General features: G+C 45.5%; 1 protein-coding gene and 1 long non-coding RNA gene across 3 annotated transcripts; both read left to right on the top strand.

Moving 5' to 3' along the window:
* The first annotated feature begins 23,978 nt into the window (after nt 1-23,978).
* Nucleotides 23,979-28,004, top strand: LOC144109422 (uncharacterized). 2 transcript variants are annotated; one of them, XR_013309591.1, is made up of 3 exons: nt 23,979-24,091; nt 27,678-27,784; nt 27,914-28,004. It is a non-coding gene; the product is annotated as an uncharacterized LOC144109422 (long non-coding RNA). The 2 variants fall into 2 exon arrangements; XR_013309592.1 differs by lacking the exon at nt 23,979-24,091 and adding an exon at nt 25,057-25,191.
* Nucleotides 28,005-59,586: 31,582 nt separating this feature from the next.
* LOC144109726 (serine/threonine-protein kinase PLK1-like) lies at nt 59,587-66,137 on the top strand. The gene is made up of 5 exons (XM_077642524.1): nt 59,587-59,703; nt 63,413-63,520; nt 64,427-64,543; nt 65,820-65,924; nt 65,985-66,137. Exons 1-5 carry the CDS (start codon nt 59,587-59,589, stop codon nt 66,135-66,137), a joined length of 600 nt encoding a protein of 199 aa, XP_077498650.1.
* The last annotated feature ends 5,952 nt before the right edge of the window (nt 66,138-72,089 follow it).

Below are 72,089 nucleotides of genomic sequence, written 5' to 3' on the forward strand. Positions count from 1 at the left end.
TTGTGACGTAGCTTCTTGAGCTGATTCATGGTTTTTTTTTTACCCTTTTGACCTGGTGCCTTTTTTCACCGTTTTTTGTTTTTGACGATGACCAATGTGGTTGTTTTTGTTTCCTGTTTTGTTTGCTTTCAAAAGGGGGAGTGCTTCGTCTCTTGGTTTTGGTGTCAGCACCTGCGCTTGTAAGCGGTTCGAGCTTCAGTGGTATCAGATGGCTACAGTGGTGTGGTTTTTGTTATGAATTTCCTTAGTTTGGAGAACTCGTAATTCTCAAGTGTGCACTTTCGCTAAGCGTTTCTTTGCTTTTTCTTTTCATAGAAAGGGCCGGCCAGGTATAAGATTATCTTGTAAGCGGTTGGTTCTTGTGTGGTCTGTTTATCGCCTGGGCAGATTGTCACGTGCCATATTGATCAGAATTGAAGTGCGTTGGGGATTGCTATATATATTTGCCTTGTATTCCTTCATTTAGTAAACTTGTAAGTCTGCGTTAGTGTGTGTCTGCCTCCCTTTCGACCGTGTTCTTGTTGCGCAGTTAGTCTTTTTTGCATTATGATCAACCAACTAGCCCGACAAGTCCTGTTGAACAGTGGAAAGCCGAGAGAAGAGGTCAGAGCCAAGAGTGTGAGAAGGGACAGAGCCATAATGGCGGTGGTAACAGGTAGAGGATAGCCGAAAGTCGAAGAGAGGGCGAGAGTACATACATGCTTATCGCTGGTGACTCCAACCTGAGACGCAGCGCTCCGACTATACTGGAGGGGGTAAAGGAGATTGACGACTGGCAGTCGGGGTTTGAATGAACGCGGTGCTACGAGAGTCACAAATGCGCTCTTTTCACAAGATTATGTGCTCTTGGAGGAATTAGGGAAAACTCGTTTGTTACTCAGAAAACTCGTTCAAAGCAAACGCATGGAAGCAACGCAGGCGAGACCCGGCTCCAAGAGATCAGTACTCCGCCTTCCAAGTGCTACGTGCTTGCTTGACAGGTGTTGTCATCTGTCGTTTGCGCATGCGCTGAAGAAGGTGGTGGCTTTATTTCAACCAGTGGAGACGCCAGCATGAGCTGACCGGCCGTCTGAAAGAGAATGTTGCAAGGCGTCAGCTGGTATAAAGACCTATTCACACGACGGACGGTTGGTCGGTGAACTGCGCATCAGGTGTTCACACGTCTCTACACATTGATCTGCCATGCGATGCTGGCCAGCGGACACGGCGCAGCTGAAAAACAGACGACGCAGTTGGTGAACAAAAGGTGCCGCAACGCTGGGAAGCAGGAAAGTTAAGAAGGCGAACTTTTGTCGGCACCCTGCCAACCCCATCTCTCCGATATCTCCCCTCCACATCTCTGCATGTCAGTTCCGAACAATGAACTAACTACAGTCACATACAACAAAAAATTGAGTTAGCAAATGTCCCCTCAAAGGAGGCCTCTAGCGGATGGCGTCTCCTGAATCTCCACCTTTCCCCCTGATCGGTCACCTTTGGCTGGCTATCGTGAAATCGCAGGGGGCAGCAGTAGAATCGGGAAAATAGGGCTTACTCGGATTAACTGCGGTTTCATAGAAATCGGTCACAATGAAAGAGACATTATTAGCACTAGCCACCCTTTCAAAACATTGGGAAGAGAAAGGTTGGCTTGACCTGCACTACACAGCCATATCGCGATCCAGTGCTGAAAAATACTTAGTGCATCTCTTTTCAGTCAAGAAAGAGCCCAATAAAGAGGGCAATTTTTCTCTTAAGTGGGCTTCCTGAAGAATTCGTTTTTCAGCTAAAGTTTCACTTGGGGACTTTTTTTCCTTGCGGGCGCTTCCTCAGGGGACTTTTTTTCTCGCGACATATTTTCCGGGGATGAATCATCCGGGCACATTTTTTCCTAAACCCAGATGCCAGACCCAGTGCCCACAGCTTTCAGCCCGCCGCTTGATTCCGCTGGGAAGAGCCTACTTGACAGGTTAGTGCATAGAGTAGGCGTTTTCCGTGTATTTGAACGAGATGACACCCATTTTAGTGGAGGTGGGGGCGCAGTGATTGACAGGGGCCGGGTGGGCCGTGCAGTAGCTTTATTTATCGGGTCGATGAGAACTGCGGCCTTGAGATTACGCATCAGCGAAGTAGGAAATGCAATAACGAAGGTCGGGGTCAAAAACAATGGCCACTAAGAACATCAGGAACGAAATATATAAAATAAATTTACCACAGGATCAGTTGCGCAAACATGCATAAGGGAGAGGAAGAGCGAAACAGTCAAAAATGGGTCAGCATTTAATGGAATGTGAAATAAGTGTATATGCTGTATTTGAGAATCAGGGATGTAGACGACCCAGTGTTTATCGATGGCTATACAATTTAGAGTAGTGCAAAAGGTAAACAGTGGAGTGAAGGGGTGAGGCTCTGGTAAGTTGATACGTCGAAAAACAGCAAGGCAAGGAATAGAATAAAACTGCAAGGAACGTGCCTGGGTAACGGCAGCGATCGGCGGGAAAAGGCCATGGCAATCGGGAGCTTATTTATGGACGGCGGACAATTGCAGGCAAGAAAAGGATCTCGTTAAATGTCTCGACGAAGGCATAGAACAGTTGAGAGATGATGTCGAGATTTCTGTTTCCGGGAAGAATGAATGGGATCATCAAATATCTCGACGACGGCACAAATGCTAACGGGAACTTAATGATATAACACTGTGAGGAGGTTATTGCAAATAGCGGACCTCAATTGAAGGAAAAATCGCATGAGGTCTTGAAACGCAGCCCACCATGCACTGACTGCGAATTTTGCAGGCAGTCGGTAGCACTCAATTATAGTGTACGTTGTTTTTTCCCTAATTACATCCGGACTTGCACTAATTACACTCTAATTCCGCACTGCTGTCGCGATGCCTGATCAACAGGCGTCAACAAAACCGACTGCGCGGGGACGGAGACTTCGGGCACTGGAACGCCAGTATCGTACGACGGCGACGGCGGTGATCGAGGACAGCTCTCGCATACTTTAGCGCTCATGTCCGGAAGCGGCTGCACTACTCTGGCGTCCTTAGTGGAACATTGTAACGCTTCACACACACGAGCAATTTGAGTAACTGCGGTCGCCCACTAAGTACTAATCACAGCTGCAGTTGTTTCAGCTGTTAGCGAGGACAGGGGTTCTGTCCTGCCAAAAGGCGTTTCGCAACTGCTCATTTTGCCGTTACCGCTCACGACTAGACATTTGAAGCCACAGAAACCGATGCAGAAGGACCCTCGTTCGATTGTTTGATGGGTGGGTGGCGGTTCCAAGATCGCCTTTTATGATGTTTTGACATCTTCCAAAAACACATATATACGCCGTGGGAAACGTTGGGGAATAACAAAATGTATTAGGCCACTTCGAACCTTTTAACACATTCTACGCTGTTAACTGGACCTACTGCTTTTTGTTTTGTTGAAGCTTGGCCTGCACTCCATCGTTTTAGCCCATGAATTCATGTTCATAAAAACGTGATAAAAACGAGAATGTAGAGTGACGATCTATGCGTGAAGCTCCACTGATTCGCCGTCTTGCCCAATGTGGATGGATGGAAGATAGCAGTGTCCCCTCTGAAACGGGGTGGTAGCAGTTGCCACCATGCTCGGCTTTTTGTTTTGTGCGTGGTAATTTTTTAAACGGTGTAATAAACTGATCTGTAAATTCACCATTTCCTTCAAATACAAATCCTAATCCTGTTCTTCTTCCAACCTTAGAATAGCATTTTGCTATCTTCATAACGCACACTCACTGACATGGCCGTTGTCTCCTAAAAACCCTAGGGCCTCTGAAAGAGTGACTGTGTCTTCATCGAAGTCCCCAAGATAGCGCCACATTCTTGTATCACATCTTCAATTCTTTCTATTGATGTACCGAACTTTGCTCACGTGTCATCTTGTTAGCTCAATTTACTTTTGTATCTTTGCGTTCTGAGGCATCCTGATCTAGCTGTAAAGTGCAGGGCACTGGCTCTTGAGCAATCAAAGAAATGTATTCCTTAAAGATCTCCTTTTCCAACCTCTATACAGTTCTACATTCTTTTTTATGCCTTTGAACTGATCCTGTTAGAACCATCTACGTTTTCTAAGAGTCGTTTAAAGCTCTTCATTTTTCCCTCGTTGCTTCCTGCATATGTGCTGTCGAAGTGAACAAAGGTGGGAAACTTCAGGGCGCTTGCCAGCGTTCCGACAAGAGGACTTTGTCCGAAAAAAGTCTTTATCATTGGCGGTGCTTAAAAAGGGTCCTCCCTCCAAAAAGGAAGGCCCGCTCAGGGAGAGGAGGGTGTGAAGTGGGAATGGTGTTAGGATGGAGAGGGTGAATCTTGAACAGGCATGATGGCTGTTAAAGTTCATGAACCGGTTAACCGGCAGAACTGAAAGAAAACAGACCAAGACAGCAGAAAGGAATCCGTGTGTGTGCAGCGTGGAGAGATAGCCAGCTTGGCCTTGAAAGGGTGTGTCCAGCTGCCACAGGTGTTTTGGTATGACTGGCTGCATTTACCTGAAAAACTCCGATGAGGGATTAGTCACCATGGTGGAAAGAAATACCGAAAAAAAGCATATAATAAAGAGAAAAGAGAAAGCATGGAGGCGAATTCAGAGACGGCTTGACAAGAAATGTGTTTGGGGTGGAAAAGAATGCGAAGACGCGTTCTTTAGAAATGGGGTCAAAACAATCAGGGCACAATCTAAAGATAAAATTGACCAATGGCAAAACGAAAAAATTGAATAAATATTCCCGTAAACGAAGGGATCAATGTGATCCTCAAAGCTCTAACTCAAACTCCACAACCACATAAAACTGACGTGTATATCTCGCCGTTTTAATTGCTACTCACGCTCAACTAATTTGAGTTCGACTGTTCTTATTACTTTCAAGTATTTGGAATAAGTATGGGCACTATCTACGCATCGAATTATGCAAATAATTTTATTGAGCTACTGGAGTCTAAACATCTAAGTTCATTCTCAACAACACCGCTCATACACCTGCGTTACATAGACGACATTTTTGTATCATACAGGAACACGGATCTGAGACCAAAAAGCATTCGTCTCGCAACTTAATTCGCTCCACTCTGGCGTTAAATCTGCCATTCTTTATTGTACAACGCAAGTCAATTTTCTCGACACTACCGTCCATTTATAAAAAAGGCAGCTGAAAGCCACACTCTACAGCCCCACTGCAATAGTTGGATTTCACTGACCATCATCGAAGACATTGTAAGCAAGGCATATTTGTAGGATAAGCAACGCGCCTGAGAGAAATATGCACTTACGACGACCACTTTAAACACCTTACATCACTGAAAGCACCATAATTGATAGGAAACATCCTCAGAACTCCTTTATTATTGGTTTTCAACGAGCGACAACTCTAAAACGAGTCAAGGTGCTTAAGAATACGAACAAAAGCTAACAGTGAGCGGCCTCCTGCAGTTATAACAAACTGTTCGAACGCCCTTCTTAACATAAACAACATTCTGTGGAAATGCAAACCTATTATGACTGGCAATGATCGTCCCACCAAAAATAATTCCCGACGCACCACAAGCCTGAAAGACATAGTACACTCTGGCTTGATAAGGAACCCCCTCCGACAGTTGCTGCATACTCTCGACCAAGAGGCAAGACATGCAAGCATTTAGATGGCGAAAATACATTTAGGAGCCCGACAAGCGACTTCTGCTTCGGCATAACGAATAGCTTTAACTGCGCGTCGTCTGATATCTGCATGGTTGAATGGTTCTACTGTCAGGAGCAATATATCAGAAAAACCGAGCAATCAATGAGCGCCAGACTAACTGGTCATCGAGCTGACACAGCAGTAAAGCTACAGAGGGCAATGGAGGAACATTATAATCAGCATTATAATCAACATTATAATCGACATTATAAAGAGCAAGATCAATGAATTGTTTGGATTGAAGAGAAGTGGCGGTTGAATTATCCCAAACAATATCTGGGTAATTGAAATCGCCACAAAGTGTAAAATTTTCTCTGGGAAAGCAGCGGTTTAAGTCGACAAGTACCGAGTGCAGTTCATTGACGAAGGAAAGATAAAAATTAGGTGCTCGATAGCACGCGATGAGTATGATGGAGCTTCTAGGAAGAGATAAGTTTACACTGAGGATTTCATGATGACTTTCAATATCAATAGCAATTGAAGCCATGGCTCGATTAACGAAAACTAGGATACCACCGCCTTTGCGTCCCACCGTGTCACGCCTGAGTATAGTGAATGACACATTATTCAGCAGCTCTTCGGGTGAGATATCAAGGGTTAGATAAGTTTCCTTAATAGCAATATCAGTGAGGTTATCTTCGAGGATGGCTTCGACGGAGTCCTTTTTGGGTAAGTAGCTACGGATTTCTGTGAGAACAGGCGATATTTCGTGGTGCGCAGCTGCGCGGACGCGGGATTGTACCCGCTGATAGGATGCAGATTGAGGAAGCCTTGAACTATTCAGTGAACGCTATGATTTCAACTCGTGGACAGAATCTTACTCGGCATTGTAGGCGTACTGCTTTTTTCCTATGACCAACTTATCAAGGCGTATCTTAAAAGGTAAGTTGCTATCAAGGCCATACGAGTATAGATTTGCTCTAGCTGTACGTACACGGGTTTAATAATCGTCCCGAATTGAAAAAGTGGTTCCCTTTAGCTTAGATCCGGTGGAAAGAATGTTTGACTTTGTTTTAAAGCTAGATAATTTAACAATAATGGGACGTTTTCTATCTTCGCGAAAGCGGCCAAGTCGGTGAGCTCGCTCAATATCTGAGCTCTAGATAGGTACTTCAAGGTGCTCAGCGCAGAAAGATACGGCTTCCGATTCGGACTTCGCCCACGTTTCGAAACTGGAGTCAGGGATTCCGAAAAGAAGCAGATTGTTGGGGCGAAGGCGGTTCTCAAAATCGTCGCATTTCCCTGCGAGCACCTTAACTTCGGCGGTCAGCTTTTCAATGAATGTGCTAGCGGTAGGTTGGTCGTCAGATTGGTCAGGTTCCACTTTTTTTTCTAGTATATCAACACGGCTGGAAAGACGGCTTACAAGGGATTCGATCTTTGTTTGGGCAGAACGTATCAAAGCAAGCTCGGACAACATGGTGTTTTTTGAGAGCTCCATTCGTGCAATGGCCTCTGATATGGATTCAAGCGTTGGTGGTCCTCCCTCCTTTATCCCTTCCCTTACGACCCGGTTAAGGTGCCCGCCGATATGTGTCATTTCAATTCCCCCAAAACCAATTTCAATACATGCGGCAATTTTCGACCCACTGAGAATCTTCCATTCGAATCCAGGATAACGAACATGGTCCTATTCATTTAGGAGCCAGGGGTACACCACAGGGCGCGGTGCTCTCTTACCTGTTATTCTATCTGGCTATGAAGCACCTACCGGCCCAGCTGGGCGATGTCGCCAGTGTGCAACATGTTCGGTATGCCGATTACATCATTGATGAAGTTCATGAATTAAACAAAGGTAATGAATCAATTAAGGGAATAATAAAGATAGCCTGAGTAAGTCAAGGCTAGTGCCAATATTAGGCACTCGGTTCCATTCGTGTCCGAAGTAGCTTCCATTTTGCTCATTTTATGTGGGTCAACCTATATATTCGATATTGCCGAAACATGGCGATTTATAACTCGTCATTTTCTCGACGCATGGCAACAGTGAGCGTTGTTCCGTACAGTTATCCGAGGCTTACGCTAATGTCCCTTTGGTTTAATTCATGGTTGTGTGTAACGAATCGGTAAGATATGCTGAGGCTATTTCGTTACTTCGTAGTTCACATATGCAGATGACTACTCGTCATTTGCCGGAGACGGATTTGCTGAGAACAACGTGGAAGTGTTGTCGACGTCATTTTAACGCCATTGGTTTTTAAAATGCCGCAAATATTTCGTGTTGTGACACCGATTGCATTCCAACAGGCCTTCTAACCTTTGCCGTTTTCCTGAATGGCACAAGCTTCCCTTGGAGTCCCATATGAGGCCGCGTGCGCTATATTTTCACTCTAGTCATCACCCCCTTGTAAATCAGCCTGACTAATCCTAGTTAAGGACAACAGCTTCTCCCATATCCCTCAAACTAATCGTGTACTTTGACAAGTTCGGCCACCTTATCCCCTTGACTACTTAATCTCATCTGTCCATCTGGTTTTCTGCCGCCTGTTTCGCTTGCTTCCTCCTACGATCTTACCACTTAAGACCATCGGTTATCGGCCTTCACATCACATGTGTTCGCAATCGCTGTTTGTTCTTGATTTCAAATAAGCTAAGATGTAGCCGAGTGTGTTCTCTGGCCATTTCTCCCCTCTTCTTGTGTCGGAACGTGGCATCTATCAAGTTGATGTCTATAGTCCGTTATGCTGTCCCGAAACTAATTACAAGGCATTCCGTAAGTATAGGCAAGTTTACGCTTCATATGTAAGCGCGGGCAAGATAAAAATGATTAATGTTTTTGTCTTGAAGCATACTGGAAATGAGCTATTCATGACCTGAGTGTTGCTGCTAAATACTAGACACAAGAATTTTTTTTTATTTTCCTGATTATTTCCATCGCGTTGTCATAATGAGCGGCTATCTGACCTTAGTAGATGCATTCATGTTTCGCATACACAAGTAACATACTTTTTCCTTCCGAAACAAGTAAAAAAAAGTATGCCGCAACCATCTGGAAGACGTTGGAATAAATAGCATTAGCTGCTTGGTAGCGCGATCTATTGTCCATGCGGTGTATTACCACGTGACAAGGCTACTTTTCCATACCTCACGGCGAGCGGGCGCCTTCAGCCTTCAGGTCGGATATTTTGTGACCAATTTGGGACGACAAAGTTTTTCGAGTCTTTCGAGTGCCATTTTTCCGTACCTCAAGGGGGTAGGCGCCCCGAAAGAATGAATGAATGAATGAATGAATGAATGAATGAATGAATGAATGAATGAATGAATGAATGAATGAATGAATGAACACTTTATTGTCCACCGAGAAGCCACCAAATACGCGGTCCCGGCATGCTGGCCTGGGACGCGGGTAGGCAATCCTCCGCAGACTAAGGACAGGTGAAGATGCATTGCCTCTTTACGGCCTCAGCCGCTAGGCGGGTGGCTTGCTGCTGGATGGCGGGTCCTCGCTCTGCAGCAAAACTTTTCAGGCTTCTGTACTGTTGATGTTTAAGCCGTCTCCCGGGAAATCGGCGCATTCCAAAATTATGTGATGAAGAGTGCACCTTTCACCACAATTCGCCATGCGGTACGAAATTGTGAGCTGCCGAGTGCTGACGTCGCGGCCGCCATTTTAAGCCTGACCATAACAAAATATGAACACAAATGGGCGATACCGATGTCTTACATGTTGTACGCATCGAACCCGTTATGAAATGTTATTAGTGCGATCACGACGTCATCGGTTAAATATTTATAAGCAATGAATTTAAGCCTAACTATAGTTGAATTTTAACTGCATCAGCTAGATTTAGTGTCTAACGAGTTTTATCTACTCATCTAGACGATTCCAATTTTCTAATTTGTTTTAGGATGACCTCATGAATTACCTAGTATAACTGAGTAACATATCCACGTGACTAGGTAAATATGACGTCAAAATTCAGTGACCTTAGAAATCATTCACCAATTCGATATACAAATGACAACACCAAATCAATCATCCACTGGGTTGCTATATCAATTCATTCTGAGGGCCACCATCTTCAATTTCTTGGCTTAATTGTTTTTTTGGGGGGGAAAGCAAATGGCGCAGTATCTGCCTCATATATCGTTGGACACCTGAACCGCACCATAAGGAAAGGGATAAAGGAGGAAGTCAAAGAATAAAGGAAGAAAGAGGTGCCGTAGTGGAAGGCTCCGGAATAATTTGGACCACCTGGGTATCTTTAACGTACCTGCCCCGGTGGCTCAGTGGTTAGGGCGCTTGGCTACTGTTTCGGAGTTCCCGGGTTCGAACCCGACCGCCGCGGCCACGTTTCGATTCAGGCGAAACGCAAAGGCGCCCTTGTCCTGTGCGATGTCAGTGCACGTTAAAGGTCCCCAGGTGGTCGAAATTATTCATGATCCCTCCACTATGGCACCTATTTCTTCCTTTCTTCTTTCACTCCCTCCTTTATCCCTTCCCTTACGGCGCGGTTCAGGTGTCCAACAATATATGAGACATACGGCGGCCTTTCCTTTCCGCCAAAACCAAATATATTATTATTTTCTTTAACGTGCGCTGACATTGCTAAGCATACGGGCGCCTTAGCGTTTTTCCTCCATAAAAATGGAGCTGCCACAGTCGAGTTCAAACCCGACATCTTCAATTCCTTGCACTTGCAAAATTTCACGCCGAAGGCAGGTGGTAGCAGACCCCAGGAAATCGAGAAATGTGAGCAATAAGAGTTAACGCTCTTGAAACTTTACACATCTTTAAAATATTTTGAAGGGACACCTTTATAGTTTGCCTGTCTGGGTACTCGATTTTGCTTTGCTATTAGTGCCCTAAGCTACTTATCAAGGCAGTGTTATCAGCCATTCGCGAATTGGCCGGCTATTATCGATCAGCTTTTACAGCTAACTCTCCTGTGTTTACGGTCCTGAATACATAATTTTTAACGTGCGGTGAGTAGTACTGAATGGACACTGTCGCCCTGGAATGACGTCAATTCTGACTTGGATTTTATCGCTTTCCTTTTCGTACCTATAAGGTTGCTATAGTTGTATTTTTCAGCAGCTTTGCATATATATCGTCTAAACGCTGGAAAGGCAATTCCCACGGAATTGCTGTGGATTCAGAAAAGTGAAACGTTTTCTCCTACTATACGCAGGGCAATATCGGGGTTGCTTATATTAGCGTGTATCCTTATCACCAGTTTCAAGGTGAATATAGGGCCACAGCCACCCGCCGTAAAGAAAACCAGACACCTTCATTAGTGAACGCAAGTATAAGATTCCTCAAATTTTCAACGATTACCTTAGTGAATACCTTGCATGGTCATGGTATGTTTGCTGATGCAAGCTGTGCTACTCTTGCACCGAGAAATTCTTTGGTTCAGCTCATCCCGCTGTCTGTGGTATAGGAAATTCTTCTTGAACTCTTTTATTACCTGTAGAGTATTTTCAGCACTCAGTGCTAATTTCGCGCTCTTTAATGCACGGGAGGCGTTGCAGTGAATTTTAGAAGAAGAAAAATTGATGATGATGACTGCCAGCGCCAAAACCCAGAGCATTATTACGGACGGAATGGTGTTCGTACCCTCGTGGTAGTCAGAATGGTAGTCGGCATTGTTTCGTGGTAGTCGGCATGGTTTCATCTTCAGCTGAGTAGAACCACAACCCGGTTAATAAATAATTTTATTCACTAGTGGAATAATTTGGACATTTCCCGTAATAAACGCTCAAATAATTATGGGACACCTTCGTCATCACCTCGAAAGCTACCCGCGCCACTCACGCCGGACGTCCATGAGTCGTCATCGCTCGGAATGTTCACAAAAATTTCCTTTCGTGTGCCGTGTGCATCTTTAAGTCCTCTGTCTTCACTTTGTTCATTGCATTTACTCGGCTGAAAGTCCGGCATCAAATACGCATTTTTTTTCTCATCGCACTCCTATCTCGCGAGCTCTGATTTCTGAAGCATGAAGAGTGAAACAGGTGAATTGTCTTCCCTGTAATTTGCAGAATCGCCTAACTGCCAGCCTCAGCGGAGTAACAATCCAACCAGCTGAATACAGACACTAAACCATTGAATTTTCCATGATTAAAGAAATTAATTTTCTAGCCATATTTGTTTGATGATCACAAGCCATGCAGGGGCAGATGGCATCTAGCATATTGTGCTAGGCAGCAAAATTTGCAAGAAAAGAAATTTTCTTTTCAATGGTAGTGAACCACCTAGCTTCGCTACATGCATTGTAGACGTTCAAGTTCACCGATTTGCAAGAATGCAGGTTTCAATGAATAAATGGAACCTTCACATGATAAGCACAGGATTATTTCGCTCACATAGCGGTTGATGATTTTCGCTATATCTTTGTTGCTCCTGAATTCAACTGGTATTAAGCAGCAATCCACATGTCTAAACAACTGAAAGTTAATGTGAGAATGTCAGAGGCAGACAGAATGTTAACGTGACAGCATTAAGGAGCTCGTGTCGCAGAAAAGCCGATGTCGTCGGCGACGGCCGTGGTGAAAAATCCCTCCTCGTCCTCGCAATGTACGCCGCTGCCCCAGCAAATAGCGCACGACCGCAGCGCAAGGAAAGCAAGGGACGCCTGTCACATATTTCGGTGGACAACCCGGACCGCGCCCCGAGGGCAGGATAATGAAATAAAAATAGGTGTTAAGGAAAGGAAGTGAGGCCTGTATCACATATCTCTCTCGACACATGAGCCGCGCCGTAAGGAAAGGAAAATTAAATGAAAATTGATTTTTATGGAAAGGAAATGACGCGTCTGACGTATCTCTAGTTTGGGCGCAGTGGGGCCGTGAGGGCACGCAGGAATCACGCGGTGAGCAGCGAACAACGCAGCGCACATCCAAAACGCGTTCACCACGAAGCTTGCGGCTTGTTGCCCGTTCGTTCGGCGAGGAAGTTATGCTCGCGTTCGTGGAACAGGGTTTGTCGAGAACTATGTGCCGACGAACTGAGACGGCAACTTGAGTCCCGCGCGTTTCGGCAAGGCGCCTGGCATCGCTTTTACGTGTTTTCCGCTCCGCGCGTCCGTTTCACCGTACATAGCAGAGCGATTTGTCTTACGGGTAAGGCGTCGCGCCGAACGACGTTCCGTGGACTCCCTGGCAGTGCTGCAACATGCTGCCGTGTTCCACTCTTCAAGACGAAGCTTAAGTGCCGTACAAGATTTTTTTACAATGGGCATTATGAGGCGACGGTCACGAAGAATTTTTCAGTCCGCCAAGTCCACGAAGCTTCGGCCCTTCAGTGATAAGGGCACTTGACGTGATCACATGACGAGAGTACACGCGGTCAATCCAGTCACCTGAGGCAGCGTTTCGATAGAGCCGAAGCGCAAAGGCGCCATTGTGCTGTGCGATGTCAGTGGACGTTAAAGACCCCCAGATGGTCGAAATTATTCCGAAGCCTTCCACTACGGCACCGTTTTTCTTCTTTTCTTAGTTCCGCCTTTATCCCTTCCCTTGCAGCGCAGTTCGGGTGTCCACCCAGATATGTGAGACAGTGACTCCTCGTTGCCTTTCTTCAAAAACGTAAATTAATTGGTTGTTGAGGAAGGGAAGTGGTGCAGTATCTCACATCTATACGGACACTTATACTGCGCAGTAATGGAACGGATAAAGGAGGAACTGAAAGAAGGAAGGAAGAGGTGCCATAGTCGTGGGCTCCGGAATAATTTCTAGCACCTGGGTATCTTTAGCGTGCACTGACTAATTTTTGTTTTCAGTTTTGCCGTGTTCTTGTAATATAATGGAAATAATGGGTTATAGGAAAGAAAAGGCTCACGTGTTCTGTGCTATTAAGTATCCACAGGTGGTCTCAAATATTCCGGAAGTCTCCACTACGGCAGCTCCCTATTTCTTCTTTCAATACCACTTTCCTTCTTTCTCTTACGGTGCGGTTGGGGTGTCCACCGACATTGGACAATCCTTGCACCGTTTCCTTTCCTCAAACAACCTATTTTTCGAAGGCAGGCCAGTTTTCATTGTACAGCACACGGCTGTGTATTTTTTTTTCGATGTTCGTCATCAACAGGGTAAAGCAAAATGAAGAGTAACAATAATATCTCCGCTTCACCTAAATCTCTGATTCTAATGTGTCATTGATTAAAACTTCGATGCAACGCCTCCAGTACACAATCAGCGTTGAAAGCAAGCAAGGGTTTCACTTAGACGTTGAATTTGTTGAGCAAAAGCCTCTTGCTGGACCACTGATTTTTTGTGCGCTGAATGCGCTAGCTAGCGGTTCCTAATCAAGTAAGCACCGGCTCTATGTGCGGTTCCGTCCTTCTGGTTCCTCCCTCTGGTTGTGACGGACACGAGCTAAAATGCTGGTGTTGATGTTATCGCGGTCAGATATATCATGTGTTCCCATGTACCCTTTTTTGTGCACATTGGTATGGCGGTTAATTTTGCATCCATAAACTTCCTTATTTAAGTTCACCTTGCAAATAAGGCGCGATAGTTTTAAAGTGTCCATGCGGTCGCTTGGGGATTCCTTGGCATATTATTACGCAGATATCGGTAGCGTTTCACGCGACATCACATAATTCGTGGCGCTAATTAGTGACCCTTATAACTATGTTTTCCTTTAATGCCATTTACGCACACTGCTGTGCGACGTCCTTGTACAAATCCTCTGTTTATTCTCCTGAACAAACATCCTGATTGGTGAAGAAGTAATGGCCGGCTCCCGACCGAAGGGACTCCGGTTCACTTCCGCTTGACAACCTTTGAAAGCCAAAGCTTTACTATCCCAGCGGCTCTGATTTCGCTGCGTCTGCACGAAAGACCTTGAAGAGGAGGAGCGGACCTGCGTAGTCAACCACGTTACGCACCACGTCACTCGCAGCAGCTGCAGTCACGCACTCCGCCGTCGTTGCGGCGGCTGCGCGCTGCCTATCCGGTGTCTCGCTATGGACGAAACAAATCAGCCGGAGTCGACGTCCTTGAGAGTGGGTACTCGCACACGTCGGGCCGAGTCGATCACCCGGACGACATTGCCAACTGTGCGAGGGATTTAGCAATCGATGTATGGAGCGTAAACGCACCAAACGCCCAGCCGAATGCAACGAAGGGCGGGAGCTTAGCCTGGCTCGACGGTGAGCGAAAAATGACGAATGAAGACAGCGACGAGCCTTGTTAGCAGCCGTGGCGAAGACTGGCGAGCCGCTGGAAGTGAGTTTTCGCAGCGCGGAACCCGCAGCGACCCACGTGTTTCGCCTGTCTCTCAGACTGTGCTTCGGCCCGAAGAACCTTACAAAGTGAGCTCACATGTAATCCGTGCTTTCGCATGCATAGCCAGGGTTAGCTGAGCTAAGCCGCACCCATTTATTTTGTTTGTAGAGAACGTGTTTTTCTACATCACTACACCCATTTTATGGATCGTAACTTCCCAGTCGCGCTGATGCCGGATTTTTCGCCGAACGGGACCATTAAAGTTTTTTGCTTTAATAGGTAATGCGTTATTAGTCAGCGCCTTGATGTCTTGTAAAATCAAGAACGGTTGATATCGGTTGTATTTGATGGGAGTTGACAGGCGTAAATGTATTTCGTGTATTTTTGTAATGCTACTTACTAGATCTAACAACGTTTGCAATCCATTCTTGTCAGATAACTTACGCCGACTCTATAAAACCCAATTAGACGGCGGTACCACTCGCTTGCCGTCGACATCCTAATGGCACCGTGTAGGGGTAAAGTGGAAAAGAACTGCATGTAAGTGCACTCCGTCTACGTTGTCATCGAGCGCAGACCATCGGACGCGATATTGCTCTACCTTCCCTTTGCCTACAAACCGCAGTTAAGGAGCCAGCCCCGTGGAACCCTTACCTCGTAAACGTCAGGGAGGCCACATGACAACGCTCGACGCAGTATTGCAGGACGTCACCGATGAGGACAACATCGAAGTCGCCGCCTACCTGCACTCCACTCTAAGCACGGGTACGCCTGTATGAGAGTAGGGAAGGGAGTATACTTCGTTGGAATCTAGGCATAGGTAAAATCCAGATGTGTACGTTAAGAGACAAGGAGGGCAATGTCATTAGAAATATGGATAGGATTGTTACTGTAGCCGAAGAGTTCTACACAAATCTATAGAGTAGCCATTTTAGTCAGAACGTTATTGATAGAGACAGTAGCGCACAGCAAAGCGACGAGGCCGGAGAAAGACAGAGCATTAAACGACAGGTTAGAAACGCGGAAGGTAAATATTGGACAAATTCAATGGGAAAGAAGCATGGCGGAGAGTGATATTGATACTAGAAATAGCACATCAGGAAGGAAGCAGCTTGGTCAGGATGTCTTAATTAGAATACGCAGATATAAAAAGAAATTTAACGAAGATGACACGTTCGCTGTGTGCAGTAAATCTGTAGTAACAATCGGACACTTCATCTAAAATGTGATGGCATCCATCTCGCTGTCGATGCTGCTAAAGTCACTCTTCCTGAGGCCCTAGGGTTCGTAGATAACAATAGTCATGCAAATAAATCTGCGGTGGAAATTAGCAAAAAGCGATTGGAAGATTGGTGGATTAAAAGCAGAAAGGTGACATAAGCTTAAAAGTCTAGGACGACGTATTTAAAGAAAATGGCGAATTTTAACTTACAACAGAGTTAAATAAAAATAAAGGGAAAAAAAGCTGAGCATGGCGGCAACTGCCATCACCTCGTTTCAAAGGGGACGCTTCTACGTTAATCTCTTCATCCAACCATCCACCCAAGGCAAACGCAGGAGCCTACATGTACCCCCTTGCTTAAAACAGCCTAAAACGGGCGTCAGACACAATGGGCGGTGATTTCTGGCCGCCATTTTGTTCCCCAAAACCTGCTATGTATTGGCAGTGTAGCCGAGGCTGGAGTAAAGTCCCTCCGCGACGTTTTCTGTGGACCAGGCTCTAGGCTGGAGGACAAGCCCACAAAAGAGCACAAAGGGGATTGGGTAGATGTACTTGGGAGCATTCTGTAGAGGACCCTGTTTCCAGAAGAAAAAAAAGTAAAACCGGAGTGCAGCGCTGAGGGGGGAATTGTCTAAACACCCACGCCCATATCCAACACCCTCTAGAGAATTTGAAAAGGCCTGAGTACTGCTCCCGTGACCTCACGAAAAGAGGCCAGCAGTCGCGTTGCTGGTGGTGGAGTTTGTGGAATCGCGGCTGGGACCACCTAACATAAATTAGCATCCATTAATCAATCCATACTTTTTCTTCTACTAAGCCCTATAATAATGATCTGGCACTTTACGAGACATACACTTAGAGGCAATAGCCATTAACCAGCTTTTCAATCAATCAATCAATCAATCATTTTTTATTCAAGACAATAATACAAGACTATTGTCTTGGGGGACGTGACAAAAGGCGGAAAAGTGCCTGACGAGGTCACGCCACCCTGTGGCAAGCAGCGGTTTGACACTCATGCAGAGTTTCAACAGAGTTTACATGCAGAGAAATGTCTTAGATGAAACTGTATCCCCCAACCCCCTTATTATATATATATATTTTTTTTTTACAGTGCAAGAATATGTACAGGAAACAGAGTACAAGAATAAGTGCAGCAACTTCTGCTAGCAATACATGTTAACAAAACACTTCCAAACATAAAATACATGTAAACTATCGAACTTGAAGCACATGGAACATAAAATTGAAAACAAGAAGAAAAACATGAAAACATAACACACTAGTCTTCCGTTAAGAATAATCCCTTGAGTGTTTTCTTAAACCTGCTTAATGAAAGATTTTCAGTTAATAGGTCGTGAATGACGGGATAGTTGTTTAATAAATCTGCTATCTGACAGCTTAATCTTTGATGTCCATAGTTTGTTCGAGCTCGGGGCTTGACTATGATGCTTTTTCTTAAATCGTACACACTTCTTTTTTCTTGGTATTTTGTTTCAAAGGTAGATTTATCCAACCGGTATTGGCGGTAAACTTCCAGGCTTAGTCTGTATTTGTAGAACTGAGGCATTTGGAGTATTCTATGCGATCTATAGTAGGGCGCACAACTAGAGGACAGCTCTAAGTTACTGATAGCGCGTATTGCTCTTTTTTGTATTGATTGTAAGGAATCTAAATTTGTTTTCGTTGTGGTTTGCCACACAAGAGAACAATAGCTAAAACGTGAATGTATAAGGGAGTAGTACACTAGTCGTTTGATAGAAGCTGGCAGGTAACACCTCAGTCTGTTTAAGATGCCTAAGGCACGAGAGAGATCAGTTCTAAGTGTGTGGATGTGAGCATTCCATAAGAGATTTTCGTGGAATGTCACACCTAGAAATCTGGTAGTAGAAGACTGTTGTATGTCCAGGCCATTAAATTTTAAACACGGAATTGTATACATTTCTGTACCTTTGGAACGAAAGAGTACATACTTTGTTTTGTTTATGTTTAATGCGAGCCGGTTACTTCCCAGCCATGAGGTTAAGCCCAACATCCAATTGTTCGCCTTTCTGAACAGCGCATCTAAATCCCTACCCGAAAAGAACACATTGGTGTCGTCCGCATATAAAACCAAATTCGAGGCACCCGGTATATTTACAATATCATTAATATAGATGAGAAATAAGACTGGCCCTAGGATGGACCCTTGTGGTACACCATACAACAGAGTGTTTGTCTCTGAACATTCACCATTGATGACAGTATACTGCTCACGTGAAGTTAAATAACTCATGAGGAGAGTACCAGCTATACCCCTGACACCGTAATGCTGAAGCTTTTTTATAAGTATATCATGTTGGACACTGTCGAACGCTTTTCTAAAATCGAGGAATATACCCAGAGTTAATGCCTTGTTTTCGATATTGTGCAGAATTTCATCTTTTATTCCAAGTAGTGCTGTTTCTGGAGATTTGTTTTTCTGGAAGCCGAACTGTTGCCTTACGATAATATTTTGCGAGGTTAGAAATCCAACAAGCCTTTTGTTTATAATATGCTCAGCTATTTTCGAAAATACAGAAAGCACAGAGATCGGCCTGTAATTGTTCACGTCATCGAAAGAGCCTCCCTTGTGTATAGCCGTCACACGAGCAAGTTTCATTTTGGCTGGGAAAACTCCCTTTTCCATTATAAGATTGCAGATGTGTGCAATAGGAGTACTAACTATTTGACTCACAGCCTTCAGTGGTTTTGGTCTGATCTCATCAGTGCCAGATGCACAACCGTCTTTTAGAGACATAATTATATCTTGCACCTCGCTGAAATCAGTGGGGGACAAAAATATTGTATTCGGATTACTTGCAGTGACATAATTTTCCCAAGGTGTAGAAGAAGGGACATTTGTTGCGTCGGCTAAAGGAGCACCAGCAGCGAGAAAATGCTCATTAAACAGGTTTGAAACCTCTGCTTCAGACAGATCGGCATTCCGAAGGGTTGTTTATAGAAACTAATCTCAGCACCTCTGTCGCGTTCTCGTCTTTATCATTAAACGTTTATCTTTGCACATTCCTTTAAATAAATTTACCTCTATTTTAAAACCTTCCCCTTCCTTATTTCTATACCTGCAATTTTATGGAGCGCAGCTATACTGAGAAATGAAACACACTCGATTCGTTTAAAGGTGCGTATGCAGTTTTATTTGGGGACACATGTATTTATTATAATTTTGCTCTCAAGACAAATATATACACTTCCGCCGTCCACCTAATTACAACATAGCAAGCAGATGTCTTCGTTTGTGGATTTCAGACTTCGATTGGGGTCGACAAAGCTGTTCTCAATGCTCATAAGTAGCTCCCCTGCTGATTTCTTGCTGTTTTGCTACAGATGTAATGGAGAAATTGGTCCCCATTTTCATTATCGGCGTCTTTACAAAGTAAACTGTCATGATAAAATCAGCTTTTCCTGCAACTGCATTTTTGATGCCGGGAGCTTGGTCTTCAATAAGTGCACTAAATTAACGTTTATTTGCTTAGATAATATGCTATAATGTATCTTGCTGGTTACATATTCTGTCAAGTTTATAATCTTATGCACTTCCTACTCTTTGCAGAATACTTCGGCAGACTCTTCAAGCACTTTTTTCAAAGCAGCAGCCTCAAGTCGCGTTCGCTAGAAGTCGAGGACATCCCTTGAGGCGCATGGCTTAGAAAGATCAGGCGGGTATTCTGGAAGCTTTGTTGGGATTGTGGCTGTGCGAAAGCGCGCAGTTGTGGTGCTCTCTGTAAGCTCGTCGATGTAGTGGCCTTCTCGAACGAGTGAAGTTCGCAAACCTAGAGGGAAGTTCAATTTTGTATAAAAAGCGGCGGTAACATACACTGTAAAAAATTTCCGTACCTATAACGTAGACTATGTACGTTTTAAATACAGAACCACTTCTGCTTTCAATGAAACGTAGGGAATGACCGTATATTCAGTCCAGTATTGAAGGAAACGTCCGTGTTCCTCTGTAGTCGTTGCAGGGAAAAATACTAAACATTCAATTTAAGGGATCAAAACTTAACACGACAGGACGGTTGACCCCATCGACTATGTGTTGCACCAACCGCACTAATAACTTGCTTAAAGGCAGCAAAAACAGAAGATGCTTATGATGTGACGCCACTTTTACACGATGAACTCCTGGCCCGCGGACTATAGGCATCACATGACGTCCGATTTTTTATTTGTCTGGTTTACTCTTAGCCAACAATGTCCGCAAACTAGCATGGCGAATGACCGTGAGCATGTCTAATGTGAGTAACACAATGAAGAGCCGAGGAAGGGTGATAACGCATTACGTTGCTTCAAGGTTGAGTGATTGGTACAAATTGTGAGCAACGTTAAATAACAAAGGCCTTAATTTGCTATAATGTTAAAAGCTGACTTGATTAAAATATTTTTCGCTACATTGCTAGCCACATGATAGAGTAACATTTAATAAAAATGTTACTGCAACATTTGCTTTCTGTGAGAAATGCTGCATAATGAGGTCAACTGTTAGAAAACATTTAGACACAGATAATGGTTGGACAACTTCTCCAAAGTGAAACTGACCACCAGCTGAAAGTACATTGCAAACATGATGGAAGTGCACAAGTTGAAAGCCGAATTTCCATCTGCCATTTGGAAAGGAAATAAACAACTGAGTAAACCAAAAGCATGGGCAAACAAATCTGTGAAAGCAGTGCAATGTAGCAGTTACATCTTTGCTACACCATTAATCAAAAACACCAACTCCTTCATGGATAACAAAAGCACCGACACAACAACATATTGTTAATGCAATGTTTAATTTAGTAGGTACCTATTGCCGCCCATTCATGCCTGCTCTTCCTGCAGATAAATGAAACGCCGCCAAAAAGCAGCGAGCAGCCATAATTGCTGCAGTGACAAGGAGGATGTGCACCATCGATGCTGTTCCCCCATCCCGAGTAGGAAATAATAGCAGTTTTTTCTGGAAATACACTGAAAGCACGAATTTTCTATCCATCGTTTACTTAGCCTGCACTGACACGACCCATTGTGTACTCGGTACCTTTGACAAACAAGGGGCCAGCCGATAGGCACACAAGACTGTAGAACCTTACTAACTTGCAAAAAATCAATGCACAGAAAGAAAAAGCTGACAAAAAAATGAGGAATTCCTTATTTGCACTTTTTATACAATACTAAGAATGTGGCTAAGATATGGCATGAACATTGTTTTTTTCTGTTCACTTACAAACTTTCCAGCCTGTGCTAGCATATTACTGTGCTGTAAATAATGAAGCATGCCAGCACTGTACAATATGCTGTAACACTTATGAAATACTCCCCTTCAAGGCTACCGCATGCCTCTTACATGCGGTAAAGTTTAAATCTGCCAAACTAGCTAGTCTGCAAGATGAGACGCCAAGCCTCTGACATCTGGCGATGTGTACCTCCCATGTAATTAGAGTGATTGAAGATGCTCCTTTTTGATGGCATTTCAGTTGCTGGGTGTGGAAGGACCAGATATGAAGGGCAACAACTAGACACCAACTTTTTAAGCAACATCACAATAAGCAATGTGCCTTAGCTTTCCTTCTGTCCAAAAAGGAGTTTCATTTTCTATGTTCTGTGTTCACATACCTGCTTGCATGTGCACATTTTGGCTTGCTGGGAGGTGCTTTCCTCTGTTAAACTACCGTTTTAACTCTGGCCTCAGTCTTCTGCGCCTTCTTAATTTTTTGCTAGCGTTCACCTTAAGTCGCGTACAAACTCACGCAGATCTCCACTTTTCTACGTTTCCAGCTGTCACATCTTCTCTGCCTTCGTCATGTCCACCACTGCATCCAATGCCTTCAAGTCTGCTGTGTATAATCATTTTAATTAATCTGCCTACACATGTATTTATGTTAGTCGCTCTCCTCTCTTCGATGCCAATTGGCCCTGAGAGTAAATAAGTGAAATGGTAGTCTAATCTAGGTCTTAGCAATCACGCATTATGTTGAGTTTATTTTACCACGTTGGCCAGTAGAGAGTGGAAGGAAAAAAAGCTGCTAAGTGGAGCTCGACATGCCTCTCGACCCCTACACTGGAAAGCAGCAGACACCAAGGCATACGTAATCACTAACGACAACAGAACATGACAAGTGTGAAGTAATTCTGTAACGTTCGTCGCATTTACCACAGCGCATAGTCGCTGCTCAGTAATTTATTACCTCATTAGACATTCTTCAAAGAGAGTGTACAATTATGTGTTTTGTTTGAACATGGCACCACAGTACAATGACAATCATTAACCTTGTGCCAACACAACATAAAATAAACTTCTGCCCAGTAAATGCATTGCTTACAGTGCCACCACGGCACCTGTTTAGAAAATAAGCTCAAAATATTAGTGACATTAAATTTGAGCAGACGGTAATTCCCCCACCCCCTCCCTAAAAAAATGAAAAAGGGTGCTCTTCCGACGGTACGTTTGTACGCTGTAATATTTGCGAGTCCAACTACGTGTGAAATTCAGATATAAATAATTAACGCCAAAGCATTCGGTTGAATGCGAGGCGCCAGGGCACGGGAAAACAGTAATCGTCTTCAGGTATCCACTGGTGCCACGCCCTGAGGGCCACTGCTCGGCGAATACCATTCATGGCCACGTTGACATCCAACAAACTTGTCACAAACATCACACAGGTGATGATGCAGCAGCAGTTCATCATTGCTGTTGGCCAGTGCTGAATTTTTTGGCCTGGTATAGGGAATCATCCACCGAAACGCGCGTCGACTGTTACTCGCCAGATTCTTGCAGTCCCACGAGGGAGAGCAGCTTTTCCGTCGGCTTCAAGTCTCCTCTTTCGTGCAGGGCCACTGGCATTGTAACGCACATTCTGCATGATCGTTTTACTACGCACCGATGCCGCACGGGACAGCGAGCTGTTGTATGTACACTCCAATGCAGCGTTCCGGCCACACACATACACACACACATACTAAAGACACACAACGCGCAGGACGCACGACACGGAAGAACAAAAACCCATTCCATAGCGCCTGTTCATTCAACTCCACACTGCGCTAACTGCGCACATGTTTCCGACTGCGGGCTCGGCTAGCGCTTCGACTTCGCCATGGCTAGCCATGGCCAAGCTGCGCTGCCGCTGGTAGTAATAACGTTCATGCAACAAAAAGAAAAAAACAATATATCAAACGATTCAGGTTGTCAGCTAAAAAAGCTACCGTAAAATTAAATACATCTTATATGTTTTTGCCGTTGTCCGCCTTTGCGACATCAGCGACGTGAGCTTGAGCGCGAATACGCGAATGGCGCTATGAATTTCCCGTGTAGCTCCGTAAATTGCAAATGGCGTGGCTGCGAAGCTAACTTTTAGACATGCTTGCAGAGGTAGTCGGTGCGAACAGTTGGAAGTTCAATCGACTGGAATTGCTCAAGGAAAGTCAGCGGCACTGCATTTTTATTGTTTCTGTGCATTGCGAGTGACTTTGGCGGCAGCCACTCGGCAACGTCTCCGGTTTGGCGAACTTGTTAGAAGGTGAGCCTTTTGTTCTCAAATTTTGAAAGCAGATTTTTGTTTGTATTGTAACCCTGCGTCTCGTCGCATGTTATGTTCACGATAACATCAGTACAACGTGCATGCGCTTTCTGTCTCTATTTAGAGTAATATTGGTCGATCAGCGTAAACTTTTGGATTCAATTACGCACGAACTGTCCATGTTGGTACTGCGTGTAGAATGTGTTTTGAGATGATTCTGAGCGGGAGATGGTGTTCTGATAATTTGTGTACTACCAGATATGGTCTAGAGATTTGAAACCATTTATCACACTGAAACAAAGTTGGAAAACTGTTTTGTGTTCATGCATCTGCTGTCCTTAAACTTGACTTTTCGGCAATCATTCGCATGGCTCCTTTGGATCTGGAAAATTGACTACTGTTGCTAGGGTTGCCTGGTAGCAGAGCTCTTGGGGACGCCCAGTGGGTCATTTGTTTGTCCAAGTGCCCAGTACCAAAGGTACCATTCCTGACATTTTTTCCCAGTCCGTTAACCTCATATTCCTGGCAAAGATTAAAGTATGTAATCAGGTAGTAAAAACATTGGTAACTTCTGCATATTTCAGAACAGTTCAGAGAAATGCACACGCAGCATCAGTATTCTCTCGGTAGAATTTCTGAGACCTGGATTCATTTCTGCTAGGACTGTGGCAAGCAGTAGGTCAACTGTACATAAATTTATTTTCCTCTGGTGCAAAGTAAAGAGTGCAAACGTCAAAAGACAGTCTCTAGTCTGTTTCATTCTCACTGCATTTGGCCAAAGCATAATATGAAATTCTGTATGTTTTATGCCCTAGTTTCCTTTACTTTGAGCAGTAGATATTGACAGTGAATAGCAAGGCAACTCCACTCGCTGACGGTTTTGCCTTCGGCAGCAAAACAGGGAATACCTTACCCCATGTGTTATCTCGAGAGACTCAAAACTGCGATGGACAGCTGCGTCCACAGCTGCTATCACCTCCCAAGTGCATGCGCTCGTAAGACACATGATAACTCTGGATTGTCATTAACATAGCCTTGCTCATTGCAGTTGCCGATAACACATCATAGGTGGTACTATTATGCACTCTTTTCTTTGGCACTATGTATGAGCTTCTGTTCTCGCACTTTCTAGAAATAATGCATGCAGTTTTGAAGTGCAAAAAGGAAATTTACGTGTAACTATATTGTCATGTCAGTATGTTGCAGCCAAATTGTATATTAATGTCAGTGCTGGTGGTTTCTTTTCATTATTTTAGGAGAATGTTATAATTTTACCTATAGAAAATAATAGCCCTCACTAATTAGCTGATTTTGTCATGTCCAGTATTTTGATATGCTAAGCCACCAAAGCATGACTCAGAATGTTGTCAGAACTAAAGGCACTGAGTCTTTCGTGTCAGTAAAAAATGTGCTTTATACCCCTGTCACATGGCATTCCTCGAAGGCCTTTCCAGCAAAGGCACCATTTTTCACCAAAGGAGCGAAAGCTTAAAGGAGCAGCGATGCAGCTACACGGTGCAGCCCAAAGGTGAAAGTCGTTCAGGCTTAGCACCCGCTGCTATACTCGAGGTGGCTGAAGTGAGTGTTCTAAAATTAAAGTGGTGTATTCTGTTCATTCGTTGAGCTTTGACAATTTTTTTATTCTGATTGCTTCCTTAAAAGTACTGCAACAGCTACTCTCATCAGCAGGAGCTGGTTTTGTACGTGTATTGCCTTGGCCACCATGGGCGCTTGGTGTTGCCGCAACACTTTCACTGTCTTGAAATTTGAACATAAAACATAAACACCCTTACAAAAACCAAAGCCAGACACACCTTTCGTATTTGAAAAAAATGTTTTCAAACATTATTAGCTTATCTATTTTTTTTATTGCTTTTACTTTTTGACTTTGGATGGTACTGCGATCACAGCTTCTCGAATGCCGCGTCTTCGGGCTCCGAAGGTCTCGGTTGAGCGCCTTCGCCTCCAAGGCCCTTAGCGACAAAGGCGCAACATTTGTACCGGGTAGCTGCACTCCTTACGCCTTTGGATATTATTCTCAAAGGCCTTTGCGGTGCCCGTGTGACAGGGGTATTGTGTGCACCAGGAGCAGTGAGCGGCGGTGCCCATTAGTGTAGTATGGCTGCTTGAACACCTGTCCCTGGTATCTCACAAACTGAATAAGGAAGGGAAAAGCCTCAGGGTGCTTGCCGACGTTTCGACAAGAGGACTTGTCTTTTTCTGGCAAAGTGTTCATCATTGGTGGAGTTTAAATAAGGTTTTCACTTCGAGGCGAAAGGCCTGTTGTGTGGGACGAGGGTGCGATATGGGAAGGGCGTTACGATGGGGAGCGTGAACCTTGACCAGGCATGATAGCTGCTAAAGAAGATTAACCGGTTGACCTGCAAAACTGTGAAAACAAAAAAGCCCAATTCAGTAGAAACGAATCTCGGGGTATGGAGTGTGGATAGTGGGCTTGAATGGCTTTATGTCCAGCCGCAACAGGTGGCTTGGTATGGCTGGCTGCCTTTTCCTGAAAAACTAAGATAAAGGAATTAAGCAGCATGGCAGAATAAAATACCGGGGGGGGGGGGGGGGGCAAAATAATTTGAAGGGAAAAGAGAAAGTGAGGGCAGGTTCGGAGAAAAGGCAAAAAGAAGGGGGAGGAGTATGGCAGCCAAGGTTCCGAGAAGTGATGTCAGGAGGTGCAGGGCGTAAGGTTAAAGTATAACGATAAATTAAAGAAAGCAGGAAAGGAGGGGGAATTATGGGTTGGGAAACCTCTGACCATGTGCAAGGCCTTTTCAAATAATTATACCAATTCCGGAATGTACAGAGCTGGCCACATTTAGTGCAAACATGTGAGCGCATGGCCGCACTCTTTAGAGGTCCACTGTGTGCGGCGCAGTCAATCATCGCTGCAAAATGGCGCAAGAGGAAATGCGCCTGGATGTGGTGCTTCGTGTCATGTTACACTTCGATGTGTGGCAATGTCAGACACAGTGGCCCAAAGAGCACAGCCATGAGCTCGCGTGTTCGCACTAAGAGTGGACAACCCTGTACTTGATTCTAAGTTTCCTCTGTATATGTAGACCCCAGACGAAAACAAGTTGTCTTGTCGAAACGGCAAGCACCCTGAGATTTTTCCTTCCCTTGTTCACTTTTTGAGTGTCTAGAAACCATCTGCCTACTCTCTCTGTACCATGCACTCCACATCTTGTACGGTTATCTTTGTATGTATGCACCAGTGATAAATCATGAAGGAAATCAAGGGATTTGTATTTGTATGCTTAACACTTACTTTAAAGCTATATCATGAGGGTATAGTTGAAAATGTGCTACGGGGGCTTGGTTGTGTGTCGTGACTGGTTTCTCTTTATCACGGCTACTTGACAGCCACCATGAAACGCAGGCTTTTGAAAAGTCGTTCCTCAAATAAAAGAGCGTTTCCACTGTTACAATGGAAATGTTCTTTGCTAAAAACTTCAATCATTGCAGTTCAGGGATTGATATTTTTCAAATAACTAACCTGAAGTTCAAAACCTGCAGAAGGAACTATGTAACTTCTTTCCTGCCTTAAAAACCCAGTACTTATTTGCCAGTTTCAGCAAGCAGAGGTCTGTTTCATGGCACATACTTTCCACTACCTTGCATGAAAATTGTGCAGTACAGGCCCACCATAAAACTAGGGGCATAGTATACTGCTTGTATGCAACTACTTTGGCGTTAGAGCATGCATAGCATGGTCTTAAAGTTATTCTTTTCATTTGCAACTGGTTCATAAAAGGCCTATTCTGGCAAAAGGCATTTAGCAAAATTATCTTCCTCTGAATGCTTCTAAGGATAACTTTAGTTCATTCAGGAAAATATATATTGACAATATCTCTTAAAGACATGATTGTCCATATTAGCTCTTGTTACCTCACAGTATTTAGTTTTGTGCCTCCAGCATCACTGACTTGCATCATTTGTTAAATAGAGTAGTAAAAAGCTCGCTGTTAGTTTAAACCACAACTCATGATGGGGCTGTGGACTTTATGTTGTGTTACATAAAATATACTTATGTATAAAACAATTTCTTTCAGCTGCACCTCACATGATTCAAATTCCACCAGAAGAAAGGCTGCAACACAACATTGCTCACTATCTGTTGCTTTCCCAGCACATAACATGCCATAACAGCACATAGCAGGTAAGATGTGAACAAAAACAGTGCATGTATATGTTCCACACATGCATTTTGTGTACTACCAACACTATGATATGATTAACTATGTCATGTAAGAGAGAGCGCACAAATCATTTTTTGTATATATTGCAGCATGGTTATTTCAAGTTTTAAACTGGCCATTGAAACGACCCATTGTATCACCGCTGGTTACCCGGTGGCACTGGGGATCGAACTCCGCACCTCCCGCTTGCGAGGCAGTTGCTCGGACCACTAGGCCACTCCTGCGGTCCCCCCCCCCCCCCCCTGATGTTGCTTACACCAGGTGCTGTTAAAGCCCCGGTATGTATGTTAAATGCATTTTAGAAAGCCATTCACTTCCAAAGTACCATTTCATCTTTATAGCAAAACCACAGTTCGCCTAGCTAGACAAACCTGCTGCATACAAGCCAGCAGAAGGGTTGCACGTACATGCTTCGTTAGGAAAACATGAAAATCAAGCAGAGCCTACCCTTCATGGTGCATTATACCCTGATTTTGAGCAATGATCAAGATAGGCAGATGGTCATTCCATTGAACACTTGCATGATACATTCGTAGAATCGAAAAGACAAGTACTATTGCAAAATCTTCAAACAGTGTTTATTCTCAGAGAAAGCATATCATGAAAAAAGTGTTGGGTTAGTTATGGCGCACCTTGTACGGGGAAAGGGGCTCCCACTTTGTGAAAGGCATAATGGAATAACGACAGCATTTAGACTAGTTGGGTTACCATGTTTAGATAGTGGATGTGCTCAAAAAGACACTGGAAGTAAGCGCACTGTGTGGAAATCTCTTTCTGTATCCTTGTCTTTTTGAGCGCTTTCACGATCTAGACTTAATTTTGCAACAGAGCAAGGAAAACAAATATTTAAATTCTGATAATTAAGGATAAAAGATCATGTTTCATTGTGTTGCTTAAAGTGTACATTGTATCGCTATTGCTGTATTGCAGCACTTCTGTCGTGGCCTTGGATTGCAGCCTCTTGACTTTTGTTGATATAATAGGCAGTCCTCTTTTTCATTCGATTGCAACACTTTAGGAGCTACTACAGAGTTGCGTGGCAGCGAACTCTCAGATTAACGGTTTGCGTTATTACGCCAGCATAACTTGCTAAGTGTTTAACTGCAGTCTTGTTACTAGAACAGCCTCTTGAAAGTATTCAGCCTGGTGGTCATTGAGGGTTACTGTTCACATATCAAAATGCCGGATCAGCTGTATACTCTTTGCAGCTACCAAAACTATGGTACATTTCATGACATGCTGGCTGAAGAGTGCTGTAGCACCAGACTGGGGATTTGGATGAAACAATTTTCAAATGTGAGGTCGGTATCACGCTGTTTTGTTCCAGTTGTGGAGAGGTTTTCTTTTCATATTTGTTCTGTCAAGCATTTAAATTTTGGACAATATGTTGTTGCCTTTATCTTGTGTTCTCTTTGTTGTTTAGGTTTAGTATTTTTGGCACAAGCACTCCACTCTATTACTTTTCAGTGTAATTTAAAACTTGTAGGGCACGTCATGAAGAATAAAACTTCTACTTGAATAATCTGCACGTGTTTATGTTCTCATTGTTGATATAAAAACTTAGTTGAGACAGCTTGTATTTTAGCTCTGGCTAGAATTTTTAGGAGAGCCTCAGTAACATAATCACATGGCCAACACAAACTCGGTATTATTGTTTGTGCAATGAAAAACAGTTTTAAAATAGTTATTAACAGCTGTCAGTGTAGGACTGGCCTAAAATGTTTTGTGCTCTATGTAGCTCTTCTCTGAGGCAGGATTAATTCATCTGCACCTGCAGCCTGATACCGCCAAGATACCAATTCTTGGGTGAACTTATGATTTTTTTTCACTGAGCAAACTTGCATCATCTTGAAGCATGGAACTTGAGCTGACTCTTAACAGTTCTAGTGTAGCGAATTTCATTATTCTCATTGCTTAGTTTACATTCACCTCAGGACAATGGCCTTTTCCAGTTTAATTATCTGTCTTGCACCAGCTACATGCCACACTATCAGAAATCACCTAATCTTATCTAGTGAGCTTATAATCAGCTATCTCCTGCTATATTTTCCTTAGGATGAAATTCATTTTGTTGCGATACAATGCACAAGCTGTTTCCTGGCGTGGTGCTCAGCTTATCTGGAATGAAATGCTTGGGAAATGGGTCTCTGATTTCACCTTGAGTAGACGAATTTAACCTGTGCTAAGGCACTCTTTGGCCACAGATGCCCTTGTGCCATTAAAATCCATCAAATTCATTCTGTTGCCCTAAGATACCATTGGTGATTCATTCTCTGCATTGTATGCCCTGGCCAGATTCATTTTCTTCTTTTAATTTCTGCCAGAATATTAACAACTTCCTTGTTCATCCCTGTTATGGTTTCACTCGGTCAGTTGTTCTATTAATAATTATAATCACTTTATTGAAAACATATTTTGGGCTGCATCAAGTTTGCCACTCTGCACAATGATATATATGTTTGGTCTTGTATGTCTTTACTTGTGTGGTAATGTTTATTTGGTGCTCACTGTCTAAACAACCTTATTTGCCTATGATATCCTAAGCCCTTCTATACCTATTTTCCTTCCCCCTGGCTCTTTCTCTTTTCAGTCATTCCTCCTCTTTCCTTTACACCGGCTATTGGTCACAAGGCTGCTGTGGGAACGACAGTCAGCACTGGGCCCTTTTTGGTTCATGGAACCTGCACTGCTACTATTAACACTAATAGTACGTTATCAGTATTTTTGTGATACTGCATTTATTGTTATTTATGAAGTAGTTGGCTAAGGCAATGGTACAGTCGAACCTCGTTATAACGAACACTGATATAGCGAATTATCGGTTATAGCGAACTAATTACGAATTTTGGTTGGTCATGCTTCATTTCAGTGACATTTATTCTTTTATAACGAAACCGAAAACGCGAGATCCGCCGCGATATCGGCTGTAACGAAGAAATATTTGGTTTACACGAGGCTCAGAACTTGAAAGTAGCATAAAAAAACAAAAACCAAAATGAAAATCGAAGGCCGATACACAGCTGAATTTTTTTTTTTTATCGTTTGAAAAAGTTTTGCCGTCTGGCACAAAAATCGCGTTTGGATGGTCGCGCCACCTGTGAACAGAGCGCGAAAACTCTGAAAGCTCATGACATGACAGAGGGCCGAAAGGCGGCGCCACTTGTCCAGCGGTAAAGAAAGGCAAGCGCAGCAACATTGGCAACTTTGAGGCCGGCGTTCTGACATCAGCACAGCGGCCAGTCTTGTTGTTGCAGCGCTCGAAATGGCATCGAAGAGGAAAGCGATCTCGCTCCAGACAAAGCTGCAGATACTGAGAGCTGTGGACAGTGGCCGCAAGAAAAAGGAGATTGCTTCGGTATTGGGCGTTCCTCCAAGTACGTTATCCACCATTTTGGCCACTAGAAAGAAGATTGAGGGCAACACCGAGGACGCCATAAAAGCCGACCGTAAACGAGTTAGGCCTTGCCATCACCCGGACGTGGAAGCGGCTTTGCTTTCTTGGTTTAAAGATGTGAGGGCGCGAAATTTGCCGGTGTCGGGAGCACTTCTTCAACGGAAGGCCCACAGCCTGGCCTGCGTACTGGGGCAGGACGATTTCTGTGCAAGCAGCGGTTGGCTGCAACGTTTCAAAGATAGGCACGAGATCGCGTGCCACACTTTGTCTGGCGAAGGGTCCGCTGTCGACATGGAGACATGTCAAACGTGGCTGGAGAATTTTCGTCCTCTGCTCCAGGAGTACGACGAGTGCGACGTATACAACGTCGACGAAACCGGCGTGTTTTTCAAGTTGTTGCCAGAGCGGTCACTGGCGATGAAGAACGAGACCTGCCATGGGGGCAAGAAAAACAAAGACCGGGTGACTGTCGTAGTTGCCGTGAACATGGACGGCTCCGACAAAAGACGGCTCACCGTCATCGGCAAGTCGGCACATCCGAGGTGCCTGAAAGGCGTCCGGAATTTGCAGTTTCAATACACGTCGAACAAAAAAGCGTGGATGACGACCAAGCTTTTCGAGGACTGGCTGGGAGCGTTCGACCAGGACATGGAGAGGCAGCACAGGAAGGTCCTGTTGCTTTTGGACAACTGTTCGGCGCATAAAGTTTCGATCGTGCTGAAGGCAGTTCGCTTGCAGTTTTTGCCACCGAACGCAACTTCTGCTTTGCAGCCTTTAGACAAAGGCATTATTCGTTCGCTTAAGTGCAATTATAGGAAGCGTTTGGTGACGCAACTGGTGTTTGACATCGATCGACATAGATCGACAACAATAAACATCAAGACGACACTCGAAATGTTGTACGGGTCGTGGAATGAGGTGAGGCAGTCGACAATAAGGAACTGTTTCGCGGATGCCGGTTTTGTTCTGCCTGCCGACGAAGAAGTGCAGCCCGATGACCAGGCAGAGCTGGACAGAACTTGGGATCGGCTGGCAGTCCCAGGCGTCGAATTCGACGATTTCGTTTCGGCCGATGAGAACTTGGCCGTGGCGCCCGAGCTGACGGATCAAGAAATTGTGGATCGCGTTTTGTTGCCCGAGGATGACAGCAGCAGCGACAGCGGTGAGAGTGAACGGGATGAACCAACGATGAGCAGTGCGGATGCCGCGGACATGGCCAGGAGGCTGAAAGGATATTTGGAAAAACTCCCGACGACGAAAACTGCTGACGTAGAAAAGGCCCTCTTGAGCATGGACAATGTAGAAAACTTCATTCTGCGCAGCGCTGTGAAAAGCCACCAGACGAAGATAACATCTTTCTTCAAATGAACGAATGCAAACCTGTTTGGCTGATCCCGGGCTGGCGTTGCATATGTCTCCTCGCCCAACGCCGCCTCTCCTCCTTCTCTTCTCGCCCAACGCCCCCTCTCCTCCTCCTCCTCTTCTCTCAAAGCTGCTTTGGCAGCTTTTTTTTTTCAACGGTCCCTCTCGGGGCCACCAATCGCGCTTCGGCAGAGCACGCAGGCGCGATGGTTCCCGCTGTGTCTCACTCGAGTTCCTCTCTCTACACCAAGTCGCCTATGCGCAGACACATGGTGCAGTCGTTTCGCGCCACGCACTTTCACGTGCACGGCGACGTAGGAACAGTCGTGTCAACCTTCCCATATTCCGGCCTATTTTGATTGAATGCCACAAGGAGACAGGTAAGGATTACCACGTTTGTAGTGGGTTCAAAGCCAAGTATATAATGCATTTTAGTGTCTAGAATATTTGCGCGAGCCAAATTACGAATTTGTCACAGCCGATATTTATGTCTACTGTTACAACGAATATCGGATATAACGAACTGATTTACGGTCCCGATGCTACTTCGTTATAACGAGGTTCGACTGTAGCAGTGTTGGATATTGAAATATATTATGCATATATCTCACTTGCAATATATCAGTGTGTTCACTATTACACTACCTTCTATTTCTTTCAGTTCAGGTATTTGGCTATAGATATATTGTGCTGCTTTCCTAGTTTAGTCCATTCAAACTAAAACTTTGCTCTTTGTGTCACAGGTAGAATCTACAATGATTGCTGCTCTCTGTCTTGTAAGCAGGAGGCAGTGTTCAATGGAGCCATGAACTTTCCTTGGAATTGAAAAGCCTTTGCCGTATTATGCGCTGAACCACGAGTGTGAAGAGGAAAATGTCATGCCTTTGATTTCTGCAGAGGTGAGCCATTGCGGTGAATCCACCAGCGCGAAAGACAGGGATGAGAAAGGAGACAAGACAGGTGCTGACTCGCGACTAAAGTTTATTGGCGTGAACAGGGAATGTATAAAAAGCCAAGCAATACCATAAACCATGTAGTTACAGATAAGCATGCAGGACAACATGAGTCAAAAATCGCCCTCAACATTTCCCTGATCGAGGTAGTCCAACTCATTGTGTGTTAACACGATAGACAAAACACACATTCTTCACGGAGTCATAAGATGTGTCTAGCCTCGATAATCTCCCATTTAATCTCTCTGAATTTACTGCCAAAATGCGTGTTGCCAAAAGGAAAGGGTAGCAGACTTCACATCCCGTGCAGTGTACAGCAGAGTTACCCCAACCACCTAGCCAAGCCCCTACCCTCTTGTGTTCCTGTAGTCTTACATTCATACACCTTCCAGTTGCACCTACGTAAACCAGACTACAAGATAATATTTGATACCACATTCATTTTACAAGGTACATATACATTTCACTCTACACGTGTACTTTTCTCGAGCCACATTCACAGAATTATTCTTAAAATTTTACATGCTTTAGACAACGTATTAGGGGCCGAGAAAGCCACTTTTACATCATACCTTCTGGCCACATTTTCAAATTGTGCGACAATTTATGTACATACGGTAACACAACTGGTCTTTTGGCATCTCGCTGGCTGGCCCCAGCCTGATTGTGCCGGTCACCGCAAAACTGTCTCAGCTTCTTTAACAATTTATCATATGCTCTTGCAGTAACAAGGTTTGGAAATCCTACGTTCGTTAACCTTATCATCTGCTCTTGGAAACTAGTCGTCATGCTGTGAAAGCATAATTTCATCAATTCTGAGCCCGCGCTAGAAAGTGCAATGCTATCTTTCAGTAGCTTGGAATGGTCTACATGTAGCCAGGTAGCAGCTTAACACTCGCCAGCACACATGAAGTGTGCTGAACATCAAGGTAAGGTCCAGAAACCACAGCTCTTTTTCTTGGGACATTTGCTCCAAGGTAAACCTGAGATAAAGGCCTTGCTCCTTAAACAACTTGAGAAGATGTACAGGTCCCGAACTATCACAACCTTTATAAAAGACCAGAAAATCATCGACATAGCAAAATATTTTTCCCCCAGCCCATGCACATTCTGGACAATTATTCTATCCACCCTACTCAAGAAAATATTGCTTAGCACAAGGTCAACCTTAGAACCACTACATACTCGAGACTTTAGAACACATACCGCACTGCGCTACTCTACAAACATGCTCTTCAAATAAATGCTATTCAATAACATGCTCTTCAGATAAATTTCAGAAAAGGATTCATGCAAACTTATCTCTGGTTATTTGCAAAAGCATCTGTCTACTTCGCATCTTGAAGATACATTTCTTGTACTCAATTCGCAGTTTTTTTTTGAGTATCTTAAGAATGACAATCCAGCGGATTGTCTTGTGATTAGTGTCGATGTAGAACTATTTTATTCTATCCCGTATGAAGATCTTGTGAAAAGCTCATGAATGTGTATATCGGAGCACAACGATGAGCTCGTGTTTAGGAACGGGCGTGTAACATGTCTTTTTTGGCACTTGCCTCCATTTATTTGAAGTGAAGAGCATGTTTGTGGAGTATGGCAGTGCGGCATATGTTCAAAAGTCTGCTAAATGTATCGATTCGAAGGTTGTCCCTGTGCTAAGCAATATTCTCTTAAGCAGGGTGGAAGGAATGATTGCCAAGAAATTGCATGGGCTGGGGGAAATCTTTCGCTACGTCTATGATTTTCTGGTATTTTACAAAGCTTGTGATAGTGTGGGACCTGTACATATTGTGAACTTGTTTAAGGAGCAAGGCCTTTGTCATAAGTTTACCTTGGAGAAAATGTCCCAAGAAAAAGAGCTGCGGTTTCTGAACCTTACATTGATGTTCTGCACACGCCATGTGTGCTAGCGATATTCACCCAGGAGTGTTAAGCAGCTACTTGACTGTTGGTCGAACGATTCTAAGCTAGTAAAAGATAGCATTGCGTCGTCAAGTCTAGGCTCGGTATTGGTGAAGCCATGCTTTTACAGCGTGACAACTGGTTTCCAAGAGAAGATTTTAAGGCTAATGAAAGCATGATTTCCCAATCATGCTATTGCAGAAGCGTGCGATAAATTGTTAAAGCTGAGCATATAAGATTGGGCAAGTTGGTCTGACATGCTAAAGATAAGAATGGCGCAGCATCAAGTAACGAGGACAACAGGAGAGCACACCCACGCACAAGTGCCATCCTTGGAGTGGATGCAGAATCTAAGAGCATGTACTTGACATTCAGCGTTGGCAGCCAAGGATCGGGCTCGTTCAATCTTTAGCGTTCAAATCCGTGTTTCCTCGTTTCCTTGGCTGTCAACGCTGAATGTCAAGCACGCGCTCTTGGATTTTGTATCTGCTCCAGGGTTGGCACTTGTGCGTGGGTGTGCTGTCCTGCTTTCCTCGTTACTTGATGCTGTGCCATTCTTCCCTTTAGCATGTTAAAAGCTGAAACCCCTTCGCAGGGACTGGCATGATCAGGCTGGGGCCAGCCAGTGAGATGCCAAAAGACTGACTGTGTTACTGTACATACATAGATTGTTGCAAAATTTGAAAACTGTGGCCAGAAGGTATGACGTAAAAATGGTGTGTTCGGCCCCTAATAAGCTGTCTACAATCTGTAAAATTGTTAATAATTTTGTGAATTTCGTTAGAGAAAAGCACATGTGTCGAGTGAAACGTGGCAACGTATATGTGCCTTGCAACCATTGCATGCATTGCATACCATTATCATGTGGTTGGGTTTATGTTGGTGAAACTGGAATGTGTATCAATGTAAGACTACAGGAGCATGAGAGGTATTTGGATATTGGTAGGGGTTGTAACTTATCTGCGTATTACAAGGGATGTGAAAGCTGCTAGCCATTCCTTTCGGCAACACGCATTTTGGCACTACGTTCACAGCAGATTAACCAGAAACTTATCGAGGCTAGACACATCTTATGACTCGGTGACGAATGTGTGAGTGTGCTGCCCATAGCGTTAACAAGCAGCGGGTTGGACTGTCTAGATGAGAGGAATGTTAAGGGCAATCTTTTACTTATGTTGTGATGTAGCTTATGTGTAATTGTGTAGTTTGTGGCGTGTAGCTTTTCTGTATACTCTCTGTTCACTTCAAGAAACTTCAGTTGCGAGTCAGTGCCTGTTTTGTTTCTTTTCTCGTCCCTGTCTCGTGCTGATAGATTCAAGTACTTGTAGAGTAGATTCACTGAATTGTGTACTTGCAGAGGCTTGTGAAAAAACGAGAGGAATTTTCTTTCCTTTATGCGGAATGGAAGGTTGAAATTTTTTTACTTAAATGTTTGCAGCATTAAATTCTATTCGGAAAGGTAAAACCCACTTTATTGTACATTTTGTGTTCAATGGTGCCGGTGGCTGCATGCAACTGAAAACATTCGTCCAGGTTATCTAGCTAGCATCCTTCTTCCTTGTGCCACATTTTCTGAAATAATATTTTGTCAGATTTATTTCAATCAGAATTTCTAAGAACAAATTGGTGATCACATAATGGTGATCACATATGACATAATTCAAAGCGTGATCATTGGTATTTTTTAGTCTGGGGCAGTACAATGAGAAAACATAGTATATAGTAAAATTAAATATGACCAGTCTAACATAAACAAAACTACTTTTTTTAAAGGAAAATTTTGCAACCGAAGTGCTGGAGTGACATGGCATTATGAAGACGTGGACAGTGTGCTGTATTCATGATGGCACGAGAACTTGCGTACACTGCTTCAGGTAACTGATGAGTACCTTGGTGCTGTGCTTCTGCTAATGTAGCCAAATTATGTTTTTAATCTTAGAGTGTATCTGAAAACTTAAGCAAAAATTGAGTAGTATTTAGATATTCTTGCACCAGATACCACTGTGAGAATTAGTTATTAATGATGTGTCTCACATGTACCCTTGTCTGCTGAATATAGTAAGCATGGCTTTTGAGCTGAGTGCCTCCGACGTATGAAAAAAAATGGCCACTGGGCTGCTCCACGACGCGTGGAGCAGCCCAGTGTAGCACATTCAGGCTTCATGGAGTGGAGAATGAAGGCAGTAAATAATTTAAGAGTAGAAAACACAGCACAAACCACAGGACCAGGAAACTGACAGAACACACCGACACTGATGACACTCTTTGCATGAAGAGTGTTATAAAGTTGCCTGTCATGTAGTGCAAGATGGAGGTCACACAGGACGGGTGTTAAATATGAGTTGATGCAGACACCTGTCATTACGTAGTACTTACAGTAGAACTCGAGCAAGAAGCAAAGGTAACAGCTGAGCATGGCCACTCTTGTGCTTCCCTCCGCAAGCAATCTGGAATTGCACTTAGAAATCTTTTATGCTTTCTCTTGACATATATTACATCGTTGCTGCATGTGGCGAGGAAAAGTACATACCCTTGATGTCAAGTGACAGTGAACTCACAGGGCTGGTAACAGCTCACTGAGGTGTTGTGATATATCTACAGGGCACCTCATGAGAACAAAGAGCCCTTGAAGGAATTTTCTCAAAGTTTGTTGCCACATGGACCTCTTCGTAATCAATGACTCTAAAAGGCAAGCCTTCCTTTAGTGTCACAAAAAAAGGCCTAGGACATGGGTCTTTTTGCTTCTCCATTAGTGCCAAAATGTTTGCTAGCGAGATCTTTCACAGATATATAATTATTTCACAAAATGTCAAGAAGGAGACTGAAGCTGCACCAAGCAGTACCAGTAAAAAACTTATCACAGCTGTTCAAAAAGCAGAAAGACTCATGCCTTCATCCTTCTTTTGCATCAGACACATGAGGACACTTCGTCTTTCTGGGTCATCATTTTGAAAAGGTTCACATGGCAACGGCCTTTGGTTAAATTTCTGTTAAGAGCCCTTTTTTGAAACTTGAGCATCCGTTCCTTGTGAGGCACACTGCAGAGATATTGGAATGCCTTAGTGAGCTGCTTCCGGTACGTGTGACTGCATTTTCACTGACATCAGATATTAGTACATTTTCTTGCACATGCTGAGATAATGGAAGCTATGAGTGAAAACATGCGGTTTTGGGGAAGTGTGCTTCCTGGGGCCGTATTCCAAGTTTGTGTCATAATAAAAAGCGTCATAATCTGCCGCAACGGGCATGCCCGGGAACTGGATATAAACTGAGTGCGGGACTTTCGCTTCATCTTGTCTTGCCTATAACAAATTGGACGGACGATAAATTCGGCAAGCGTCTCCCACCTTTTTCAGATGTTACCAATGTTCCTTGCTCGCTAAGTTGTGCATTTAGTACTATGTACAGAAAGGCACCTGCATTGAATTGCATCTGGCCCCCATCCTGAGCTACTTTCTATTTGCACAAAATGATAAGCAACTGTAAAGACTTTCATGCGCACAGTGCCGCCCGGGAAAGCGCATTTTGTCTGCTTCTTTCTGGACCTGTGATTTTTACTGTTTACTGTTATGACAAATGAATTTTGGGCAATAAATTATAACGGGTTGGTTCTCGGTGAATGGCTTTTGAAAGCTTCTACGAAAGCCGATTGTTCAATAGCGGATGGTTGAAATGTATTTGTGAAATTTATATTTGGTGTTGTGTGACCACTAAATAAGGATTTTTTTTATGCTTTTCAGATGGATCCGACAGCAATGTGGAGATGTACAATGTGTGTAGTTTGCCATGAAAATAAAACGTATGTACTTGTACTCACCCAAACACTTACCACTCTTTCATTCTAAGCTGCATTCCTTGTACGTATGCACTACATAATATGCGTAAAGGAAAGCCTTGTACATAATACTTATTTCTTCGGCACCTGGACGGCTATATCTGCAGTTAGCATTGCGGGCAGAAGCTATACGAAGACGCATGTTCATGTACTACAGAAAGTACATAATTACAATACAGATAATTTCCGCTCTAGATGAAACGACTTCCGAGTGAACGGAGGACGTATGCATACACATTGCGGAAACTTCAATAAGAACAAAACATAAGCATTCGTTGTGAAAAAACGATTTCGGTCTCGTGCATAGCATGGCGTAACTTTCCGTTACCAAGAATGTGACAGTCGTCATACGGAGTCTCTGTTTCTGACATTTAGTCCGTACCTCATGTTGCGGAAAACCCTCCGGCAACGCATTACCAGCGGGTTTCTCTGTACTGCAGAGCATTTTTTTTACAGTGTAGCAAGAGAGCTCTCCCTTGAAATGCTGGATTCGCTGCTTACAACTGAAAACAAAATCATTCTGGTATACCGACATTTTTCTACAACGCAGCGCTTTCTATCCTAATTTTCAGAACATAGTATTATTTGGAGACGTCTCAAACACCTTACCTTTGCGGTGACACCACGAAATTTGCTCGTGGTGTAGGCCTGCTCCAGGCGTTCTCTTCTTCACCCCGGGGAGACTTCAAAACGTGGTTTTTGGGCCCCGATTTGCAATTAATCCGGCAATTGGGCACGTAGCACTTGTTAGGCATATCCTGGCAAGAGGGTAATCCACATTTCGCTCCAATTAATGCAGTAGACATCACCTCGGCAGACAAACTACCGCAAGCGCAGCACAAGGTGCAGACTATGCATGCACGGTCAGCGTAAAGAAAAAAAGTGCGTTCGGAAGCATGTCGCCACGTGCCACAACTTCGCTTTCCCGTAGGCATTCAAAAGAGTGTCACGTGTTTGGCGAACCGATCGCATTGTCGTCGCTGCAGTACCCCACTCCGACTTCTCGGATTAGGTAAGGTTCGCCTATGTTTACCTTCCTGGCCTCATCTGCAACACCCCCACATCGCGCATGGCTTCGAAACGTGCCGCACGGAACTTGTTTGTAGGCCTCTTTTGCGTGGCATAGCTCTTGTAAGGAAGGAAGAGCCTGCAGGCCTTAAGTTCTTTAGGCGTTGTTGCCATATCTCCCCTGTCCGCCCCCCTCCATCCCCCCCACGCTTTTGTTAGAGGGGAGGGAATTTGGAAGAAAAGGATGCTGCAGCTACGGGAGCTAACAAGTCGGCATTGCGCCTTTTATAAGAGTAGCACAGCACAGCGCGATGTCAAAAGCTGCTGGCAGCTGACCAGCGATCAGCCCCTCTTTCTCCTGCGCCATATCCCCAGGGCACGCAAAAGTGGAAGTACCTGTAGGCTCCCCATACAAAAGCAGCTCACCGTGCTATCTGAGGTGGGTATCAAGATGGCACGGTTTTTACGAAAGCAGCAAAAGTGGCAACACTGAAGTTTAGGGCGCATCATCAAGGGGCACATCAAAGGATGTCCCCACTCTAAGCAAGGCGGTACATAAACGCTCCCTACAGCGTACCAGTAAGCGAGAAATTTCAAGTGGCCCTGTCCCAGCGGGATTCAGCGGTGTGCCGCCAAGGTGTGCCCGCTAGGTCTGGCGACCAGCCCACTCTTCCCAACGTTTCGGTAGGGTGGCCAGAATACTTCCGGCTTGCCAATTTCTCTCATTGTGACCGATTTCTATGACGCCATCATTAATCCGATTAAGTCGTATTTATTCCTTATTCTATTGCCACCCCCTGTGATTTAACCCTAGCCATTCTAATGTGACCGGTCAGCGGAGAGAGGGTGGGAATGAGTCAAGGACACGGTGTAAGAATAACATACTGATGTCTTGCCACTCTCTCCCCGCCGCGCGCGAGAGCGCCGCCCGCTCGCGGCCACAATATGTTCGGGGGGGGGGGGGGGGGTTGCCATGTAAAGCGGTCGCCAACTTAGAGGGCGCTGCGAAAGGCGGGCCCACACTAAGCGGCACTGCGCACGTGTTTTTGACACATTTCTGACTGTGCGGATGCACTTTTGAACTGTATTCAACGCGTTCTTTTATTTTATTTTGCACCAAGACCTTGTGTTTGGCTATCGTCGGCAGAGTAGCCCACAGCTGGTGAGTGCTGCGCAATGGGAAGAAAGTGCTTCGTGCCGAACTGCAATTCGGGCTACCGGACTTGTGCGCAGCGTGTGCCATCATTCAAAGCCCCTTCCGACAATGTTCGCTTGAAGAAGTGGCGCCGTGCGATTCCTAGGGCAGAGCGGACCTTAATGCCCACTGACCATGTCTGCGCCAAGCACTTTGCAGGGGACGCGATATCCCGGGCATATTACGCGGAGCTCGATGGAAGAGTGCTACTTGACGCGGGAAAGAGCCCTGTGCTTTCCAGAGATGCAGTTCCTACCTTATTTCCGACCTGTCCCAAGTATCTCACGCGGCCAGAGAGACATTGAAAGCCACCTCGGGAGAGGAAACCTCCTGCGCAAGCATCCAAGCGACGTCGGCCGAAAGTCAACAACAACGGTGCGATGCAGCCTCTCCAAGCTTCCTTGCCTGCTGTGATGCCTGCAGATCCGGAAACAGCCTTGGAGCCAGCGGTTAAGCGATAGCATCTTGACTCTGACTCTGCCACTCCGATGTCATGTCTGGCACTTGATGGTGCTTCAACAAATACACCGCCTCACCCTTTAGCCTCCAGTGGAAAGGGTCTTATTGAAAATTGTGCCCGTTCTATGATCATTCGCAACGGAATAAAGATGCCGTTTTCTCAAGCTTTCGTGTTGGGTTATGGCCCGTGATCCGACGCACCCTTTCATTCCGTCTGATACATTTCCGGCGTGAGAAAGTTTTTGCCTAAAACCTAAGTCGCAAACAGCCATGCTTTACTACTGCGCTGCATCTTGAAAATTAGCCCGCAACAATGTTTGAACGGTCTTCATGTAGAGTGAAGAAGGAACGATAAGCTTGAAGCAAAAAACTTTCCGGTGCAATAATTTTCTTCCCTTGTGAGCGGAAATGGGCACGAGACCCCACTTATATTTATTATGCTTAGATATATGATTAGAGCGAATTAAACATAAATTGAGCGAGGAAGCGAAAGGTGAATTAGCTTCGAGTGCTGCTCGGCGGGTCCATATCATAAACTGCTTTACACAAGATAAATTCTTGCAAACAAAATTTTAGGGCTGCCACACTACTGATTTTAATTTCAAGCAAAGAATTTCCTTAGAGTTTTGAATTCAATTCCCGCCACCAAAGCGAAAATCGAGCTTGGGCAGCGGAATCTCAAGGCGCCAGAACCGTTTAACTGGATGGATGGATGGATGGATGGATGGATGTATTGATGGATACGGCTGAACCCTTTAAATCGGACGGTGGCTCAAGCCACCTAGCCATAGCATGAAAATTTACTGTTCGCTTGATTTTAGACACCAATCATTATACCTTCGCTTGGTTACTTCTACCCGCTTAAAATCTACTTTCCCTTCACTGTCCTTAAACCATAATGCCTTGGATAAATCAGCTCCGCTGCTTTCCACTGACATTGGCGCCATCTGTCGGTTTGCAGCCGAACTGCAAGGAGCGCTCCGCCACGGCCGAACATAAACGGGACGCTCCAGCGCGCGCAGTGTTACACCTCAGCATTCTTGCACCGCGCTCTATATGCAGCAAATAAAATACTCTGCCGAAAAAAAAGACTTTTAAGTTCACACTGAGGAGATTGTCAATCTGTTGTAAAAGAAATGCAGACAATGGTTTTTTTAATAGAACGGCAACTCCACCCCCTCTTGACTCTCGATCACGGTGAAATACGTACGCGAAAAGTGCTAGGAAAACCCTCCGTCCGCCTCGCAAACGAGAAACTCGCTGCGGTGGCTGTGTGTTTATAGCGCCCTGCTGCTTAGCAGGGGTACGCGTGTTCGAATCCGGCTGCGGCAGCCGCGTATCGATCGAAGCGAAACGGAAAAGACGCAAGTGTGTTGTGCGACGCCGGTGCCCTTTAACGATTTCCGCGTGGATTAAATCATTAATTAGGTGGCATAAACTTCTGGAGCACTCTTATATAGCACCTCTGTATCTTTTCCTTCCTTCACTCCTGCCTTCCATCATTGCGCAGTTGAGGTGTCCACCGAGATGTCAGAGCAGTCTACCTAGTTTGGGATAACCAATCTTCCCAAACGAGGTGGGAGAAGGCCCAGTAGAGAGTACAGGCGCCTGCGCGCGCACACAAAAGCTCCCAAGAGGCGGCTCTCCGCTCCAGGGTTGTGTAGTGTTCCTGTATATGCTATATAGAGACACCAAACTCGAGCAAGAAGCAGCGTATTTCCCTCACAGGAGTCCTCCAGTGGCGAAGACACCGCCACTTCACTTTGTTTGTCGCAAGATATACACCCCAGGCAGGATTATATATAGTTTGGCCACTTGTTCAGAGCGACTTGGGGCATTCTCGTGAAGGAAATGTTCACACTCTTTGGGGAGAATCCTTAGCCCCCTTGTTTTCAAGAATAGGGAGGTACAGAATAAGGCTGAAATATTTCCCTAACCCATACGGGTCCCACGTGGTCAAAATTATTCCGGTGCCGTTTTACACCCTCTCTCTCTTGGCGCGGTTGAGGTGAGCCGATCTCTTAGAACAAAACGCTCCTGTGCACAAAGATGCATTGTCCAACTGTTTTATGATCGTTTGACTTAAGTGTCAAACTAACGAAATTCTTTGAGATCGGACACCCGTAGTCAGGACTCCTAACGGAAAAGCAACCGTATTCGGAACTCTACAAGAGCAGTCTTTCCCAAAAGTAATCAAACAGGATTTGATTCCCAGATGTAGAGTGGAGACCTTACTGTACCACTAAAGTCTTCAAGGTCTCAAAAGGTCAGCCTAACGGTTACAAACCCAGGGTGTTTGACCTCAGTCTTTACACAGTTTTAAAAATATGCTTTTAGAGTTAGAAGACCGCTTTAATAGGCATAACACTGTAAGCGGTGTACTACGCCCTAATACAGCAAAGAAGTGCTAACTAGCAATCTGGTAAACTAATATCTAATGGTTAACTTTTTATCTATTATCGCAAAGCTCTTCAGTTATTGATAGTAGTGTAGCCCTCCATAACAAATATCCGTAGCTGTTCTTAGAATATCGAAAATGCCGTTACCGTCGGCGCTGTGGCTCAACACATTTGGGCTATTTGGACGAGTTATGTGCACCGAAGAGGTCACTTTGCCCGCAAGCTTCTCGAAAACGTTTGTGTTTTGGCGCGATGTGTACTTAAATTTGGTCGGCCAGAGCGCAGAAGGTTACCGCGTTTCCGAAATTCTGAAAACTGATATAGATAATGGTAAGGATGGGCTCTACATTCTGAACACTGATATAGATAATGATAAGAATGGGCTCTACACGCCGCACAATAATGTCTGAACCGTACAACATCTGGTATGAAGTAAATTATCTGGTATTGGTTAACCAGACTGCTACTTCGCACATCTTATCTGTATTCTTTCGTACTGCGACGCTCACAATGCTATGCCGCAAAAGCGGTCTTCTAAATGAAAAAAACCCTATTTTAACAAATTGTCCAAAGTCTTAGGGGAAACTCCCTATATATAGAACTTATTGGGCACCATTCTTGCTGCGCTACACTGCTAACTTCCTTGGCATGGTTACGTTTGCCAAAGCTGTACATTTACCTTCTCGCACAGCGTATCAGCGCTCAATCCTTATTACTGTTTTAACCAACGAACGAAATGTCAGCAGCAATTAATATTCTGGTTTCTTTCAAGGGTTGCAGTTATAATCAGGCTATGCTAAAAGGGTACCTGCACGTTCTGCGGTATAGAAAGTACCGTGCCCGCTGTCATAAGGGGGATAAGTTGCAGACGAATTTGCCGCGGGTGTATTCCGTCTGGGAATTCATGTCGACAACAACGTCGGGAAATTCGTCGCTGGTCGTCGCAGTGCTAGTAAAAATCTCTCCGCCAGCAGCCATAATTAACAAGATAAAACGCGATCTCGATCCCATGCTTTTAACAGCTGCAATGCACACTACCACACAAGCACCAGCGACTGAGCTCGAGACTGCCGTTTGTGACCGGTGCGCGACGGTTTTGAAAAGGTAGATTCATATAACCACGTGCACAAAACGAATCAACGTTATTGGTTGGCGCCACTGGTCGTGGAGATGCAGGCAGTGACCGCAACAAGTCGGGCGTGGCCCTCCTATAGTAGACGCCCTATTGTAGTCTACTGTAGATGCCCTATAAATCCCTTCCCTTATCTTGCTTCTGGAGTAATCCTTCAAGACGTCTCAAGTCATCCAGGCTGCTGGGCTTTCCTGGGAATTGAGCTGTTTTGGGTGATCTCATCCCTCCTTGACTACAAGGCGCTGCAGCTGCGAAGGCTGTTACTTCATGGGGTTCGTGACAAGCTAGAATGGGTACCATGAACAGCCCCTGCTATATCCGCCAGTGTCAGGCTTCGACCTAGCTCTTGAATTGCGCTTTCCTGCTGTGGAGTTACAACAGAAAATTGAATGCCCGAGTAATAATTAATCGTTTTTCAGGCGAGGTTCAGCGTTTGAACGTGACAAAGTTTATCTATTATTAATTTCGTTTGTTCATAATTTGAAAACTACATTCTTGCGTCGTATGTGTTTCGTCCTTATTCCGCAAGAACGAACTTTTCAAACTTTATTTGACCACGTGTCTTCACGCGGTGTCTGAGCCTGTACATATGCTAATGATTTTTCTGGCACCTATACTCACGTGGTGCTACACTGCGAACTTTTCGTGCGCAGGTGTTGTGTGCTCTGCTTATCAGGATAGACAGTGAAAACCCCACACTAGAGTCGTGTGTGGATGCCCTGGAATGGCAGCCGGAATAGGGTGGGTTGAACCGAATACTCCGGGAAAGCTGGCTAGAAATGGAGGAAAGCGTGGTCGCTGCCGACATTGTAATTGAACATGGCGGACATGCCAGTGCAGAATATGAGCACGGAAAGGGCAATGGCTTGGGTAGATTGGACAACTTAGAGAAAATAGGTCAGGAGGCGTGAATCAAGAGCAGCTGACAAAACGTGACTCATAAGGAATGGAGTGATAGCCAGAAGAATAACAGTGGAAAAGAGCTACAACTGGGGCTAGTTGGAAATGCATCCTTGAAGGTATTGGTGAGCGCTACCAAAGTACGGAAAGGGACGAACACACAAGACAAGCGCTTTCTAACAACTGTTTATTATCTGAAGGAGCATGCCTATATACACATATTAACGTCAAGTCATACACAGAAGAGGGAAGAGCACACGACGCTGACAAGAGCGATATGAAGGAAAAATATATAATAATAAAATATCAACACGTGCCTTTACAACAGCCGAAGATTGCTATGCCTGAGGTAGTTTAATTCGGTTCTCCCTAGCATCACCGAAGGGGAGCTGATGCATTTGTTATCTGGAGCAACGTGCATAGCGAAAGCTTCGATAATTTCGCGTTCTCGTCTGTTTCTGGCCCGACCTATTACCTTGGTGTTGTTTAGGATCGGGGTGCATTTGCAGTGAACGCAATGTGGTGCCAGGTTTCCTGATTTCGCTACCTGCTCGCATAATCTTTCGTGCTCTCTGAGCCTCTTGTTCCGGCATCTACCCGTTTGCCCTACGTAGGTTCGTTGACAGCTAAGTGGAATGCTGTAAATGACGTTTTCTTCACACTCTCGATAGGTGATGTCGTGTTTGACGTTGCACCCATATTACTTTTTGTGGTGTTCATTCTCGTTGACCTTTTTGCAGATTCCAATGAGCTTATTGGGAGCTGAAAAAACCACCTCAACTCCGTACTTTTTCGCTGTCTTCCTTATTCTGTGGGAGATGTTGTGAATGTATGGCATCACAACGGGGCGTCCTTCATAGCTCGGTTTTTTATTCTTATCGGACCCAGTAACTTCTCTTAGTAAGCATTCTGCAATGCCGCCAAGTAACTGCTCAGGGTAGCCACAAGCCCTCAATCGGGAAACCTGTTCAACAATGCTGTGACTAATCGAGTGGGGGCATGATATTTTTATAGCTAGTTTTAGGCAAGAAGTTGCTAAGCTCGTTTAACAATTTTAGAATCACCAGAATCAAATCGCAACAGTGGTTTTGCTGCCCTGGGCGTATAAGCCCAGCAAGTGTGGTTGTCGCTGCAAGTCACCAGCAGGTCTAGGAATCTAATCTGGCTGCCCTGTGGGGTTTCAGATGTGAACTCAAGGCCAGGGCAAACACTCTTCCATTCAGTAAGAATACCTTCCACGTTTATGGAGTCGGTTAGGCTGTTGGGAAGGCAGAGCAGGTAATCATCAACGTACCTAAAGCAAGCTAAAATATTGGGCGTATTTAGTATGCTCGATATCTTCCGATTGCCCTCTGCCAAAAAAATGTCGGACAGCACAGGTGCCAAACAAGATCCAATACTTATGCCTCCTTTTTGCAGAAACATTTCGCCTTCAAATTCCACGTAAAAAGAGCACAGGTAGCATTCAACCAATTCAAGAAAGCAGTTAACATTTATTCCACACTGGTTTTGAAACCTAAGAGTTCCGAAGTGTTCAATGCATTCTTCTAGAGCTTTCAATTCGGCGCTCCGTGGAATGATATAATACATGTCAACCACGTCAATTGAAAGGCACACCACCGGGGGGCTTGATGTTAAAAATTTTACGATTTCCTCAGACCCTTTAACCATGAATGGGTCCCGAATCGGAAGGATCGAAAGGTGGGCTCTTAAAAATTGAGACAAGCAGCGTTGCCAGGTCCCTCGGTCTCCAACAATGACCCTGAAAGGCATTCCTTCTTTGTGCGTCTTGATTGTGCGTCCGATTCGGGACCCATTCATGGTTAAAGGGTCTGAGGAAATCGTAAATTTTTTAAGATCAAACCCCCCGGTGGTGTGCCTTTCAATTGACGTGGTTGACATGTATTATAGCATTCCACGGAGCGCCGCCTTGAAAGCTGTAGAAGAATGCATTGAAAACTTCGGAACTCTTAGGTTTCAAAACCAGTGTGGAATGAATGTTAACTGCTTTCTTGAATTGGTTGAATGCTACCTGTGCTCTTTTTACGTGGAATTTGAAGGCGAAATGTTTCTGCAAAAAGGAGGCATAAGTAATGGATCTTGTTTGGCACCTGTGCTGTCCGACATTTTTTTGGCACAGGGCAATCGGAAGATATCGAGCATACTAAATACGCACAATATTTTAGCTTGCTTTAGGTACGTTGATGATTACCTGCTCTGCCTTCCCAACAGCCTAACCGACTCCATAAACGTGGGAGGTATTGTTAATGAATGGAAGAGTGTTTTTCCTGGCCTTGAGTTCACATCTGAAACCCCACAGGGCAGCCAGATTAGATTCCTAGACCTACTGGTGACTTGCAGCGACAACCACACTTGCTGGGCTTATACGCCCAGGGCAGAAACACAACTGTTGCGATTTGATTCTGGTCATTCTAAAATTGTTAAACGAGCTTAGCAACTTCTTGCCTAAAACTAGCTATAAAAAAATCATGCCCCCACTCGATTACTCACAGCATTGTTGAACAGGTTTCCCGATTGAGGGCTTGTGGCTATCCTGAGCAGTTACTTGGCGGCATTGCAGAATGCTTACTAAGGGAAGATATTGGGTCCGATAAGAATAAAAAAACCGAGCTATGAAGGACGCCCCGTTGTGATGCCATACATTCACAACATCTCCCACAGAATAAGGAAGACAGCGAACAAGTACGGAGTTGAGGTGGTTTTTTCAGCTCCCAATAAGCTCATCGGAATGTGCAAAAAGGTCAACCAGAATGAAGACCACAAAAAGAAACATGTGTGCAACGTCAAACACGACATCACCTTTCGAGAGTGTGAAGAAAACGTCATTTACAGCATTCCACTTAGCTGTAAACGAACCTACGTAGGGCAAACGGGTAGATGCCTGAGCAAGAGGCTCAGAGAGCACGAAAGATTATGCGAGCAGGTAGCGAAATCAGGAAACCTGGCACCACATTGCGTACACTGCAAATTCACCCCGATGCTAAACAACACCAAGGTAATAGGTCGGGCCAGACGAGAACGCGAAATTATTGAAGCTTTCGCTATGCACGTTGCTCCAGATAACAAATGCATCAGCTCCCCTTCGGTGATGCTAGCGAGAACCGAATTAAACTACCTCAGGAATAGCAATCTTCGGCTGTTGTAAAGGCACGTGTTGATATTTTATTATTATATATTTTTCCTTCATATCGCTCTTGTCAGCGTCGTGTGCTCTTCCCTCTTCTGTGTATGACTTGACGTTAATATGTGTATATAGGCATGCTCCTTCAGATAATAAACAGTTGTTAGAAAGCGCTTGTCTTGTGTGTTCGTCCGTTTCCGTATTTTGGTAGCGCTCACCAATACCTTCAAGGAACAGTGGAAAGCCGAGAGAAGAGGTCAGAGCCAAGAGTGTGAGAAGGGACAGAGCCATAATGGCGGTGGTAACAGGTAGAGAATAGCCGAAAGTCGAAGAGAGGGCGAGAGTACATACATGCTTATCGCTGGTGACTCCAACCTGAGACGCAGCGCTCCGACTATACTGGAGGGGGTAAGGGAGATTGGCGACTGGCAGTCGGGGTTTTCCCGGAGAGGACAATGAACGCGGTGCTACGAGAGTCAAAAATGCGCTCTTTTCACAAGATTATGTGCTCTTGGAGGAATTAGGGAAAACTCGTTTGTTACTCGGAAAACTCGTTCAAAGCAAACACATGGAAGCAACGCAGGCGAGACCCGGTTCCAAGAGATCAGTACTCCGCCTTCCAAGTGCTACGTGCTTGCTTGACAGGTGTTGTCATCTGTCGTTTGCGCATGCGCTGAAGAAGGTGGTGGCTTTATTTCAACCAGTGGAGAGGCGAGCATGAGCTGACCGGCCGTCTGAAAGAGAATGTTGCAAGGCGTCAGCTGGTATAAAGACCTATTCACACGACGGACGGTTGGTCGGCGGACTGCGCATCAGGTTTTCACACGTCTCTACACATTGATCTGCCGTCCGATTCTGGCCAGCGGACACGGCGCAGCTGAAAAACAGACGACGCAGTTGGTGAACAAAAGGTGCCGCAACGCTGGGAAGCAGGAAAGTTAAGAAGGCGAACTTTTGTCCGCACCCTACCAACCCCATCTCTCCGATATCTCCCCTCCACATCTCTGCATGTCAGTTCCGAACAATGAACTAACTACAGCCACATACAACAAAAGATTCAGTTAGCAAATGTCCCCTCAAAGGAGGCCTCTAGCGGATGGCGTCTCCTGATTCTCCACCTTTCCCCCTGATCGGTCACCTTTGGCTGGCTATCGTGAAATCGCAGGGGCAGCAGTAGAATCGGGAAAATAGGGCTTACTCGGATTAACCGCGGTTTCATAGAAATCGGTCGCAATGAAAGAGACATTATTAGCCCTAGCCACCCTTTCAAAACATTGGGAAGAGAAACGTTGGCTTGACCTGCACTACACAGCCATAGCGCGATCCAGTGCTGAAAAATACTTAGTGCATCTCTTTTCAGTCAAGAAAGAGCCCAATAAAGAGGGCAATTTTTCTCTCAAGTGGGCTTCCTGAAGAATTCGTTTTTAAGCTTAAATTTCACTTGGGGACTTCTTTTCCTTGCGGGCGCTTCCTCAGGGGACTTTTTTTCGCGGGACGTATTTTCAGGGGACGAATCATCCGGGCACATTTTTTCCTAAACCCAGATGCCAGACCCGGTGCCCACAGCTTTCAGCCCGCCGCTGGATCCCGCTGGGAAGAGCCTACTTGACAGGTTAGTGCATAGAGTAGGCGTTTTCCGTGGATTTGAACGAGATGACACCCATTTTAGTGGAGGTGGGGGCGCAGTGATTGACAGGGGCCGGGTGGGCCGTGCAGTAGCTTTATTTATCGGGTCGATGAGAACTGCGGCCTTGAGATTACGCATCAGCGAAGTAGGAAATGCAATAACGAAGGTCGGGGCCAAAAAAATGGCCACTAAGAACATCAGGAACGAAATATATAAAATAAATTTACCACAGCATCAGTTGCGCAAACATGCATAAGGGAGAGGAAGAGCGAAACAGTCAAAAATGGGTCAGCATTTAAAGGAATGTGAAATAAGTGTATATGCTGTATTTGAGAATCAGGGATGTAGACGACCCAGTGTTTATCGATGGCTATACAATTTAGAGTAGTGCAAAAGGTAAACAGTGGAGTGAAGGGGTGAGGCTCTGGTAAGTTGATACGTCGAAAAACAGCAAGGCAAGGAATAGAATAAAATTGCGAGGAACGTGCCTGGGTAACGGCAGCGATCGGCGGGAAAAGGCCATGGCAATAGGGAGCTTATTTATGGACGGCGGACAATTGCAGGCAAGAAAAGGATCTCGTTAAATGTCTCGACGAAGGCATAGAACAGTTGAGACATGATGTCGAGATGACTCTTTCCGGGAAGAATGAATGGGATCATCAAATATCTCGACGATGGCACAAATGCTAACGGGAACTTAATGATATAACACTGTGAGGAGGTTATTGCAAATAGCGGACCTCAATTGAAGGAAAAATCGCATGCGGTCTTGGAACGCATCCCACCATGCACTGACTGCGAATTTTGCAGCCAGTCGGTATCACTCAATTATAGTGTACGTTGTTTTTCCCTAATTACATCCGGACTTGCACTAATTACACTCTAATTCCGCACTGCTGTCGCGATGCCTGATCAACAGGCGTCAACAAAACCGACTGCGCGGGGACGGAGACTTCGGGCACTGGAACGCCAGTATCGTCCGACGGCGACGGCGGTGATCGAGGACAGCTCTCGCATACTTTAGCGCTCATGTCCGGAAGCGGCTGCACTACCCTGGCGTCCTTAGTGGAACATTGTAACGCTTCACACACACGAGCAATTTGAGTAACTGCGGTCGCCCACTAAGTACTCATCACAGCTGCAGCTGTTTCAGCTGTTAGCGAGGACAGGGGTTCTGTCCTGCCAAAAGACGTTTCGCAACTGCTCATTTTGCCGTTACCGCTCACGACTAGCATTTGAAGAAACAGAAACCGATGCAGAATTACCCTCGTTCGATTGTTTGATGGGTGGGTGGCTGTTCCAAGATCGCCTTTTATGCTTTGTTGACATCTTCCAAAAACACATATATAAGCCGTGGGAAACGTTGGGGAATAACAAAATGTATTCGGCCACTTCGAACCTTTTAACACATTCTACGCAGTTAACTGGACCTTCTGCTTTTTGTTTTGTTGAAGCTTGGCCTGCACTCCATCGTTTTAGCCCATGAATTCGTGTTCATAAAATCGTGATAAAAACGAGAATGTAGAGTGACGAGCTATGCGTGGAGCTCCACTGATTCGCCGTCTTGCCCAATGTGGATGGATGGAAGATAGCAGTGTCCCCTCTGAAACTGGGTGGTAGCAGTTGCCACCATGCTCGGCTTTTTGTTTTTTAAACGGTGTAATAAACTGGTCTGTAAATTCACCATTTCCTTCAAATACAAATCCTAATCCTGTTCTTCTTCCAACCTTAGAATAGCTTTTTGCTATCTTCATAACGCACATTCACTAACATGACCGTTGTCTCCTATAAACCCTAGGGCCTCTGAAAGAGTGACTGTGTCTTCATCGAAGTCCCCAAGATAGCGCCACATTCTTGTATCACATCTTCAATTCTTTCTATTGATGTACCGAACTTTGCTCACGTGTCATCTTGTTGGCTGAATTTACTTTTGTATCTTTGCGTTCTGAGGCACCCTGATCTAGCTGTAAAGTGTAGGGCACTGGCTCTTGAGCAATCAAAGAAATGTATTCCTTAAAGATCTCCTTTTCCAACTTCTATACAGTTCTACACTCTTTTTTATGCCTTTGAACTGATCCTGCTTGAACCATCTACGTTTTCTAAGAGTCGTTTAAAGCTCTTCATTTTTCCCTCGTTGCTTCCTGCATATGTGCTGTCGAAGTGAACAAAGGTGGGAAACTTCAGGGCGCTTGCCAGCGTTCCGACAAGAGGACTTTGTCCGAAAAAAGACTTTATCATTGGCGGTGCTCAAAAAGGGTCCTCCCTCCAAAAAGGAAGGCCCGCTCAGGGAGAGGAGGGTGTGAAGTGGAAATGGTGTTAGGATGGAGAGGGTGAATCTTGAACAGGCATGATGACTGTTAAAGTTCATGAACCGGTTAACCGGCAGAACTGAAAGGAAACAGACCAAGACAGCAGAAAGGAATCCGTGTGTGTGCAGCGTGGAGAGATAGCCAGCTTGGCCTTGAAAGGGTGTGTCCAGCTGCCACAGGTGTTTTGGTATGACTGGCTGCATTTACCTGAAAAACTCCGATGAGGGATTAGTCACCATGGTGGAACGAAATACTGGAAAAAAAGCATATAATAAAGGGAAAAGAGAAAGCATGGACGCGAATTCAGAGAAGGCTTGACAAGAAATGTGTTTGGGGTGGAAAAGAATGCGAAGACGCGTTCTTTAGAAATGGGGTCAAAACAATCAGGGCACAATCTAAAGATAAATATGACCAATGACAAAACGAAAAAATTGAATAAATATTCCCGTAAACGAAGGGATCAATGTGATCCTCAAAGCTCTAACTCAAACTCCACAAACACATAAAACTGACGTGTATATCTCGCCGTTTTAATTGCTACTCACGCTCAACTAATTTGAGTTCGACTGTTCTTATTACTTTCAAGTATTTGGAATAAGTACGGGCACTATCTACGCATCGAATTATGCAAATAATTTTATTGAGCTACTGGAGTCTAAACATCTAAGTTCATTCTCAACAACACCGCTCATACACCTGCTTTACATAGACGACATTTTTGTATCATATAGGAACACGGATCTGAGACCAAAAAGCATTTGTCTCGCAACTTAATACGCTTCACTCTGGCGTTAAATCTGCCATTCATTATTGTACAACACAAGTCAATTTTCTCGACACTACCGGCCATTTATAAAAAAGGCAGCTGAAAGCCACACTCTACAGCAACACAGCCATAGTTGGATTTCACTGACCATCATCGAAGACATTGTAAGCAAGGCATATTTGTAGGATAAGCAACGCGCCTGAGAGGAATATGCCCTTACGACGACCACTTTAAAAACCTTTCATCACTAAAAGCACCCTAATTGATAGGAAACATCCTCAGAACTCCTTTATTAATGGTTTTCAACGAGCGACAACTCTAAAACGAGTCAAGGTGCTTAAGAATACGAACAAAACCTAACAGTGAGCGGCCTCCTGCAGTTATAACAAACTGTTCGAACGCCCTTCTTAACATAAACAACATTCTGTGGAAATGCAAACCTATTATGACTGGCAATGATCGTCTCACCAAAAATAATTCCCGACGCACCACAAGCCTGAAAGACATAGTACACTCTGGCTTGATAAGGAACCCCTTCTGACAGTTGCTGCATACTCTCGACCAAGAGGCAAGACATGCAAGCATTTACATGGCGAAAATACATTTAGGAGCCCGACAAGCGACTTCTGCTTCAGCATAAAGAATAGCTTTAACTGCGCGTCGTCTGATATCTGCATGGTTGAATGGTTCTACTGTCAGGAGCAATATATCAGAAAAACCGAGCAATCAATGAACGCCAGACTAACTGGTCATCGAGCTGACACAGCAGTGAAGCTACAGAGGGCAATGGAGGAACATTATAATCAACGCGGTCACAACTTTGATGAACTTAAACTGTTCTTCCTTCAATTAGGTTTGAAATCTCCAAAGGACCGGAAACACAATGAAGCCTTCCTAATGATTTTAAAATCTTACAACCAGCACGAATTAACATATGCAGAGGAAACTGCGAATCTCTCAGGAATATTCCGGCACTGGTGTAATGTTTAAGCAGGTCTTTCACGTGGTAAGAGTATTCAGCAGCTCCTCACACCTTCGCTTAATTGTTTCTTTCACCCTGCACTTCCGCCCCGACCCATCCCTTTCCCCTGAATGAATTTTTTTCTCTCTTCTTTGTTCAATTTAGCTTTAGCTTGTTTCCTGCTTTCCTGCTTCTCTTGCCAGCACTTCTCAGTAATACGTCTTCCGTGTTCCTTCCTCCCCCCCCCCCCCCACACTTCCTGTCATGCTTTCTCTGGACTCGTCCCCATGTTTTCCGGCGACAGTCTGTCTGACTTGTCCAGGTCGTGCGTCTTTCGCTGATTTTCTTCTCTTGACCATGTTTTCTTTACCTTTATGAATATTTGTAAGTTACGTTTTTATGATAGTTTTAAGTTACTTGTTCCGTTTGCCAGGGACCCGTCTGTCTGCAATGAAGGTAAAATTGATAAAAGAGTTACTACACTGTAGCACATAGCAAGAGTGGGCGAGTTGCACCTGAGTTGATACCTGTACTTCATTTACCTCTCTTTAAGGATCTCTATTTGAGCAAAATTTAGAGGCCACCCGCTTGATGCAGAATGCTCGAACTGGTTTCAAATGATTTGACATGTTCATGAGGGTAAAAAATACTAATTGAGATGAACTCTAAAATGTGTGGGATTCGCACCGTCAGATGTGGAGGATTTGCACCACTGCAGCCTAACCATCGGTAACAGAGGGTATCGGATTATGTGAAACGATTCGTCGTTTTGTGATACGTAGTTGTTAACCATAAATTAACGCATAAAATGAGGAATTATGCCTGATATAGCGAAGGTGGCTGTAAATCGCAACAGTAGTTCAAAATCCATGAGGCAGATGGCGCTGCTTGTGGGCTAGGAAAGTTTTCAGATACATGTACATAAGGAGTGTTGACATGAAATGAAGAAAGCGAACTAGAAAATTGGCAAGCAGATATCGGGATAGCAGTAGGGGGGCAAATTAGTAATTATCGGTTATTAAAAAGGTTAAACAAGCAGAGAGAGCTCTGTGGAAAACAGGGATGCTTACGAAATCGGCTCTGGGAACATGGAGGGTCTTTAAGCAGGAAATTGTCCAAGGAAATATCTACAATAATTTTAGGGAAAGCTCTTTGTTGTTTAATGCGATGACGGAAGTTTTGCGGACTAAGACATATAGGGTCAGGTACCACTAGACAGACACGTTGTGCGTTGCGTGCGGAGAGGAGGAGGAAACGGCTGAACACTTGATACTTTTCTGTAAACGGCTTCACCCTACAGTGGAAAGCAACGGACCTGATTTATCCAAAGCATTGGGGTTTAAGGACAGTGAAGGGAAAGTAGATATTAAGCGGATACAAGTAGCCAAGCGGAGGTTATCTGATTGATGGCTAAAATGAAGACAAGAGTAAAATTTCACAAGTCTTGGCTAGGTGTCTTGAACCACCGCCAAATTTAAAGTGTTCAGCCATGAACATCCATCCGTCCGCCCATTCATCCGTCTGTCCATCCGTCCATCCATGCATGCATCCATCCTAGAGGGAGCCTACATGTACCGCTTGCTTAGGGTGGGGACATTTCGATACAAGGTTGCTTAAAACAGCCTAAAACTGCTATCAGACAGAGTGGGCGGCGATTGCTGATATTGTATAGACAGGGTAGCCAAGACTGGAGAACGGGAGCACAAAGGGGACTGCAGGGATGGGCTCGGGAGCGTTGTTTGGCTGACTCTGTTCTGAGAAGAAAAAAAAAAGAAAATCTGAGTGCAAGGCTGAGGGGAGCATTGACAACTATCTCACCTCCCTGTCCCACAGCGCTTTTGTTAGAGGCGCCCGAATTTGGAACAAAAGGTTGCTGCAGCTAGGGGTGCTTGCAAAGGGGCATTGTGCCATTTCTAACAGCTGCACAGCACCACGCGATATCATAAGCTAGTGGTAGCTGATCAGTGATCAGCCCCTCTTTCTGCTACACCTCATCCCCATTGTACACGAAAGTTGAAGCACCTGCAGGCTCCTTACACAAAAGCAGGCCACTGGCAAATTGTTGTTGGGGGCCAAAATGGCATGGTTTCTACGAAAGCTGCAGAAATAGAACCACTTAAATTTTGCCCGCAACATGAAGGGGTATCACAAATGGTGTCCCCATCCTAAGCCAGGCGTTACATGTAGGCTCCCTACGGCCGACTGGTAAGCGAGAAATGTCAAGTGGCCTTGTCCCAGCGGGATTCAGCGGCGCGGCGCTAAGCTTGCGCGCTAGGTCTGGCAACCAGCCCACTCTTCGCAACGCTTCGGTAGGGTGTCTAGTAGAGTTGCTGGAATAGTTTCGCCTGCCGTAAATGCCTCTCCCATTGTGACCGATTTACATGACAGCGCGGTTAATCCGATTAAGTCACCATTGGCTCCCAATTCCAATGACACCCCCTGCGATTTAATACTAGCCGGACTAATGTGACCGGTCAGCAGAGAGAGGGTAAGAATGAGTCAAGGGGGAAAATCAGTGGACAACATCGGCTGGAGGGCCTACCCTCGAAGTGTATTTTCCGATTCTATTGTGGTATGCGAATTCAGTTCGTTCAATCTTAGGGCTAGGAGTGCCGAGACACCGGGTCTGTGGAACTTGGACAAAAGCTCGTCTGCTTATCTTTCCTACTTCCCGACTTTGCCAATCACTTCAAAGAAGTTTAGCAACTTTCGTTCCCCCAGTGCGTCGTCTGCTTTTTTCGTCCGCCGTGTCCGTCTTGCCAACATAGGACGGCAGAGCAGTTTCTAGTAACGTCTAAACACGTGATGCGGGCGCCGCCGACCAACCATACGTCGTGGGAGGAGATCTTTATACCAGCTGACGCATTGCAACATTCTTTCTCGGACGGCTGGTCTGCTCATGCCCGCCTCTCCACTGGTTAAGATCAAACCATCGCCTTCTTCAGCGCATGCGCAAACTACAGAAGACAACAGCTCTCAAGCACAGAACACTTAGCAGGCGGAATAAAGATCTCGTGGAAGCGGATCTCGCCTGGGTCACCCACACGCCTTTGCTTTAAAAGAGTTTTCTGGGTAGCAGAACACTTTTCGCTTATTCCTCAAAACGCACATCATCTCGGGAAATCGGCGGATTTGTGTCTGCGGTAGCTCTCCGCTTATTGTCCTCGCCTTGAGAATCCCCACTGCCACTCACCTATCTCCCTTACCCCCTCCAGTATAGTTGGAGCGCTGTGTCTCAGGTTGGAGTCACCCGCGATACGCCTGTGTGTACACTCTCTCCCTATCTCGGACTTCCTTCCGCCTTGCTGTTTTCACCACCATTGTGGCTTTGTCCCTTCCCAGACTTTCGGCTCTGACCTCATCTCTCGGCTTTTCAGTGTTAATCTGCTAGCTATCACTCCCTTCCTTATGAGTCACGTTTTCACAGTGGCTCTGGATTCATGCTTTCTGACCTACTTCCTCTAAGTTGTCCAAGCTACACAAGCCAATGCCTCTTCCGTGCTCATGATCTGCACCGGCATGTCCGCCATTTTCATTCACAATGTCGGAAGCTGCCACGCTTTCCTCATTTCTGGCCACCTTTAATTCCCTGAGTATTCGGCTTTCCCCAGTCTCCCTATTCCAGCTACATTCCCAGGGCATCCATCCACGGCTATAGTGTGGAGTTTTCACTGTCTATCTTGAGAAGCTGAGCACACAAGTCCTGCACTCGAACACTTAACAGTTTAGCACCACGTGATTATTGCTACCAGAAAAATCATCAGAATATGTACAGGCTCAGACACTGCGTGAAAACACGTGGTCAAATAAACATTGAAAACTTTGTTCTTGCGCAAAAGCCAAAGCACGAAACACATACGACGCAAGATTGTACTTTTCAAACTTGCTCAATCGAAATTAATAAAAGATAAGTTTTGTCATGCTCACATGCTGACTCCCTCCTGGAAAACGATTAACTAATATTCGGGCATGCAATTTTTCGTTGTAGCTCCACAGCAGGAAAGCGTAATTCAAGAGCTAGGAGGTAGCCTGACACTGGCAGAGATGGCACAGGCTGTTCATGGTACCCATTCTAGCTTATCACGAGCCCCATGACGTGCAAGTCTTCCCAGCCGAAAACAGCTCAATTCCGAGGAAGCCCAGCAGCTTGGATGACCTGAGGCATCCTGAAGGAAGATTAGGAAAGGGATTGCTAGGACATCTACAAAAGGACGGCCACGCCCACTAGGTGCGGCCACTGCCTGCATCTCCGCAACCAGCGGCGCCAACCAACAGCGTGCCTTCTCAACCTACATTTCAAAACCATCGCGCACCGGTCAGAAACGGCAGTGTCGAGACCAGTCGCTGGTGCTTGTGCGGTAGTGTGCATTGCAGCTGTGAAAAGCGTGGATTCGAGATCGCGTTTTATCTTCTTGATGATGGCTGCTGGCGGAGAGATTCTGACTAGCACTGGGACGACCAGCGACGAATTTCCCGACGTCGTCATCGACAAGAATTCCCACACCGAATACACCCGCGGCAGGTTCCTCGGCAAGGTATGTCGCCTTATGACAACGGTTGTTCTGGCACCCTTTTAGCACACCGTGCTTATAACAGCGAGCCGTGAAAGAAACCATGATATTAATTGGTACTGTCGCTTCGTGCGTGGATCGAACGCAAATAAGGCTTGAGAGCTAATACGCGGTGCGAGTAGGTTAATGTACATCTTTTGGCAAACGTAACCATGCCAGTGACGTTAGCAGTGCGCAGCAAGAATAGTGGCCCATAAGCTCTATTTATAGCGTGTTTCACGTAAGATTTTAGACAATATTTTTTTAAATAGGCTTTTTGATTTAGAAGACCGCATTAGCGGCATAGCATTGCGAGCACTGGAGTACGCATAATACAGCTAAGATGTGCGAATTACCAGGCTGGTTAACCAATACCTAATAGTTTACTCTTTAGCTATTGCTGTACAGTTCTATGCTTATTGAGAGACGTGTAGCCCACCGTTAGCAATATCCATAGTAATTATTAGAATTTCGAAAATGCGGTTACCGTCTGCGCTCTGGCCGAACTAATTTTGGATACATCGTGAATAAACAAACACGTTTTCGAGAAGCTTGCAGGCAAAGCAGCATCTCCAGTTCACGTAACTCTTCGAAAAAGACAGAAATTGCTGGGCCACAGCGCCGATGGTAACGGAATTTTCGAAATTATAAAAACCAATAAGAACTTTACTTATGGTGGGCTACACACCTATCGTAATGAAAAAGTCTTACGATAATAGGTAAAAGTTAAGTATTCTTATTAGTTAACCAGCCTGCTTGTTTGCAAATCTCAGCCGCAATCGGGTGTAGTAGACCACTAAGAAAATCGTCTTCCTGAAAATGCCCCAAAAAAAGCGGTTTTCTAACTCAATATGCATACTTTCAAAACTTTCGGACCAGCCTTAAGGCGGGGACACATGTCCGGCGAGCGCCGGATGCATCAAACCGCTTAGATATATCCAGCGCGTCCGGCGTGCCAGCTCCGGCTGGAAGCGGCAGGCAGTGCCACAGCGGAGAGCGCCAACGTCATGATGACGTAGGGGTGCTCTTCTCGAGGCCGGTTGCCGGCGCCTGAAAAATGCGCTAGAATTGTTTGTTCACGTTCATAACACGCCCTGAGAGCGGGGAACATCAAAAATTAGTTATTTTTGACAAGCATTGGTTAATGCCGAGGCTGGTGGAAGTGATAACTGAGATACAAGCAAATTTCTTCCTATAGCCGCTTTGCTGTTGCTGCTCGCCTGGCCTACTGCTATCTCCTCTGCTGAAGGCGGCGCGGAAATCGTGCATATCTTTATTTTATGAGACTGGGCTCACAATAAACTGGTGAATATAGTAATGCCTTTATAATACAGCGCTGACCACTTCCGAAACGTCCTTGGCGGCGGCATCGATGCGAAACTGGCTATAGGCTTAGCGCCGACCAGGGGAGCCAGGCAGCAAAGTTTGTCGCACGCGGGAGGGGTCGTTGCCGAAAGCTCGGCCCTTGTGCAGGGCATGCTTTCGCTAGTTGCACATAGCTAGCAGTTCTTGTGATTTCCTTCTTTTTTTCTTTTATGACTGCGATTCAAGAAATTTTGGTGCCACAGAAGCTTTGCAGCGGCCGCTTCCCGCCATTGCGGTGCGGTTTGACTAGCGTTCGCTAGGTCCGCTACTGAAACCGACCATATTTGAATTTTATTATGAGATAATGATGCGAAGAGCTAAAGCGATGTCACGAGTAAGCCGTTTATTGTAGCACAGGCGACTCCCGAAGCGCCGTGCGGTGCGGCTGCGATGCGAATTATGCTATAGGCCTAGCGACGACCAGGGCCGCCAGGCAGCAGCGTCGTTCGTTGCCCGACGGCCCCACACGCGGCGCCTTTGCCGAAAACTCGCTACTTGCACAGGCATAATTTGTCGCTACTCGAATATAGCAGTCTTTGTGATAGCAGGGCTGTGTTGTCTTTCCTGGGCGGACGTCATTGGTATACACAGAGGCCCTGCTGTGCGATGTCAAGCTGACACCGCGGCTGCGGGCGGTGCTTGAGAGAATCGGCGCTCGCACTTCCGTGTGTCCCGGCTTGAGGTGGGGCGGCAGTTCGCAAGCACCGACCGGAGCGCAACGCCGGACATGTGTCCCTGCCTTAGGCTGACCTTTCCAGACGTTGTAGACTTTAGTAGTACAGTAATGTCTCCACTCTACAGCTGAGAATCAAATCCGGTTGTTTAATTACTTTTGGCACAGGCGGCACTTGTAGTGGTCAGAATACGGTTGCTTTTCCGTTAGTAGTCCTGACTACGGGTGGCTGTAATCAAGAAATTCTTTATTGCGACTCTTCAATCAAACAATAATAACACAGCTTGACAATGCATCTTTACGCAAAGGAGCGTTTTGTGCTAAGAGACCGGCTCGCCTCAACCGTGCCGTGAGAGAGAGGGTGTAAAAGGGCACCGGAAAAATTTCGACCACGTGGGACCCGCATCGGTTAGGGCGATATGTTCGCCTTGTTCTGAATCACCCTATTCTTAAAAGCGAGGGGGTTAAGGATCCTCCCCAAAGAAGGTGAACGGCTCCTTCAGGAGAATGCCGCAAGTCGTTTTGCCCAAGTGGCCGACCTATATATGAACCAGCCTGCTGTGTATGTGTTGCTCGAAAGAAAGCGAAGTGGCGGTGTGTTCGCCACTGGAGGGTCTCCTGTGGGAGAAATACGCTTCTTCTTCCTCGAGTGTTACTCGAGGTTAGTGTCTCTATATAGCATATGTAAGAACAGTACACAACACAGGAGCGGAGAGCCGCCTCTTAAAAGCTGTTGTGAGGGCACGCAGGCGCCTGTACTCTCTACTCGGCCTTCCCCCTCCTCGATTGGGAAGGTTGGTTATCCCAAACGAGGAAGATTGCTCTGACATCCCGGTGGACACCTCAACTTCGCAGTAGGGGAAGCCAGAAGTGAAGGATGGAAGAGTTAAAGAGGTGCCATTGAAGAGTGCTCCAGAAATTTACACCACCGAATTAATGAATTTGTCAACGTGGGGATCTTTAACAGGCACCGACGTCGCTCAGCACACGTTCGCTCTTTGCGTTTCGACTCGATTGAAACGCGGCTGCCACAGCCGGATTCGAGCCCGCGTACTCCGTCTCAGCACCAGGGCGCTATAACCATGCACTGAGCCAGTGCGGCGGGTTCCTCGTTTGTGAGGCGGTCAGAGGGCAACTCGTCATGTGGACCGGACGACCACGACTGTGCAAAAGCCGGGGAACTCGGTTACATATATGGTGATTTTGTCAAGAGTTATCATTTTAAAGTCATATTACTCACTTTATTAGTTAATGCGATTGTCCTGTTTTCTGATGTCATCTACTATACAGGCATTACTGTGCCAATAAAAGGCAGCTTAACGCCTCAAAAAGCCTATTGTGAACAACGACTGGAGAATTCCGCTGAAAAACTTTACTTTTGCACTTTTCCCTAGAATTTGTAAGGCTGTCTTCAAATTATTCCTGTCTGCTATGCTTTGTGAACTGAACCATACCTTTGAAACTTACCTGCGTTCAGCATGTATTAGTCCCAGCTGTCTTGAATTTCGTGCTGTGGTCTATTTTAGTACTTACGCATCAAGCCGATTTCGCGTTCGAGTGAAGGAATCCACTGCCTGAGTGTTTCAGTCACACAGTGCGAAAGCATTCACCCGTCATTTGAATGTCCTTGCAACAAGGCTGGCATTACTTTTTCAGGGCGGATGTGCGCACTGCTACCAGTTCGTGGACAAAAAAGCGAATGTCGCGTACGCAGGCAAAATCGTCTCCAAGAGTCATCTCAAATCGGAGATTGACCGGCAATATGTGAGTTCTGTCACTCTGTCTCTTCTCTATTCGAAGAAATTTTCTAAATTGGACACTGAGGACAAAAATTCCTTTTGTGGCTTTTAAAGTGAGAGCTCTGCTGCTGAGAGTACAACTTCCGATTTCGATGAGCATCAGGCAATGACTTTCAATGCCTCACACGGTCAAACCGAAGGTGGTATGACCCAAAATATTGTAGTATGACCACGGATCATAAGAGTACGGTCATTTGGTACATCACCTTGACCCTGACGCTTGATTTGACACCGCGTTGAACACCACCCATTTTTTATGGCGACGCCGGCGCTGCGAGGCGTGCAGACGCGCCGAATCATATGAAAACGAATTAATGAAGGTTGAGCTACGGCATAGGATTCGTGCACAAGTTCAAAATGTGTGGCGCCCTCTAGCGAATGCAAAAGAAAGATTGTGTGATCGCAAGGCGGCTGTTGTCTCCCCATCGTCCTCCTAGAATGTTCGCGCTACCCACGCATACATAAAAATAACGAGATGTCAAAGCCTGCCGGTTCCAAACACAAACGTTTCGTGGATTTGGGCACTGCGGCCGTATTCTGATATATGCTACACAACCCACTTTAGATATCGAACCCGCTTAGTCCTCTTGCATGTAGGTCACTGTTCTTCAGTCACGCTCTGCGGCTTTCAAGCGTCAGTGGGAAGCAAACAAACAATTGGCTGTGATACGCTGAGACCCGGTCCCATATGATATGATATTTTAAATTCCACTCTAGCGACCGATTACCCTTGCCACCATCATGAGTTTTGTCATTTCAGCGCACGTCTTTATTAATAATAGGTAGCAGCATCATAGTCCAGCAATTTACCTTCTTTTCTTCACGCTTAATACAACCTCTGTGATGTTGCTCATTAATTTGTTGTCTACAGCTCGAAGAAGAAATCAACATCCACCGAACCCTGTGCCACAAGCACGTCGTTCGCTTCCACAGCCGCTATGAGGACGCCAAAAACGTGTACATCATCTTGGAGCTATGCAAAAGACAGGTGTGTTAACATTCCTCCCTTCAGTGGTAAGTATTTCCACTTAATTTCTTTGCGTTCATCCAAAAACGTGGCTAGTCCTCAAGGTACGTTTTCATTTCATTTAATGGTGCTTAAAGGGCCACAGAAAGGGGTGTTTGAGCTGGGCTTTAAAATGTTTGCATTATGTAGAGTACAGGCCCCCGAGCGTACATGCCACGTACGAGACCTCAAATGCGAGCGGGAAATTTACGATAAATTTTATTAAAATTCCCGCTGTCGCACCTCGCGGCAACTTGCGGTGCCGGAATTTTGCTCGAAAATCTGGCAGACGTCGTCGCGTCTTGCAAATGGCGATTGCAGCCGAGGGTAATCATTAGTTCACAGCGCCAATTTCTTTCAGACGTCACGCGCTACCGCGGCCGAGGCCACTCCGCGCGCGCCGCAGCCGGCGGAGGTAGGGGATGGGGCCGAGAGAGTGAAGCCGGCGGAGGAGCGCTGCCATTTTGGCGTGCGAGAGGAGAGGGAAAGGCGCGAGGCCGCGGAAGTTCAGATTTCGTCTGCATATAACTGGGCTTCCAAAAAGCGAAATAAAATAATCCTTGCTGGGGGATAATTATGAACCGTCGTCTTTTAACATCGCAGAAACATGGCACCTTTATTGAGACCCTCTTTCTAAGTCCCTTTAGCTCCTCAAAACAACTGTGGCTGTAAGGGACGCTGTAGTGGAATAATTTTGGAATAATTTAGGCCCCCTTGGAATCTCTAACGGTCACTGACTTCGCACAATACAGGGGCCTCCTGCATTTTGCCTCCACCTAAATGCGACCGCCGGGCACACTTTTGCGTAAGCGACGTTTTGTCTCTTACGCAACTGACGGCACTTCACATATCTATTTTTCGAGGCCTGATGAGAGGATATTTAAGGTTGTGTATATTTCACACCGCTTCTATAAAATTGGGTTACGTGAATATGTATTTGGTTATTTATTTGTTTCGGCAATTTTTGTGAGAACGGCCGCATTGTGTTCTTGGATCATAATTTAGGGCGCAGCCAAGAAATTAAAACTGCCTTCGTTGTTTCGAAAACTGTCATCTAATATTTTCGTGTGGGCACTGTATTTTGAGCAACGGAAAGCAATTACTTCAATCAAGCTTTCTCCAAACTGCCGTCATATGAAGAAGCGTGCTACATGTGCCTAGCTGCATCCTAAGGGATCCCATTTTCTTTATCACGTTCTTAAGAGCGTCTAGCCTTCAAGGGTCTTCCCTAGGCTTCATTAGCGCATTTATTCCGCAGTCTCTTGAGGAGCTGCACAAGTGCCATGAGACGCTGACGGAGACAGAGGTGCGGCACCTCCTGCGCCAGCTGCTCCTCGCCTGCGAGTACCTGGTGCAGGAGCAGGTCATCCACTGAGACCTGAAGCTCGGAAACCTGCTCCTCACCAAAGGCTCGCAACTCAAGGTGGCCGACTTCGGACTCGCGACCCGCGTCCTCTACCCGGAGCAACTCATTACGTCCATCTGCGGCACCACCAACTACATGGACCCCGAGATGCTGACCCTGAAGGGCTACCGCTACGAAGCGGACATCTGGGCCGTCGGGTGCATCATGTGAGTCTCACCTGATGATTGCGCAGAACTGTTTGCAACTGGTTACAACGTTCATGCTTGCAACGACAGCTCGCAATACATATCGTATAGGTATATCCGCCCGTAAAAGTATTAAAGGAAGAGTCTGCTCTTTGAAATGTGGATATAAAAAATTGCTAACCCTTGACTATCTTGCCTTGTGGTGACAATAACGAGGGAAGAAATCATGGCCGTGGCATTTATTTTTATTTTGAGCTGGTGAAGCTAGTCGGGCCAGAGTTGACGGTGGTGATGGGTTGTGTTTAAACATCGTAGTTCTGCTCGCAGTCGGGTTACGTCGAGTCAAGTAGATGTGAATTTTACGAATGAGCTAGGCGCTATGTACAAATGGTTAATTTTGTTACAGCAAGTTGCATCCGCCAGAATTTTTCGTATTTCAACTAGTCACCCTATCCCGAAGGGATGAATTGTGCTTGTTCATTCCACTATGTTGACAGGCGCGATTTTATCGGGACCGAGCACTTGGGGATATTTGTGATAGATATCATTACTCCTACTTTTTATTGTATTTGAGCGTTCATGGTGCTTTAATTTTCGGTTCCGAGAAAACCTAAGAATCAATAAATTGGGGGCTCACTAAAATTGTTCCATAGAACAGAGCAAACTTGACGACACAAAGAATTAAAAAAGACGGCAAATGTGCTTCTTCCTTCTTCCCTGTCTCATCCAGTTCAGGCTGTTTCTCACAACAATGAAATTACGCCGCTAGCCCAAACTATTCTTTGCAACCCTCATTGCCACTAACCTGGCGGGCAGTCTTCTGCAAAATCCTTCCGCTGACACGCTTCTTATTTTGGGATTCGGAGACGCCGGCCACCAGACGCGAAGTGGCGTTAATTCACTTGCCGAAAAAGTACAGTTGGTAACCTGTTGGGGTGATTCTCAGGTGCGCAACTGGGTATACGTATCTTCCAGGAAAGAAGTAACAATTGCTTCAGAGAAAATATGCACAACAATCGCTATAAGTTTCCTCTTCATCTTAAAAAAAATCAGATCATGCTCTTCACGTTCAAAACCAGACACTTCGTGCATCACGAGCGTCGTTTGCCCGCAGTTACGTTACCGTTTCGTGGTGATTGGCCGGTAGGGGTGTCGTAGCATGGCTGTGCCCGCAGTCCTTCAAGCTGTGATTGTGTTTGTGTGTGTGATGTCTGCCACAGGATTGTGTGCGGATTCCCGCGCACACTGACAAGCCAAAAACTGCTTTCCGCAGGTACAAGCTGCTAGTGGGGCGTGCCCCCTTCAAGACAACGACGAGGGAAAAGACTTTGGCCAGAATCAAGAGGAACGATTTCGAGATTCCCCCGACTGTGTCCCCCGCCGCGAGCGCTCTCATCCGATGGATTCTACAACCGGAGCCCGCTAGGCGGCCGAGCATCAGAGCCATCATGCACCACGAGTTCATGACAAGAGGTAGGCTTTATCTTGCAGCTCTGCAGCTGTGTGACTGTGTGCTGTACTGCTTCAATCGCGGTTTGTTTTTCTTTTGAACGCAATAGCGTTATATCTGAAGTTCGGAGGAAAAACTGTGCTCGTCGCCGCATCTAATTTGTTGCTGTTCGGCAGAGGTCGTGACGTCAGACCTTGTCAACCAATGAAAGTGAGGCATGAACTATGACGCGGAGAACAGTGGACTTGAAGGGGTGTCAACTGCGCAGCACTCAGAGCGTGTGGACAGTTTCCGCTGCTCTGTGTTTGGCGCCTCGAGTCACGTGACAGAGTGCAATCGCATGGCTGTGGAGGTAGCAGAGCAGCAAAGCAGCACTTCCTAAGAAGAAAAAGTCTCCGAGATAAATGCGTGCGTACAGTAATGGTTCTCGTAGAATTGCGAAGGAGGGCTGATTCGGGGGCAAGAAACTTGCTCTACATACCGTAGTCCAGGCAAAGCTGACGTCAGCGCCAATTCCTCCTGTAGCGGGCGGCGGAAAGCCAACTGGAGCGTCGTAGTGTTTTCATGGCAACGGTATGCAGCTCAAATAACTTTATCACCGAGAACGACTAGAACCCGCGCCGGCGCTAAGAAAGCAGCTTCGCTCCCCGATGGCTCAGACAAATCAGCCACCGACATTAACTTGTCATGCGGCGTGGATGTCCACAATTTGTTCTGTCTGTTTTTTTTTTTTACATCACGTCTCCTGCAGTCACCAGGTGCGCTGTAGTAGTTGAAACCGAAACCAAATGAAGTTTCCTACACTTGGTGAAGAGGCCTTTAGCTTTGTCGTGTCCTTCTCAATGGTCGGTTAGGAGCTCAAAATCTTTTTTAACGTGACTGCGTTAAGGGTGCGGTTCGGAGGAAAACCCAGCGTACTATTTGGTGTCGGCCGAATCTCATCACCCTGCTGGTGTAACAATCCGTGGAGCAAGTGGCAGATGAAAGAGAATAGTCCAGTCCCTACAGCTCCAGGGTCCGGGATAGTCGCCTCTGCATTGTGGCGCCGCTCCCTCCGTTGTCTCGCACACAGGGTGATGAGAATCGACTTACTGCACTGGTTGGATGAGGGTCCTTTGACGGGAAAAAGCCGCTTTTTCGTTTGCTTGTATTTGACTATAACAGGTCCATAGGGATGGGTCAAGGGCCAGAGGGAGATAGTCGGTGAAGGTGGAGAATCGGCCGACCCCATCGGCTGGAACGCGGCTCCTTTGAGTGTCAGTTGCCACTTAATTCTGTCTTGAGTTGTATGCGGGTATAGCACATCTGATGAATCAGCGCGAATGAGTTACTTTTTTGTGGGCACAGGTTTAATGAGCAGACTGAATTCTTCCCCGGCTTTCTTGTTTCTCTGTTTGTGCGGAGGCTTGTGCGTGCTGAAGCCTCGGGCACCTGACACTACGTGTAAGCGTAACTTTACGCACCGATCATTCTCTACTCTTGTGCAAGCAAGTGCGCAAGAACACGAAGTTATTTTGCTGCCTCCACTAGTTCGTGTCAAAACGAAACATTGTGTCTTCCTAAACGCTGTTGCCAGAGCGACAAATTTCTCTTTTCGTGCGTAAGCACAAATCCGACGGGTACCAACCCCGAGCAAAATCGTCCGTTCCCTGTTGCCTTGTCTGTCCCCAGCTGGCCTAGCGCGAGCGCTCCGTCTCTCGGCACTGCCTGCTCTTCTTCCTCTTCCACGCAGCACGAATTGTGCTTTCACACTGCTTCGAATGTATTAAACAATCTTGTTAGCTTTTGCTTTAGCAGAAAAGAGGTTGGCCGCGACGATAGGGAAGCCAGTCATAGTAGATAAAATACTGTTCATATGAAAATTTCTCCCATGATAAGAAAGTTTGTTGCACGCTGAAGGAGCAAATTTTATTCACGGAAGAAACTTTTATGGCTTTGGCTCGCAAGGAGAAATTCTTTGCAACAAACTTTGAGTCGTTCTTCTATGTCCGTGATATAGTTCACGTTGGGAAAAACTGCCGCGCATATTAGCGGCACATAGAACTAATAATATCAACGAAGACAGAACGCATACCTGTAACTGTCGAAATCGAAAAAGCGAAATGCATTCTGAGTGGAAAAATAAAAAAACGTCTTCTGCAAGGGTTAATGTTAATGACACAACTAAGCCTCAGTGCAGCCGGCCCGCATGTATTGAATGTTACTATTTGTAAGACGTGCAGCGCCGTTACTGGTATCTTGCGATGCGGCCTTTGCAGTGTGTTCAACATGGATTCCTGATACAGGCGGATTTTAAATGATTTAGAAATGGGCCAGCTGAGCTGCATATCAGAAACATTTCCGTAAATTCTACTACGACTCGTTAAACATCGATGTGGCCTTTCAGGCATGTGTACAACGTATTTCCACTTGGCCCTGTGGAACAGAACTCTCATTGTTGAGAATCATCAGCTATTGGTTCGCGTGGAAGACTGTTCTACAAGCGCACACACTGCCAAGCTTCCTTGATTTTTTTTTTATACTCGTACCTATTGTTTACATCGTTCTCTTCTTTGTGTACGAGCAGCAACTTGCGGATCGCGACAGGTCCTCGACATCTTTTTTCCAGAAGTGGTAATCATCCAGACTAGTTTACGGCATTGATATATCCCCACAGCCCCTGAATGCTTTTCGCCCTCTCCTTCCAGGGCTGCTTCCTCCTCACCTGCCTGCCTCACATGGAGGCGCTCGGCACCGCCCAGGACTTAACCTACCGGAGACACGGGTCGGAAAAAAACGAAGGTTGAGGCGAATTGGAACTGCGTCTCCCATTGAAAAGGCCCACACAGGAACGGCTGCACGTAATTAGTACTTGAGCAGTTCCAGATTTTTCTCTTTCCGCTTCTGTTACTTGTGTTGTAACCAATGTTTTATTGGCACAACCCAAGATTTAGGAACCTTTTGTTTTCATTCAGTCTTTAAGGCATCTTTTTTTCTTGTTGACATGCACTGTTAATTGTTTGTCATTGGAGCACATGTACAGATCACATTTTTGAAAATGCCTGTGCCGCTATTGTCAAGGCTGCGATTGGACTCCAAATACGATTGCAGTGAATCAGTTCTAATCTGTGCAACGGCTGTAATTCGATTTTAAATTTTAAGAGTGAAGTTTTGAATAAACATTTTATTATTCTCTGTTTGGTGTACCTATTTGCACCCACTGCAGCTGTTGGAAGAACAATCTTTATCGTCTCAAAAAGAGAAAAAATTCAGGGGTCACTTTGTTGACCTAAAATGCGGCGAGGCGAAAGCCTTCAGGGTGGTATTGCTGCTTGTGTCACTGATGTGTGCGTCAGATTTTAATTAAGCACTTGCGTTTGTCCGCATTCTGAGACTCCATTGAAGCCAGCGCTAGGAGGGAGGTTGCGCGGCGCCCGGCTGGGTCGACAGCTGCAAGGTGTCTGGCGCGGACGCGGCGCTTGCGCTGGTGGCACCACCTCGCGCATGCGCAGTGAACTATCAAAGTAACAACATGGCCCCCGAGATTACCCGACCGTGGGGGATCTCGGAGGCCATGGGCGCAATAGAGTAACGGACGGATGCAACATGAACCATTAAAGGCTTTCGCCTTAAAAATGATAGTAGGTGGCAGAGATTTTCAACAACACCAACTGCAGAGTCTCGATTCGAAACTGCTTTCTCACGTGGCCACTGCGTGGAGGTTACCAGATTGTAGCGCCAGTTATGAGCAGTGCAGCCAGTACACGGTGGAGTCCTAAAGCTTTTTGCATAACTTGTTTTTAGTTATTTTTAATATAGCAGGCCCCTTTAATAGGCCCTACTGCTGGTGGGCATACATAATTTCTACACTCAGCCCCAAGCTACATCGGGAGAAGAAGCGTAAAGCGCAAGCACACGGCGGGAAGAAGAGATACCTGATCAGAGTTGAGTTACAAATGAACAGTGAGGCCATGGTGCAGCGGGTTAAATATATACTCAACACAAAGACTCAATGCACGAGAAATTATAAGACGAGTAGTAGCAATAACAACAATATAAAGGTATTTAAAATTTGTACAGACGTAATTTTACTTTGCTTTGTAGTTTTCACGTGATATCTGGAGCGCAGTCTTTGGGAGCAGAGTCCAGATTCCGTACTCTACGCCCGGATCACGTAGAAATATAAGCGGATCAGAAAAATGACAATGTTTTCGCCGTTCTTCTTGTTCCATATATTATGGAAATATGGGAGACGGCCTTCACCCCCGCAATCCCACTCCGCGGATGCAACGTTACAACTGCTAACCGCGGAGGAATACGTGCTCGAGGGAACAAAGGAAGGGACGACAAAGCGTGAATGCTCATTTGCTGTTTATTACAGTTGCATTTACTACAAAGAGCGGGCCAGCCAGCTACGGCGCCCAGCGCACTTTAAAGATCCACAGGTGGTCGAAATTATTCCGGAGCCCTCCACTCACGTAGCGGTTGATGATTTTCGCCGTTGGTTTATTGCTCAATTCAACTGGTATCAAGCAGCAATCCACATGT

This window comes from Amblyomma americanum, chromosome 11, assembly GCF_052857255.1.
Source record: "Amblyomma americanum isolate KBUSLIRL-KWMA chromosome 11, ASM5285725v1, whole genome shotgun sequence".
In the NCBI taxonomy this organism is placed as follows: Eukaryota; Metazoa; Arthropoda; class Arachnida; order Ixodida; family Ixodidae; genus Amblyomma; species Amblyomma americanum.

Bases quoted from the DNA above. Each gene is read 5' to 3' on its own strand.
- LOC144109726 (XM_077642524.1), top strand. From the start codon at position 59,587: ATGGCTGCTGGCGGAGAGATTCTGACTAGCACTGGGACGACCAGCGAC. The intron at 64,544-65,819 runs GTGTGTTAACAT...TTTATTCCGCAG, and splicing joins TGGAGCTATGCAAAAGACAG to TCTCTTGAGGAGCTGCACAA. The intron at 65,925-65,984 runs GTCATCCACTGA...TCGCAACTCAAG, and splicing joins AGTACCTGGTGCAGGAGCAG to GTGGCCGACTTCGGACTCGC.